The 72,089-nt window shown below is 33.3% G+C and overlaps 4 protein-coding genes and 1 pseudogene across 8 annotated transcripts in view; 1 reads left to right on the top strand and 4 right to left on the bottom strand.

Moving 5' to 3' along the window:
* The window catches only part of LOC142610396 (protein TRANSPARENT TESTA 9-like), a 10,756-nt gene extending 1,574 nt beyond the window's left edge, over window positions 1–9,182 (bottom strand). For 2 of the 5 annotated variants that reach the window (XM_075782208.1, XM_075782207.1), the window contains exons 1-19: window positions 9,000–9,182; window positions 8,226–8,277; window positions 8,018–8,094; window positions 7,793–7,926; window positions 7,455–7,551; window positions 7,229–7,286; window positions 6,415–6,523; window positions 6,184–6,304; window positions 5,892–6,081; window positions 5,466–5,806; window positions 4,583–4,674; window positions 4,409–4,464; window positions 3,986–4,069; window positions 3,647–3,796; window positions 2,694–2,799; window positions 2,351–2,425; window positions 2,189–2,238; window positions 1,003–1,159; window positions 765–931 (exon numbers count right to left, since the gene is read on the bottom strand). In XM_075782208.1, coding sequence (XP_075638323.1) covers window positions 765–931; window positions 1,003–1,159; window positions 2,189–2,238; window positions 2,351–2,425; window positions 2,694–2,799; window positions 3,647–3,796; window positions 3,986–4,069; window positions 4,409–4,464; window positions 4,583–4,674; window positions 5,466–5,806; window positions 5,892–6,081; window positions 6,184–6,304; window positions 6,415–6,523; window positions 7,229–7,286; window positions 7,455–7,551; window positions 7,793–7,926; window positions 8,018–8,094; window positions 8,226–8,277; window positions 9,000–9,052 — 2,169 coding nt within the window. In that variant the 5' untranslated portion in view covers window positions 9,053–9,182. The remainder of the gene's footprint in view (window positions 1–764; window positions 932–1,002; window positions 1,160–2,188; window positions 2,239–2,350; window positions 2,426–2,693; window positions 2,800–3,646; window positions 3,797–3,985; window positions 4,070–4,408; window positions 4,465–4,582; window positions 4,675–5,465; window positions 5,807–5,891; window positions 6,082–6,183; window positions 6,305–6,414; window positions 6,524–7,228; window positions 7,287–7,454; window positions 7,552–7,792; window positions 7,927–8,017; window positions 8,095–8,225; window positions 8,278–8,999) is intronic. The other 3 variants (XM_075782209.1, XM_075782210.1, XM_075782212.1) reach the window with 3 other exon arrangements.
* An 11,008-nt stretch (window positions 9,183–20,190) lies between these two features.
* Window positions 20,191–22,099, bottom strand: LOC142611310 (putative aspartyl protease At4g16563). Its single transcript, XM_075783418.1, has one exon. The coding sequence runs from the start codon at window positions 21,940–21,942 to the stop codon at window positions 20,527–20,529; it is 1,416 nt and encodes a 471-aa protein (XP_075639533.1). The 5' UTR covers window positions 21,943–22,099; the 3' UTR covers window positions 20,191–20,526.
* A 14,802-nt stretch (window positions 22,100–36,901) lies between these two features.
* On the top strand, window positions 36,902–37,333 carry LOC142608757 (uncharacterized). Its single transcript, XM_075780438.1, has one exon. It carries the CDS (start codon window positions 36,902–36,904, stop codon window positions 37,331–37,333), a length of 432 nt encoding a protein of 143 aa, XP_075636553.1.
* Window positions 37,334–41,330: 3,997 nt separating this feature from the next.
* LOC142609331 (putative aspartyl protease At4g16563) lies at window positions 41,331–42,792 on the bottom strand (annotated as a pseudogene).
* A 9,349-nt stretch (window positions 42,793–52,141) lies between these two features.
* LOC142611141 (putative aspartyl protease At4g16563) lies at window positions 52,142–53,769 on the bottom strand. Its single transcript, XM_075783183.1, has one exon. It carries the CDS (start codon window positions 53,648–53,650, stop codon window positions 52,256–52,258), a length of 1,395 nt encoding a protein of 464 aa, XP_075639298.1. The 5' UTR covers window positions 53,651–53,769; the 3' UTR covers window positions 52,142–52,255.
* Window positions 53,770–72,089: the final 18,320 nt, after the last annotated feature.

Below are 72,089 nucleotides of genomic sequence, written 5' to 3'. Positions count from 1 at the left end.
CTTTGGCTAAACTCCTCACTAAGCCTTTTCCTCAATAAGAGATAAAATTAATGAAAACATGCAGCAAAAAAAATTGCAAATTGTTTATGATAAAGGGAAAAGTGAACACGCTATAATTACAGAAAGACCATTGATGCCACTTCATAGCTCAAACCAATAATGGGAATACAAATTATACAACCAGGATATCCCTGCCAACCAAGACTGTCAACCCATGCGAGCACCCAAGCACCAAATCCAGGAATGATGGTCAAACCCCATTAAAATCAGTGATCACACCACCGAGATCATGGATAAAATAAGTGGTTATGCCTGTTACTTAAGAACCATTACTACCACGATGGAGGATGTCTAAAAACAAGGAAGCTTCCCATAGCAATATAACAACAGCTGTATATAAATGGACTCCAATCAAATACAGGAATGAGACAATCAGTGAATAGTTTCCTTGATCATATTTTCTAACATAAGTTAATTGCAAAACTCTGCTGTAAACCATCTATATTTTCTTTTTTTGGGCAAAATTCAATGTGTAAAAATTGAATGCTGGCATTGCAAAGCACAAGAGAATCAAGCACTCCAGCTGTAAACCTACTTGCTATAATTTAGAATTTAAAGAAAAAAAACAAGTATCTCCAAATGCTGCCCAAGAAAGGCCAAAGTTGATAATTGTCAACATCTTTACTTGAATCAATTTAATCAAGTGGTCAGACCATCATCAACACTCTGAATGTTGACCAAAGTCTATCAGTATTGGGACTTACACTCAAGCCAGCCAATGGAGCAATAGCAATAACAACTCCTCGTTGACTGCGGAAGGGATGTTTCTCTGTGAGAAGCAATTTTCCAGTTGTTTCCCTTGCCACTGGAATCAGGTAGATATCCCTGATTCCTGCATTGGAAAATGCTATTCTGCAAGGGATTCCAGAGCCTGAAAAAGTTGTATGAAGTTAGAGAATAGTTAGACAGCTAACTGAATTTTTTTCTGGAATGATGCCCCACCTAAAGAAACATCTGATCCAAAGCTTGCAGATGGGGTATCCGAAGCATGACCTCTTCCAGAATCAGCAGTTGGACCATTTGGCATGTTCAGCACAGGTTTTTCAAGCAAGCTTCCTTTGAAAATAACAGCCTTAAGCTGAAGATGGAGAATGAAAACCTATAACACAAAATTATTAAGAGATCTACAATAAGCCAGCAAACTTAAATAACGAATGAACAGTGCACAGTGGTATATAACATATTACAACTTTACACCAGAAAACAGGTTCTTCAAAAGTATGAGCCTGGGTTCAACAAACTAGAAATGTAATCACAAAGACAGAAGCAGATGTTTGTAATAGAGAAAGATTATTTAAATGAAATCAGACAAACATATCAGCATGAATTTATGTACAAGAAAATAATTTTTAGGTTCAAAAATTATAACCTAAATTGATACAACCCAAGACAATCTCTACCAAGGAATATGTCAGCTTTAGAGATAAAGCTACAGACAACATGAATAGAAAAGGACAACACACAATGTGCTTAGGCAAGTATTCAGTCAAAGTACATCACTAATATGTAATTGACATTTCTATACTCTCTTCGTCTACAGAACATGTCAACATAATCTATACACTAAGAACACTACAATTTCAACAGTTCTGCCAGGTTGGACACCATCTGCACACCAAACCCACCCACATAGCATTCATTCTGCTCCAAGTTTGAGTTAGACAATTTGTAGCCATATTGAAAACTGACCCACCTTGGCATCCACATTAAATAGCTTAGAACCCTATTTATACTGAGAAGGCATCCTTTAAACAAAACTAAATGTTGCAAAAAAAAATCTAGATTTCATTGATTGCCCAGTGCATAAATTGCTTAAATGACAAACATCAATACAACGCACCCAATAATATAGGTGGTTGAGCCTCAAGCTAACATCTGTAGTGAAGAAGGCAAAAAAAGTTCAACTATTAGATGTCAGCCAATAGAAACCAAAAGGTAGTGTCTACTCTCTTTTTTGATGACGAAAAGGTTGTATCTACACTAACAGGGCTATTAAAAGACAAAATGAGCTCAAATCCCATTATAACAGGCTAATCAGAGTCATTCACCTCTAGCAAATTGAATTCAAAAAAATATAGTAAAATGTGTTCAACAAAATAAATTTTTAATAAGATTTAATTTTAAAGACCTTCACAGCTTCTACCATCCTTTGCCAAGCAGAAACAGTAGTGGCATCACCTGCAATATGTAAATAATATTTGTTTACTCCAAAGAAGAACAATGTCTTGTAAGAGGAAGAAACTCATATAATTACAAAAATTCATTTTAATTAATATAAAAGGTACAATACCATCAGTATCTTGTTGGCAGACAGCAATCTCTAAAGCAAAAAAGGGGTCTTTAAATTGGGATGATTCCTCAAGAGCTGTATCCAACATTAATATATATTAAATCAATCACGTAAACTTTTTTTCTTTTTTCTTTTTTTGATAAGAAATCAATCGCATAAATTTTATAAAAAAAATATTCCCCTTCTTTTTTACTATAGTCTAACTTTGGTGACACCAAGCAGCAGGCTAACTACCACAATCTCCTAAAGGGGCAAAATTTGTTCAAACCCTTAAGAGTTGATGCCCTACTGCCTCCTAAGGAAAGATTCAGCTCCTAAATGAAGGAAATAAAATCATAAATACCTGTTTTACAGCTTAGCCATTCATTTCTGAGAGTATCCGGGATATAATCAAACCAGCATCCATCAAGTTCTTTACGAAGGCGTTCACGAGACTGCTCATATGAAGTCTGTCAATGAAAACTAAAAAATATAGAACTTTAGATAGTTTGAGACATTAAAATGATGTGATTTGCATGAAAAATATCAATGCAAAAGAATGTGGCAATGTTCTATATTTATTTCAGCATGTGACAAACTCCCATGATTGATAACCAAATGCAAGATGAGTCCTGAGTCTTGAGTACTGAGTCCTAAATCTGAAGATTATACAATAACAACAAACAAAGCCTTAGTCCCAAAATTTTGGAAAAAAACAACTATGGATCCTCAACAAGTTAGTTAGGGTCGGCCATATGTATTATTTCCCTCCATTCTACTCTATCTATAGACATACTCTTTATTACTCCCTTAATTGCCATGTCCTTTTTTATTACTTCTACTAATTTTGGTCTTCCCTCTACCTTTTTTGGTTCCCTCAACTTGGATCAACTCGCTCTTTCTTACTGGTGAATTAGTCGCTCTCTTCTAAACATGACCAAATCATCTTAAGTGACTCTCCCTCATCTTTTCATCTATATTGGGGGCTATTCCTATCTTTAAGCGAATTTTCCCATTTCAAACCCTATCTTTCCATATATTTCCACTTATCCATCTTAACATTCTCATGTCAACTACACTCATTCTATGAATATGTTGTTTTTTCATAGCCCAGAGCATAGTTGAGCATATAGCAATCTTATCAAATTATTATGTAAATATGAATTACATTTCTGAAAATCCATCACTCTATCAAAGTTTCAAAAGAAAAAGTACTTCAAATATCACAACCAGGAAAAACAAAGAAACTTACATGTTTCAGTCAATTAAAAATAAATTTTATTAACATAATGTATACCAGATCAGTTAAATTCTTACATTGAATAGGTGAAAATTAAGATCATTCACTGTCTTCCCTTGAGAAATCTGAGAAATCAGTAGCTTCCGCAAGAACCACCCTGTATGCCATTGTATTAGTACAGACAATGGTGGTTGGCTTGCTAAAATCTTCAACAATGCATTTAAAATCTGTAAAATAAAAGAAAATGTAAATTCATAATGAAATTGAAAGCCATACCGAACCAGGACATTCCAGGTTACCATTTAAGAGTTTAATCAACATCATTTAGTTGAAACCCCAAAAAAGTAATAAAATGAAATGCATTCCTAATATAAAATTAAAACAATAACACAACAATTATTTAATCAAACATATACCTGGGGCATAAATTTCACAAAGATACTTCCATCCACTACTTGTGAAGCTGACAAGTCATGATTCTGTGGATGAATGTACCAATACTGTTAAAGAAAAATATCAAAGGATACTGGGTCTAAATCATCTCAAAAGCACATATAATTGTCAAAAATGGAGGCTAATTCTACAACTGTTTCATGTAAGCACATATAGAACAGAGAATGGTTAGTTAAGAAATATATTATATATTTCCTATAACTGGAAGTATTATTTGCTTCCTCATGGCTAGGAGCAGGGACAACAGAACAATGTAGCGGACAATGAGAAAAGTGGTAGTAAATCCCATCATTATTAATGATAAAGAAACCTTAATTCAGGTACATGTTTAGATGAAAATAAAATTGATCCACCCAGATGAGCACTAATACAGTATTGATACTTACCACTATATCCTGAATTCTGCTTAACCCAATCATTGAAGCTAGCAAATAATCAAGATCTGCATATACACAGAACACACACATATGAAACAAACAAACAAATGAACAGCACAAAGATGAAAAGGTAAAAGAGAGAAAGCCAAATACACTACACATTCAAAAGTAATAAATGGATACCTTTACTTTCTGCTAAAATGAGCAGTAAAAATAGAGATGCTAGCAGCAGACTGTGATTATTGTCAGCAAAAATATGTGCAAGTACCCCACCCCTGCAACGGTTAAAACTTTCATAAATAATATAAATATAAATGGTAGTTCTCACCATTCCTACAATAAGGAAAACAAACTTAGCATGAAAGGCTCTTCATCCACACGTCAAACATAGCCCATGATGCTGTTTGCCTCAGATGTCAAACTCAATTACCTGAGTAGCTTAAAAGTCTCCCTAAACTAACACCAAAATGATACAATGGAAGATATGGGCCACAGAAGTGGGAATTATTCACACACAAAAAAAGGGGTCATACAGCAGCTAACTTGCTATGCTCAACACATAACATTGCATTGCTTTCAAGAGCTTTGCAATCAGAGATAAGTATGACCTTGATATCACTGCATTGCTCTCTAGGTGAACTTTACCATCATCCTTTAGTTATATATTTTGGAAAGGAAATCAACATACAAGTAAACTCAGCAAACCTCCATGACAAAACTATTATTCTACCTTTTGGGTGATAAAAAAGTTTAGCACTTGCAATAAATTATCTTCCAAAGTAACTAATAATGGAATCATGCTAAGATTCAAATTTTGAACAGCAACCATAACCTATATGTCAGAGGCATTCATCCTATTTTGAGAAATAATCAATTAATTTCATCGATTTTTATTTCCTACAATATTAGTTAAATATTATTAATCCAAGAGTATCACAGGAATAAAATAAGGAAAGAACAGGGGAAAAAATGAAACAGTGAAATAAGGGTGTTCTCTTTTCAAAGTTCCAAAGAATATGAGCTTGATTACTTGAATGTCAAAGATCAGTTTTCATCATGGACCCACCTTTCTACACAGTCATCATTCCGAAGGCCACTTATCAATTGAGAATTAGATGATAAGTACTCTGCCAAATGCCCAAACAAATTGTTGCTTTTGATATTTTCTGCTCCTTCGGACTCAAGACCAGAGCATACCCTCTTTTCCATATCATTCAAATGGTCTAGAAAAGAACTAGCGTTACAAACGCCATCAACTGTGTCCCCTTCCATAGCATCTCCCACACTTAAGGTCATATAAGGATATAGAATAACACCAGCCACAGCATCTACCATGCTTTTTCCATCCAAAACTTGAAGAAGACGAGAAACTATGTACAGAGAAGTGAGTGGTGATATATTTGACCCCTAGAGAAAATATAAAAATAGTGTTGAATGAACACATCATACATAAAAATTGTAAGGAGAGAGAGTTAAAGGGAAGATATCTCACATCATTCTGCCTTAACTGCAGTAATGGAAGCAATGTAGGAAAAACAAGCAAGCTGAAAAGATTTTGCGAGATTAATCTACTCAAACGATACTCGCCAACACTTAGTATGTCTTTCAAGTAGTAAATATCATCTACTATTTTATCAGTTTCTAGAACTAGTTCATTTCTCCTCTCATGAGTGGATGCTTCCCTGCATAATTGACAAGCAATTTTTTTTCCTTAAATATACTTAAACATGCCAAACTATAATTTACCAAATGACTAGATATCTCTTAAAATTTGAGAAACATACTCTTTAGAATGTAGAAGGGTGTCTAGATGAAAGCATTGCTCCTTCAATCTACAAACCAAGTCTGAGAAATACTTGGAGACTGGAGGGGTTGTTATAAATTGATAGACCATATCATCGCACACTGCATAATCAAAATGATACTGTTGCAAGATATCACAAATGTATCTTATATCCAATATTTGGCGTATATCTTCTACTTGGAGAAGATGGAAAAAGATAATGACACAATACCATTGTATATGTTGAGAGTTAACGCACGTACAGCCGTCTGAATCATCTTTTCCCCATGCCGAGCAAACTTAAGAGCCTCATTATACAGGGGAAATGAGACTACAGCGTCCTGCAATTGGAGAGACATGATTCCAAAATAAATGAAGGAAAAAAAAAAAAAAAAAAAAAAACTGAACCAAATACATATAAAGAGAGCAATGGCCTTTGAGGCATGCATGCATGAACAGTGACAAACATGCAAATATAATTCAGACTCCTGATCAAATAATTGTGATACTGTACATTTCAGTTCTCATGTCAAAACCTGTACTTATTCTTTGAGTTAATTCAACAAAGAGACCGCTAACATGTAAAGGTAGAACATGCCAATTTATTATTGAATGTAGTGATTTTCATCCTCCCATAAATTGGGGGGAAAAAAGTTGACCTGGCCTAAAAGATAATAATTAAGCATAATGTGCCTTTAACCTATGAATGGCATCATGTGCCTCTGAAGAAAAAAGGTAATGAACGTCTGCGCAAGAAATAGAAATGGGGAACACATGGCCAACCACTAAGTTCATGCTCTAGCCTAACAAACTTTACCCAACATGGCCTCAATCCAAAGTCTTCCTTTTTTTCCTAGACTTGAAATTATAATAATCAAATGCCTTAATCTCTGTAATTGCATTTTCTCATCCATCACAAAACCATATTTAGGATAAGATTTAACACACAACCATTCATGCCAAAATGCAAATGCCATGGCCTTAGAAGGCAAATGATACATAACCGTAATTTCAGTATATCTAACAAAGCATGAGCTTCAACATACCCCATGAACCTTCACAAGAAGGCAAAGTGTGTCTCTGTTTATTTTGCTGCTCACTGCCCTGATTCAAGAAAGAACCAAAAAGGTCAGGAAAGTAGACAAGAAAAGTTAACATTCCTTGTTCAACAATTTGAAACAAATTACCTTAGCAAGAAAAGGGATTAAATGTAAAGCAGCTCGAGTATTTTACCAAGATTCAGTTAGAGCAAGAGAGAGAGAGGATTAAAACCTTAGAAATGATACATAATATGGAGCTAGATCTCCCCCATCAAATTCGTACTGGTGTTCTATGATGCTGTTGATGTAATCATTGCTTAAACAGTAGTCTGCATCATGCAACCACAAAATGCATCACAAATTTGTATTAGCAGTAGTCACAGGACAAGCCAACATAAACATTTGATAAGAGAAGAAAAGGGGAATAAAAGTTTCAGGCTCATTGTTTATGAAGGAAAAAAACAGCCTTTCAGCCTGATCATAGCTTTGATAATCCTCCTCTCAAAAGCCCAAATACATGATTACAGACAGGAAAAAAAGGAGAGAGAAGGATAGAACCTAAGGTCTTACATATCGCATGCTCGCTATCCATATTTTGAATCATTATGCTTAGGTACTGTAGTAATGGTACCTCGATCCTTGAATTTTTTCCAATTTTTAGCACACGAACAAATTCGGCTAAAACTTGGTATTCCATGAAACATCTGCAATATTTTAAAAGTAGCTATTACAACATTGTCAAGATACTCAGAACCATAAACTCGTAGAGAAAGCTGAATCATTATTAATTCATACTCGAATATCATCGGATCTTGTCTATCACCATACGTGACTATCTCAACTATAGACTGCAGTAAATCTATTACCAATTCCTGGATTGAACAAATCGAGTGAAGACAAGTTAATACCAAAAAAAAAAAAAAAAAAAAAAAAAAAAAAAAGAGAATTTTCACGAATTATAGCATATTATCAAATGAAATTATCAAAAATTCAACTGAATTACCCTGTTATGCTTATGTACAACTTTGATCCCCCGCAGTTCATTGATTACATATCTATATCCACAACAAGATCAAACAAGCTCTTAGTGATAGTACCCGAAAACAACAACAACGACGACAATCAATAAAAATAATAATAACATTGAAAAGAAACTTCATTACCAAGTGAAATTTCTTTCTTAAAAAATGCAAAATAACCTAAAGTGATATCAATAAGCATAGACCTTTTCTTGAAGCTTTTAAAAGCCCTAAACTAAACCAAAACCACTTATATGAATCATACACGACACCTGAACATAAATAATTGGCTAAAATGCAAAATTCACCCCCCCCCCTAAGTTTCTTCAGAATTCATTTCAGCCCTCTAACTTCGTTTCCGTTCATTTCAGTCTTCTAAGTTTTAGATTTATTCAATTAAAGCCTTTCCATCAACATTTGTTACAATTTTTTGAAAAAAAAAAATCCGGAAAATATTTTTCAATCGTTAATTGATTTTTTTTTAATTTAAAAATTCGAAAATTAACTATAACATATGACAAAAGTGGATGGAAAAAGCTCTAATGCTAATTTGGTTATTAACGCAGAAAATACTAAAAAGTAGAACATTGCTAATTAAGCTGATCATGGTTCAATAGCTAAAATTTTCTAATAAAACCTAATCAGTTTCGGAATCAATTAGTTAAATCGAAAATCTATTGCATGTGATGCGAATGGAATTTCTAGGAGATTAAAATTCATAGCACGAAACGAGAATTTGAAAACTATTAGGAACTTACTTGAAGTGCTGGAGCGAAAAGCGATCGATGGATCGCCAGAGAGAGCGCCACATGGCGAGGTATCGATGGCAGATCCGGCTGTGGGATAAGCACTAAAACGCAGAAGAAGAAATGTTGGAGAAGTGAGAATTTGGGGGAAAACGAGTGAGTGTGTGTGTGTGGGAGGGGATTTTGGTTTGTACACGTTTGGTTTGGCCGTTTGGTGGTGGTGGTGGTTTTGCTTTGTTGAATTGAATCTTGGCAACCAACTTTCAACGTTTTGGGTTTTTTTTTTATATATTTTATTTTTTAGGCGGTTGAATGAGAAGGTTTTTTTTTTTTTTTTTGGGTTTAAAAATTTAAAAAAAAAATTAAAATAGTTTTAATTTATGGCATTCGCTCTTAATGAGAACTCTTTATTATCAGACCAGAAAACCAATTAATTTTTGGTATAGACGGGATTAAACTCCAAATCTTTTATTCAACCATTAGAATAGATAAATAAGATGTAAGAAAAAAGCCACTACAAGTTGAAATTTAAAAAATAAAAAATAGTAAAAAGTTTGACTACAAATGTGTTTGGAGTCAAGATTTTAACCCCTAAAAAATAATGACATGCGTAGGTAGTTTGGTGGGAAGAGTTTGAGATATTTTACTAATCTTAGAGCAATACTATCAGACGTGCCAAATGCCAAATATTTGGCATTTGACACACTAAATACCAAAAAACACCTCACAACAGGTGTTTCAAATGTGTCAAACCAAAAAAAAAAAAAGATTTTTTTATTCGACTTTTCTCTCTCCTCTCACTTCTTTTTATTTGATTTTTTCTCTCTTCTCACAATCTGTCTCTCTCTCCCAACCCGTGTTCTTTCTCTGCCTCTTGCCTCTTCAGATCAAATTCTCAGCTCCTCCCTCAACCTCAACCTTAAACGTCTTTCTCCCTTTTTGCACCTCAAATCAAACCCAAATAAACTTCTTTCTTCTCTCTTTATCGAGCGGTAGAGCTATGGATTGGGTCGTGATTGGTTGAGACAGTAGATGGGTCAGTTGAGTTGGGGTTTTTGGCTAGTTGTTGGTTGAGTTTTGGGTTTGGGTGGTGGAGTTGGTTGTGATTTAGGTATTGGGTGGTTCCAATGGGTTTGGATTTTTGTTGGTTTTAGAGGTGGGTTGCGGTGTCGATGGGTCCGACCAAACCCAGATCATAACCATATTGTTATCTGAAGCTGCGTCGTCCTCCACTGCTGTTGTCGTTGATCTTGCCGCCTCGTTCTCTACAACTCACCGCCAACCTCAATGCATAGTCCCTCATGCCACGCTAATCTTGCTGCCTTGTTCTCCACAACTCGGTGCCGACCTCTCTTAATCAAGTTGTGGGTGTGAGATTTGGGATGATACTGTGGATTTGAGATTTGGGATGGTGCCAATGGGTTTGAGATTTGTGGGCAGTGGGCAGTGGTGTGGTGCTGTGGATTTGGTGGCAATTTTAGTTAAATATTATTTTAATGTGTGGATATATTATTTTAATGTTTAGAATAAAAGAATAAAAAATGTGATAAATGGTAAATTGTAAATTGGTGTGTTAAAATAATAAAGTAGATCTTTGGTCTGTCAAAATGGTATTTTTTTTTTTTTTTTGAGAGACCTGATGGTAATGCTCTTAATGAGATGAATTTAATATCATGAGATAAAGATAAAATATAAATAAAAAATGCATCATAAAAGGAAAGTAATAAGTATAGACATTTAAAGATAGTAATAAAATTCTATCTCCTGCAATCTAGGAACCAAAAATAAATAAATAAATAGTAATAAAATATGTGTGTGTATATATATATATATATATATTATAACTATGAAATATATAATAAAAAATTACAATATTATACATATAAATAAGTTAAGTATATTGTAAGCGCACAATTGCACCTGGACCCAAAGAAGATTATGGGCTCAGGCCCAATGAGCCTTAAACAATAAAATTCGTAGAGTGTGGGCTCGAAACCTAGGTTAGAAGTGCTGGGAGCTTGATAACAGGCTTTTATAAACAAATACAGGTAAATAACGAATGATAATTGCAAATAGATCTCCTCGGACCCGAGCCGAGGACTACTTCTCTATTATTTCTCTTTCTTTCTTTCTTACAAGTTACAATCCTTAATTCCTTTTCTTTTTCTTTAGAGAGAGAGAGTAAGCGAGAGAGAGAAAAAGAGAGAGATCCCCTTTCTTTTGCATTCCTCCCCCTCAAATACCCCTTTTTTAGATGCCTTTTGGGACCCTGACTAGAAGTTTCTGCCCTACTGTTCAGGGGTCACTTCCCCATTAATGCGGCCAGGGAGGTAGGTGCAGAGCCTTTAATGCGGAGGTGGCAGCCTTTGCTCTAGATATTTTCCTTAACACTGGTGTATCGAGAAGGTTCAGGGTTTCCCCCTTTAACCATTAGTCTTTCTAGAGTTGAGCTTTGACCTTCATAATGAAGTTTTGAATTCTCTTGGGCTTGTCCGAGGAGAAGCTCGTCCTCGGCTCCACCCTTGGACCCTCGGCGTATTGGCCAATTCGTAGAGTATATTGCCCATTTGGGTCCTTTTACTCCCCACATATATGTTAGATAAAATATGTATATATCTATTTGGAGTGGGGTGAGGTAGGTTAAGACAAGATAAAGTGAACAAAACCTATTCCACCCTATTATCTTTTTGAGATGGAAAAAACAAAATAGGACAAGGCAAGTCATAGTGGATAGAGTTTTTGCCATCCTTAAAATCAAACCTAGATTTTTGCCATTTTAACACATATAATATATGTCTTTACAATTTAACCATTTCACCCATATATATTTTCCTAAATCATTAATAAATCAACTTATAGACTAAAGGAAAATTTTTATTAGAATCCATAGAACACAAATGTCATTGTTTGACTCATGGGTGTTCATAGGATGGAGAATTTTTTTCAACACAACCTATCACTTGTGTAGAAACCAATCCATTGGATTGAGTTGGGTTGGTGGGTTTGTGCATACATGTTTGATGTATTGTAAAAAAAATTAGTTTTTTTCATCACTTATTTAAACACATTTTTTTAATAAAATATTACAACTTGTATAATATAGTTAAATTATATTCCAAATTTTCAAATTTATCAAAAATAATTCTTAAAATACCAAAATTAATCAAACCTAAAACTTAAAATAAGGCAATAAATTAAATTTATATAATAGTGTATTGGGTTGAATTAGATGGATTAAAAAACTATCAACCCAAACTCAACCCAACTCAAGGCTCAAAATAAAAATTTAAAGCCAACTCAACCCACAAAAACCAACCCAAAGCCTTGAGTTATGTTGGGTTAGATCATTTTTGTCAAGTTGATGGATTTGATACACACATCTAGTTTCCTTACATTACTATATTAATTTTTTATCTTTACTATCCATATTTTTATTTCTTTTTATTGTATCCATGTTCTACCCTCCCTTAGAGTTTCTCTCCATAGTGTGGAGAAAAAGACAAATCTCTCATAACAAAATCGTGTTATCTGGAGTTTTTAGACACCCATGAAAATTCTTCCAGTTAGATAGGTTGTTTCATTATGGTTTTTAAAATTAAATATGGAAGAAATGATTGATTAAATTGTTACATATTATAAAATTAAAGGTTTAAAATGATAAAATTAAAATGTCAGAGTTTAATTTGTCACAAGTGACAAAATTTTGGATATTTTTTTGTTGGTTGGATTTTTCCATATAAAAATATTAAATAAGAAATTAAGATTTAAAACATTTTGACATAAAGAATAAAAGAAACATACCAACTTCGAATGTACCATGGATGAACCCATACTTCACATTGAACCCATATTTTATTTTATTTTTATTAAGACAAAGTTTCTATTTTAAACTCTTCCTATATTTTTTTATTGAATATGAATTTTGACAAATCCACCATAAGATTGTTTTTTCTTATTATATTTTTTACACTTACAAGATTTCAAAAAGATGAAAGACTAATAGTTTTGTGATCAATCAAATGTTTACATTTTAAGCTTTTATAATCTTAAATTATACATAAAATACAAATTTATTAATCGAATAGTAAATAACATCCTATTTGAACAAAACTTGACATGCGAGTTAAGAACACAGAGAGTATACAATCCAATTGTTAGATTTTCAAAATATGTATCCATGTTAATTTTTAGTGAGAGTTTGAAAGGTTTAGAGAGAAATTTTGTCATTTTTTAAGACCAATAGAAAATTTTCTTAAAGACAATTTTTTTTTAGAGAGTTTTAACCTATAACATCCGCTCTTGATGAAAGCTTTAAGCTTTATATCATCAAATCAAGACACCAATCGATTTTTGATGTAGGTGGGATTAAACTCCAGATTTTTTATACTAGTTGAGCTAACTGAAACTCACTTCTTAAAGACAAACCTATATATATATATATATATATATATATATATATATATATATATACACACACACAACCTGAGCAAGAAGTTCAAAACATGTATGGGTTTCCTCAATCCAAATGGAAATGGGTTACAATTCTTAAACAAAATTGCCAATCCTAGTCTTATTACAAAACAATTTACAGAGTTAAGAGATCTCTTATTGTTTGTTTTTTTTTTTGTTAAGAGATCTCCTATTGTTGTTATTTTGCCATCATGAATTTCTAAAAAATTAAATCGCAAAATACGTTTGGATTGGGCTAAAGTTCTTTTTAATGGCGTTAGATTATGCGCATGGGTCTCGATCATACTTTGCGGGGGACCGTGTGAATTGGGCTGGACTAGTCTGTATCAGCCCATGATGAGTTGATATGGGCCTAAAGTTGAATCCCGAAACTAAAAAAAATTTAGTACGCTACACTGCTTGGCCCAACTCTATCACATAAAAATCTTTCCACGATCCATCAAGTAAACATATTTTTGGGATTTCAATTTCTATGTAATACCTTATTCTTTTTCTTTTGTTTTTTCCACTTTTGAGTTTGGGATTGTCCTATAATATGAACAGTTTACTGTGAAACTCATAATGATTTTGATGCGATAAATTAATCGTCTGTTTGAAGAAATGTTGATTGCAGTTTTATAGTTTCTTTTCAACTTCGGGATAATTGCCTAATTGGGTAAAGGCAGATCCTTTGAAAGTTGCCCCAAACTTAACTAACTACAACGAAAAAACCAAATGGAGGATATTTTGGATGCTATAGAAGGATTATATGCCAGTTTGAAATAGTTTGGGAAAATGTTGTAGACATGGCACTTTTTTTAGTTTTTGGTGAAGAGTGTGTTAAAAAATATACTTATACTTTGAAAAAGTAAAAAAAAAAAAAAAATTTAAAAAAACTTTACATAAAAGCTAAAATTTAAAAAATGAGCTTATAAGCTGATGCCAAATAAATAATATATAAAGGATACTTAACAAAACTAGATAAAAAGAATTAAAAATAGCCATAGGCGGAGGGAAAAAAAAAAATCAAATTATCATCGGGCCGTTGAAAGTTGGAATTTATTAGGAAAATGTTTGAGAAAAGAGAATGCAACAACAATATTTCTAATTTTCTAACAATGGTCTATTTGTTGGCAGTTATACCAAAATAAAATTTTAAAGCCAAAAAGTGTAAACATCAAAATAAATTCTTACAACTAGTATTAAATTTCTTCATTTTTGATATTTTGTGTAGAAATTACATTGCGTGAACAAATGCATGGACTATTACAAATGCTTAGTCTAGGATATTGTAGTTATTAAAATAGTTTAGGTTTTTTTTTTTTTTTGGATCTAAAATACTACAAACTATATTAAGACGAAGGAACTAACGATACATCATTCAGAAGAGCTTGTTCAATAAAACAAGGATTCTCTTCTAACCAGATAGAAATGTTCTCGATGCCTTGAGCATATTTAGCTAAGAGATGAGCCGGTCTATTGGCTTGCCGACGAACATGTGAAAAATCTACTTGGCGAAAATTATGAGAATAAGACAGCGAACCATATACCACAGCAGCTATTTTGGTACCTTCATTATCTCTCTTTGACTTTAATTACTTGGTACAATTTTTTTGGCTACTTTGGTAGCTTCATTGGAAGGCAAGCGATGAGCATAGACTGTATATCGGTTAACCAGTCCACATCCTCGACACATGCTTTGGCATGTAGCCACCAACAGACCAAGTTATTCTCCAATTTCAAACATCCACTCTAGAATTTTCTGACTAAATTTTGTGATATCTGTAATTTGTTGCATTGCCATTTAGTTAGTTGCTAATAGCAGAAGAATCAATGGAAAAGCACATTTGGGACGTACAAACACATATGGTAACCTCAGGTTGTCAATATTTGTCTACTAAAGATGCTTGAACAAGCTTGAAAGAGAAGAGAAAAGTAAAAGAGGGAAAAGGAAAAAAGAAAAGAAGAAAGAAAGGAGAACCAATTCTTGCATGTCTGGTTGATTTCAGAGAGAAAAAGAGTACGTCTTTTATTAGTATTTATTTTGACAATAAAAAATGAGAATCCAAAAGGCAAGAGTTTTTTCTCATCCATGTTCCTAATTTTCTTTTTCTCTGCTTCTAGGTTAAGACTTCCTAGCAATGACGATATTGAGGGATACATATCAGAATTTCAACAAAATGAGATAATAATAATAAACATCAATTGCCATATTTAAAAGTTATAAAAAGATGACAAGCACTTCATTACTAAGAACTTAAAGTCTTTCCCCAAGAACTTAAACTCAAAATTTGGGCTTAATTGGATGGTCCAGGTAAAAAGTGTTAAATTGCATTAGTTAAGGTTTGAGTTTTTTTATTGCAGCCTATTCATGTTTTTTTTTTTTTGGAAAAGGGCAACATTAAGTTAAAGGGATACTCGTCTAATTATTGGCATGATAATTAATATGATTGATAAACTTCAACCACCTAATAAATGAATGTTTTTTTTTTTTTTTTGTTGATTTGGGATACTTAAGTTTATAAGTTTTATGTAGTAAAATTCGTAGTATCCTTAGCATCACTTTTGTTTATTTGATTTTACTACTTCTTTGTCCAATCAATTTCTTTTTAATGAGTACAATCGAGCACCCGTTAACATATTCCATCTTAAATATATGTTTATATATATAAAGTATGTTAATGGGTACTTTTAGAGTAATCGTTAAAGAACCCGCCATAAAATTCACACATTAGGTCTCCCAAAAGAGACTATTCTATATTGTTCACAAACATAAAAATATTGACATGACTCAGATTTCGGTTAAAACATCTCTAAATTTCCAACAAGTTAAGAAATCATCATGTCAGTCATGGACATTTTAAAGTTTTTAACAAAAGGCACAAGCACTATCAAAGAAGATCAGAAACAAACCCACCAAATGCCACTCCAAGACCCACAATAAATTGAAAAGTAAAACCACTAACACTCGCGCCCTTTTTGGAGAGATTCCAATTTCCAAATGCAGTATGAAAAACCCATTAAGTTTTCAATTCACAACCATGTGCTCTGAGTCATTTATTTTGTTCTTATACGAACACGACATTCAATCTTCATCATAACACACGTCCCTATATATAAACTTTTCCTCATAAATTAAAACCTCTTTTTAAGTTATATATTTTTAATCAAAATTTCTTTTTCCTACTTGTGATTGAGGACAAATGTAATGTGGAAGTTCCAAACTCAATGCTATTTTGTTAGTCATATTGTTGTTCGATTAGATTGTTCTTCCTCACCAATAAGTGAGGCAATGAAACCTATCAAAAGGTGGTCCTCCATACTTCCTCTTCTTCAAATTGAAGTGGTCCTGATTATTATTATTAGGCAAAAATGCAAAACTGACCCTTTAACTTTTAGTCTTTTTCATTTCAGTCCTCTAACTTTTAGTTTTGTCATTTCAGTCATTTAACTTTCAATTGTTGTCAATTTGGTACTCCGTTAAACCTTAATTATGTCTTGCCATTAATTGAGCTAAAACGATGTCGTTTTGGTTTTTTTTTTTTTTAAATAAATTTTGGAATTAAAAGAAAATTTTTAAAAAATGATATTAAAAAAAAAAAGAAAAAAGAAAACCAAGGAATCATTTCACACCCAAATCCCTAACTTAGAGAATTTAGGGAAACGATTAAGCTGGTCGGCAGATGAGAGAGATCCTTCTGGATTGTTTTGGAAGGGTTTTGAATCTGAAAATCGAATCAGCGGATGAGAGAGAGAGGCGCATATGTTTCAGAGATCGAAAGGGAAGAAAACGATGAAATGGGTTACATTGCTTAAGGATATCAAAGAGAAGGTCGGCTGCATCGGCCGACTGCTACTTCTTCTTCTTTGTCTCCATCGGCTGCATCGCCTTCGTCGGCGCCGGGGGGGGGGGGAGCTGGTGGTGATGATCACAATGCTCAATGGCGAGACTTGTCGTCGTCGTCTCCTTCGAGGTTCAATTCTCTATCCTCTCTCTTTCTCTCTTTGGTTTTGGTTAATTTGGATTTGATTTTGATGAAATGGTGTTCAGTTTAGAGTTGCATTACGTTGATTGTGTTGAATTTTCTGATGTGTTGGTTTTGATTTCAGGTAAGGGGGAACGACGCCTAAATGTTTTCTCTTTTTTTTTTTCTTTTTTTTTTAATATCAGTTTTTTTTTTAATTTTCTTTTAATTCCGAAATTTATTTTTTTTAAAAAAGTCAAAACAACGTCATTTTGGTTCAATTAATGGCAGGACATAACTGGGGTTTAACAGAGTACCAAATTGACAACAATTGAAAATTAGAGGATTGAAATGACAAAACTAAAAGAATGGCGAGACTCGTCGTTGTCGTCTCCTTCGAGGTTCAATTCTCTATCCTCTCTCTTTCTCTCTTTGGTTTTGGTTAATTTGGATTTGATTTTCGATGAAATGGTGTTCAGTTTAGAGCTGCATTACGTTGATTGTGTTGAATTTTCTGATGTGTTGGTTTTGATTTCAGGTAAGGGGGAACGACGCCTAAATGTTTTCTCTTTTTTTTTTTCTATTTTTTTTAATATCAGTTTTTTTTTTTAATTTTCTTTTAATGCCAAAATTTATTTTTTAAAAAAAGAGTCAAAACAACGTCGTTTTGGTTCAATTAATGGCAGGACATAACTGGGGTTTAACAGAGTACCAAATTGACAACAATTGAAAATTAGAGGACTGAAATGACAAAACTAAAAGGACTGAAATGAAAAAGACTGAAAGTTAGATGGTTTGTTTTTCATTTTTACCTTATTATTATTACTTGTTTTCTTTGGTGTTTTATTTTAATGGTATTCAATAGGATAAGGTTTCACCCATTTTATTACTTCGTTATCTATCTCATATAGTCATGACATTTCTATGTTTATTTGTTTTGTTTTGTTTTTTGAGAAGGACATTTCTATGTTTGTTAAAAGAAGACAAAACTGGTGGAACAAGTTAATACATATGCCTTCATAATTGAAATAAGAGACAAAACCGGTGGAATAAGTTTCTATACATGCCTTCATAATTGAGATAAGAGACTGAATAAATCTAGGGATATGTTAATGAATGCTCTAAGGACATTAGTTTAGAAACTATTTTTAAAAATATTTTATAGAAAAATGATAAAACAATTAATTTTTCTATCAACTTTTTATATTTATAATAAAAATGGTGTTAAAATTTTTCTAATATGGTTTATTAACAATTGCCCTATGGATACTCGTTAACATGACCCATAAATCTAATACCAACATGGAATTACACACATGTAGAAATTAGAAGTGGAGGAGGTTATACAATAAGTACAATTAGACTTGACTATATGTAAAGGCAAGATAATTTGTCCTGTCATGTGGGGTAGAGCGGAAACGAGATAAGACAAAACCATGCGAGGCAAGATGAATACACCATTCTTTGGCCCCGCCATGCGCCAATACCATCCCTAATCCTAATCTGTATGCTTTAGGGTATGGAAGGTTTTAAACTGGAGCTGCCAAAAGCAGCATATCTATAGCTTTGTTCACCGCTCTTGTTTTCAATTTACTTGTGAGTTTCCACAAATGCTTCAACGGTGGCCAATTGGAGTCTGAAGTAAGTTGTTGCACAGATTATAATGTATTGCACCTACTTTAATTGCCTCACCTAATTCAAATTAAAAGCTTCACCTAAAGGCTAAAGGTGATGTTGCTGTCATTCGCATGTAAGCAAGATCCGCGACAATGGGGTTCTAATGAAATGCATGCTCATTATATTGAGAGGAGTTACCATTATTTCATGGTGCACCAAATCATTATTCTTGACAAACAAATCAATAACATCTAAACATCAATGTCTCCTGGCTCAGATTGTGCCTGTTTGGTTGAATTTTTTTTTTTAAGGCAAATGTTAACATGCAGCTCTTAACGTTAAAATAATGTGAGTCCCACTTAATAAAAAAATTAAATAAATGGGAGAAATGGAATAAAGCTGACCCTAAAACCTATAAAGCTGATAAAATACTTACATAAAGCTAAATAGTTGACAAAAGTTCTATTATAAAGTTGAGTGTTAATGGGAACAGCTTAAAAATCAAATAAACAGATAAAATAATAAGGGTTCGTTTGGTTTGACTATGACTCAGTTTTCATAACTCAATACTCATAACTCAAAATCCATAACTCATAACTCAAAAGTCTCAAATCTCACTTTATCTTAAAAACTCCAAAATTCTTGTTTGGTCACATAACTCACCTTTTGCCACCATAACTCATATTTCAGAACTGAAAACACCAATATTCTGTTTTCAATTTCCATCATTCATCACTCAAATTTTTGACTTTTGAATGATGGAAACATCACCCAAAAACCAAGCCAAACAAAATTTTTTCGGTGGGAGCCACGCGTTTTAGAAACTCAGTGACGAAAACTTAGTGATATCACTCAAAGAGTTATGGTGATCCAAACAAGCTCTAAGTCATTCAAATGCACAGTAAAGTGATTGAATAAAAAATGGAATTAAAAGTGACAAAAGGGTTCAGAAGCTTACCTACGAAGATAAGAAAGAAAAAGGAAGACACTGTAGCCAAAAAGTCATGCTTAGAAACAAGAATAGAGCACCCACAAAAATGCATGATGTTACAGTAGAAAGCAACATAGAAAACACCAACAACCGCTATTATAGATTAAGAAGTTAGAACATATATAACGGCTAATAATTATAATTAGATCTAAACAGAAAAATTTGAAAATTCCACAAGACATCATTCAAAAAATGTCAACATCTTTTGATAAATTATTATGAAAAAGATATCAATGATATCATCATCCTAAAAACATAACATTATTTTATTATCTAAACAGTCATCATAAGAATATTAAATTAAAAAAAAATACATAGTAATTTTGACTGCAACCCCAATAGGCACTGTAAGCAAAAATGACTTTAATGTCATCACCACCCACCATTATCTTTGCCTCTCATTCCTCAGCAACCTCCACATGCATAACGTGCCCATACCCAATAATGACCAATCCTATTTGGCTGCATTATTCTCAACTAGTACCAACTTTTGCCTAGAATTTGAGTTAAGTCCAGCTCACTTGTTACAACTTTGTTGCCTAAATCCAAATCTCTCATTTTCCAAATCATACTCCACATATAAATTCTGCTGCTGAAAATTTCCCAAAATTATAGCTGGCCCGACTGTTTGTCCTGGACCAAATCCACTGTCTGTCACAATAGTCAAGCACACCACACTAGAATTACCAGCAAATGCAAAATAATTTACCACTGGTAATTCCAACTTTGCTCCACCTTTGAAGTGAAAGGTTAAATCTGGAAATTTAACCTTCTCTAATTTTACCCCAGCAAGATTATAACAAGGCCCCAAGCCAGATTTTGCTTCCACGTCAGCAGCTCTAGGCAAATTACCCATTTGGGTCTCGAACGCCGTGGTAACGGCGTCAAATACTGGCTTTTCCATGAAGGTGAAAGTGGTACCAGAGTCCACGATAGTGCCTCCGTTTCCGTTACCGTCAGGAACCAAGTACTTGTACGGAATATTAACTGACTTACCGCCCACAATGACTTTACGAAGGTTAAGGTAATAGTACTCGAGAAAAGCTGAGTTGTTGGACACTGGGTTTTTCCTAAACGGCGTGTAGCTTAGGCCACTGGTTTTGGAATCCGAACTAGACCCCCTGTACAAAACGAGGTCACTGCCCTCCGACGAGTCGTCGAGGCTGCGAGAAATTAAGCAGTAAGAGAATTTACTGAGACCCAATTGGGAAGGTAAAGATTCTGGACTCCGACCAAACCCGGCAATGCCAGCGGGTTGTCGGGTCGAGAAAATGGAGCACCCAACGAGAAAATCGGTGAAAACTTTCTCAGGAAAATTGAGGGACTCGGAAAGTGATAACCCAAGAGTTGAGCCTGAACCGTATTGAAGTAAATACGGAGGGCAAGCTTGGGTACAGTTTTCTGAGTTAGTACAGTCTTGGCAACGAGACACAACATTTGGGCCTGAAATCCAAGCACATTTGGGGTTTTTGCAGCCGATGATTTTCGAAGAAGATGATAGTTTTGGAATGAAAGATGGGATTTTTGATGGGTCTACGTTAGGGAAATCGCAATCGGTGCAGAGATATCGTGAGGTACAGGGAAACCAAACGAGGCTACTGCCAGTGTCTAAGAGAAAAGGAATGGTTTGTGGGGGTGTGCCAAAGCTGAGAGAGATTGAGTAGCCTCCATAGCTGTGAGGAAAAACTTTGGTTTTGGCAAGTGGGGATTTTGATTTTGGGTGTTTGAGGTGGTGAGCTCTGGTTAGAGAAGCAGAGGCTAGGGAATTGAAAGTTTTGACTGGATCTGAAGATGGGTGTTTTGTGAAGATGGGTGTGAGAGGAACGGTGAAGGTTGTGGGGTTGTGAGTAGCTTTGGATGAGGGTGAAGATGAAGCTAAGAGGGAAAGTGTTGAGATGAGAAAGATAAGATAGAGAATCAACGAAGCCGCCATTGATGGATGGGATTTGAGAGAGAGAGGGTGAGGGTGAAGAAAAGGGGTTTTAGGCTGTTTTGGATTTTGGGGTTGTGTTGTGTTGTGTTGTTTATAGGAGATGAGGAAAAAGCCAAGAAACAACGGTCGGCAAGAGAATCCAGTTCGATTGGGCCAATAGAGTTGCCATTGAAGTTGGGGAAAATTAACCAAACATGCCATAACTTCCCTTGTAGGTGAAGTGGTCTTTTTTTATCCTTTTATTTTCTCCTTTATGCATTTTTTTTTTTTTTTTTTGATAAAAACCTTTATGCATCTTTTGCTTTACAAAAAAAAATTCCTTTTCATATTTTGAATTGCGGTTTCTTTTCTTTGTTTATTGTTTTTATTTTTGGTGGAATAGCTGCATATATGTGATCAATGTAATAGAAATGTAGACTATGTAGCCCGTTTTCCTTTTTTGTAGGTCCTGAATTCGAGCTCTTTCCCTACTAATGAAGCAATGGTGCTTCTTATGCTTTACAAATATAAGGTTTAGTCCGAAGACTGTTAAGGGCTGCTACAATTGGCTTCTAACCTCTTTTTTTTTTTTTTTTTTTTTTCAAAAAAAAAAAAGAAAAAAGAAACGTTCCCTTTTCTACAATTATATTTGTTCAGTTACCACCTTCCCTTACTAGTGCCAAAACATTTTGTTCTAAGAGCATCCACACTCATTTTTCCTAATTCTATTCTATTTTACCATCTAAAAAAACTACTTTATTAATTATAACATACCATTTTACAATACCCAATATCAAAACTTTTATTTTTCTATTCTACTCATTAAAATAATATATCATCACAATAAAATATATTTTTTCCAATTTTATCCTCACTGAATCACCATTACTTAACTTTCACCTTCTTCTCTTCTAGACACCTCCTCCATCTCCACACAACTCCAAATTGGCGAAACTGAAAAAAAAAAAAAAAAAAATCACGCTGATCATTGGCACAGCCACCACAACGTCGATCTTCCAGACTTCTCCTCCATCATCCATATCAACCCAACTCCTCCATCATCCATATCAACCCAGATCGGCGAAATTGAAAAAAAAAAAAAAAAAAAAAAAAAACCCACCACCTCCAAAGAAACCCACGCCGATCACACACCTAGACTCCTCCTCCATCATCCATATCAACCCACACGCCGATCGCAACCCACACGCCGATTCAAACTCATCGGAGCCATCCGATTCCACCGTTGTCAAAACCCCCGAGATCTTGAGTCTGAACAGTGCAGAGAGCAGATGAGAAAGAGAGAAGAAAGAGAGAGAAAAAAAGAGAAATAATGGGAGAGGAGAGAGAAATTCCCGGGTTAAAAGGGGGAGAGAGAATTTTAAAAAAAAAATTATCCCATTAGCTACAGTACCATCTTACATTTAAGATGGTATTGTAGCTCAATTGTATTTTTTTTTACAATAGTTACAAAATACAACATTCAATGGAGCAAAGATTTTGGGCTGAATTGTAAAAGAATTGCAAAAGAGGGCTCCATTTACCATTTGCCACATTCAGTGCTGATGCTCTAAGTGATGTTTCTTTTCTTTTTATTCTTGTTTTGATTGTGGGGGCATTCTAGAATCACCTTTTGTTTAAAAATAATTATAAATTTTATGAATACAGAAAGAAACAAAAAGGAGAAGGACCCTACTCATTCCCAACTTCATTTCTACAAACTTTTAGGAAATTCAAGGATGTTCCATCGTTCATATAAAAAAGAAGAAGGAAATTCAAGGATGGAAATATGATTCCATTCATAGTACACTAAATAGTAAATGCCCATTAGACTAGACTTTGGGTAAACAGATTGACTCTTTTGAACAAAATTAATACTAAAATTTTCAGACTTATTCAACAAGAACAAAAAAGTCTTCTATGATTGATGTAATTTTCCAATGGGGAGGATGATTTTAATTTTTCAAAGGGCTCAGCTCAACCCATTCAAAGCATCACCTTCCAGGATATTTCCTTGTATTGCATGTGAAAGTGCAAAAAGAGCTGTTATGACTTCCCCACACAAAAAAAAATCACCATATTCCTAATGTCCCTAAACATGAGTGATAATGCCTAAATGACTCAAAGTCTAAATATAGATTCAGATTATTTTCAATCACAATATATATTCTCCATCCTTTGTTAATTCTCTGTAAAAAAAAAGCTATGTAAATTTTATTAATGTTACAATACATATATATATATATATATATATATATATATTTTTTATACAAGATAGAATTTCTACTCTAATCTAATTTAAGTGCATATGTGTGTGAAGCTCCCTCCTGCAGACTTGAACCCTGACCCTTGCCCCCACACCTCACCAGCACTTATACTTGTGGAGTGACAAGCACACCAAGGGTGAGCGGTAGTACAATATTTATTTCTTACTTTTAGTTGAATTGTTTTTTTTTTTGAAAATCTCATCGGATGTTGCATATTTTGTTTGTTTTAATATCATGTCAAATTTCACATGAATTGATTATTATTAGATGTTATTAATTTTATAATCAAAAGCTCATGTTCTTTGCGTTTAAAAATATAAAATCTTGAAACAAAAATATCTTATAAATAAAACTAAGTTATTCATTCATTTCTAATTTTCTTAAAATTTTACAACTGTAAAGATATATTTAGACAATATAATAAAATTTGAACCTGTCAAAAAAAACTCATCTAATAAAAATTTATTAAATGGTATGATACACTTAGATTTGCATTTATATCATGTAATGAATAAACTATATCCATATTTTCAAACAAATGAGTGATGAACAGTTTGTTTAATCTCTTTCTTGTTGGGTGGTAAAATATCATTGTCGTCCCTAAACTTTTATAAGAGTTTGTTTTTCATCTTTGAACTTTCAAAAATTCGTTTTTTGTCCCTAAATGTACAAAACATTTTACTTTTCATCATTTCGTTTATGTCCGTTAGTTTATGTCCTAGGTGGCCTAACAGAGTGATGATGTAATAGACCAACTTATTTTATTTATGAAATTATGGATACATGGCAAATAGTTATTGGCACACATGAATTAATAATAATGATAGTAAGTTCAAAACACCAAAATATCAAAATCCCTAATTTAAGCTGACTATTCATCTCCTCCAATCTCTTGCTGTCAGCACCGATTCAAGTTCTATTCTCTGGTAACCACCACCCACCCATGTCCTCATCGGTTTCATTTCAATCCATCCAAACATTCATCCCTTTTTGCAATGATGACAAGCACTAGAGAAACAAGGAGAGCATTGGAGAAATTAGGAGATGATGATAATGACAACAAAGTAGTGGGTTTCTTAGCAACCAATAAACAGTGGCCTTTACGAATTACGAAGACTTTCATCCTTGTCCATAAAAAATCTGCCCTCACATGCACGCCAGTCCACACTACAAGAAGATTTGGTGTTTTCTCAAAAAATAGAAGAAGAAAAAACCCTTCCGGTGTTCATGCCTCACAATATATGACACCCTAAAGATCCAAAACTTAATCATAAAATAATAGAAGCTAATGCTAAAACCTACACACACAAAAAAAACCATCAAAACATCAAAAACGAATGAAAGATTTGGTAAGTTTTGGTTAAACGTCATTGGAGATGGATAGCTTGAACTGTTTTTTTTTTTTTTTTTTTTTTTTTAAATTTTTTTTTTAATGTTTTGGTGCTTTAAGTTTTTATATTAAATCCTAATAAATCCTTAACAAAAATATTCGCTGGATTTTTTTTATAAATGCCTCATCAGTTTGTAAGGAAGCCATATCACAAAATATTTATTTCATGTGTGTCAATAGCTCTTTGCCATATGTCCATAATTTTATAAATAGAATCATTTGGTCCAAGTCAAATACCAAGTCATCATTTTGTTAGGCCACATAGGACATAAATTAACAGTCATAGATGGAAGGATGAAAAGTTAAACGTTTTAGAAAGTTTAGGGATTAAAAATGAACTTTTGAAAGTTCAAGAATGAAAAATGAACTTCTATAAAAGTTTAAGGATGAAAATGATATTTTACTTCTTCTTTTTTTACTGCGTATAACTTTTTAAAACAAGGTTATTAATATCGTACTAAAAGTTGTTTTGATTGGGCCAACTTTATAAAATATATTAGTACATGTGTATTTATTAACATACGTATATACATACAACAGTTAAATCTTAATCTTAAAACTTCAGGGTTGGCTATGGGTCGTTAACAATTTAATCATGGTCGACCACATATATTATTTCTTGTCATTTTATTTCACTCAAAGTCATACTCTTTGTTACCTCCCTAATCAATATATCATTTTTTTTTATTACTCATACTATTTTTTTTTTTGATAAACTTCAATTTATAATAACTAAGAAATTGAGAAACAAAGAGGGGCATCTTTCTTACATGCATCTACTATACTAGGAGGAAGATTGCCCGAAATGAAAAAACAAGACATATTAGACTCAATTGCAAACTTTGTAGCTACATGGCTAGCATTGTTGCAAGACCTATTGACCCAAGCAAAAGAACAAGCAGGAAAGGACTCAGCAGCGAAAATAATATCAGAAATCAAATTCTCAATAACCCAATTTGGCCTGCCCATATGTTTCAGGACCCCATATAAGCATACCTTACAATCACCTTCAAAAGTGACAGAAAGCCATCTTTCTCGGCTAGCTAGCTGAACTGCCCAAAGTAACGCTTCAGCTTCAGCTTGGAGAGGAGAGGAGACCGTTTGGATATAACTTTAGCCCAGACCTTTATAACAACACCTCGATAATCTCTAGCCATGATAGCTAATGCATCTTTTGAATTGGAGATAGCCGCATCAAAGTTGATCTTGATTGTGCCCAATGGAGGTTTAGACCAAGTTTGAGGATGAAACACCGGGGCTGATTGAGGTACATGTTTGGGGAAAATGATAGCGCATTCTTGGATTTTGACATGTACTCTGAGAATTAAGGACTGAAGGTCTGCCTTCCCTTTGTGGTTACACACCATGTTTCTAGTATACCAAATTTCTTCCATAGTGTAAGCGAAATACAAGGATACTAACCATTTATCATGCGCTTGCCAATGTGGTTCCAGAGGGTTGAAAATCAGAGGATAATGTCCACTGCCGTTGTCAGTTGTGCTTCATCAGCCTTGAAACCCCAGCATTGTGCTTCATCAGCCTTGAAACCCCAGCATATGGAAAACCATAGTGCCCTTGCCACTGGACAATGGAAGAAGAGATGAGCAAATGATTCTGCCTCTTGATTACATAGAACACAACAAGGACATTCCACCTCCAAACGGCTACTTAAATTTTCCTCTATGGGCAAAGCATTGACAGCAACTCTTCAAAGAAACATTTTAATCCTTTTCGGTCCTTTCATCTTCCATAGCCTTTTCCAATCCACCTCTAGATTAGTTGGTTGGGATGATAGTTGGGATATATTTCTGTAAGCAGATTTTACAGTGAAGCATCCTTTGGGGTCCGGGATCCATATGAGCCTATCAGGGTGGGGTCTTATTTGTAAATAGATGGAGAGGATAGTTTTGGCAGAACTTGGATCAAATAATTCAAGGATTAAAGGTGCTTTCCACTTTTGCAGGTCAAGGTCAATTAATTGGGATACCTTAGTCACTACTCGCGATGTGGATACAATTTTTGGGGCTGGTGTGAACCCTTGAATCCATGGCACCCACGGATCAAGCCATATATCAACAAATTTTCCATTTCCAATAAGGTAGCATGCACCTTTTGATACAATAGACTTTGCTTTCTCAATTGCTTTCCAGATAGGAGATGCATTCTTTGGTGCTTCTGTCTGCAACCAGTCCTCACTTACCTTGTACTTTAGTCTAAGAATCCTCATAGAGGTACTATCCCTTTTAGATGCTATCATCCAAGCCAATTTGGCCAACAGTGCATTATTCATCTCCTTGGCTTTTTTGAATCCCAATCTGCCACAACTTCTCGGATAACAGAGTTTATCCCAGGCACTCCACGCTACAAATATGCCGTCCCTCTGACTTGGTTTCCACCAGAACCTTCTAGTTAGAGAATCCAACCTATCACAAACCTGGTTAGCGATACTAAAGGTTGACATAGCATGATTGGGTAATGTTTGTGCCACTGAGTTGATGAGGGTTCTCCTCCTTGCCCATGATAAACACTTGCTTCTCCATCCCAAAAGTTTAGACTCAAGCTTATTTATGAGGAAAGCAAAATCCTTACATGGGGATCTGGATAAGAATAATGGTGCTCCCAAGTATACAACATCTTTTTTGAGGTTTTTCATTTGAAGAATGCTCTTTACTGTTATTTGGGTTTGGCCTTGTGTGTGCTTGGAAAAATAGACCCCAGACTTGCCCATGTTGATAGCTTGACCCGACCATTTGCAATACTTATCCAGAGTTTTCATCAGAGTTGCTGCATCTCTCATAGTAGCCTTTGAGAACAATATAATGTCGTCGGCATACATGACGTGAGTGATAGTTGGTCCCTGATACTTGTTTTGATGCCGCTAACATTTTTTTAAGTTTAGTTCATGATCCAACATCCTTGATAGAATTTCTTGGCCCAAGATGAACAAGTAAGAGGACAATAGGTCTCCTCGCCTCAACCCTTTACTCGGCTTAAAGGATTTAGATTTACCTCCATTCACCAACACCTCAAAAGAAACTGAGGGATACAAGCTATAATCCAAAAGCTACAAGTTATTGCTCATACTAATGTTATTTTAGATATTCATCTCTCTTTTTTTCCCCCATTTTGTCATTTGTTTCTACTTGCTCTTCCTCATTGGTATATTGAGACAAAATGTTTAGCCAAACACAAATGACCATATTTAAACTACCAAGCAGGGACAGAGCCAGGACTTGAAGTTAGGAGGGGCAACTCTGCTGCTAGCTGTGTGCGGCGACTTTGGCCTTTGAGTCTACTGTTTTACTACTAAGGATTTTTGTTTTAAATTTTTTAAATGGCTAAGTTGTTTGTTTTGGGTAAAATAAATTATTTGGACTTAATTTTTTTTTTGTTTTATTATTGGTAATTTTTGTTGTTGGGCTAATTTTTTTGGGCTTGTATATTTTGTTTTAAATTTAATCTATTATTTTTTATGTTCTTTAAAAGGTGAAAAATGCTAAAACTACAAATTTTTTACAAATTGCTAATGTGGTGAGTGGTTATTGATAAGTAAAAAGTGAGGCAAGTGTACAAACCAATAAGAATTTGCTGCTTCAATAGTTTGTATAAATGTTGTAAAAATGTTTGTGGCTATAACATTACTCTAAAAAAAATTGATGACATTATTAAAGAGGGCAAAGTGTAATTTTATTGAACAATAACAGCTCCATTCATGCTACCAAGTATGCATAGAACATTCCAAATAACTAATTACAAAGTATTACATGCTACTTAATGGGTCTCATTATTGTCATTCAGAGACTAATAAAAAATTTCAAAGTATTACTAAGTAGAAATAATCCCTTATATCATCTATTTCACCTATATATATGTGTGTGTTTTTATCAAAAAAAAAAAAAAAAAGCAGAAATAATATACATTACTCAATGGCCAATCATATATATATGTCTGTGCCAATATTTTAATTTGATGTAACATTGGTAAACTAATTAAATATTACCATATATCACTTACAATTAAAGTACATTAATGAATCAAATAATCCCACGTGTTTATAGGTGAAAAGGACTTTAAATCCATCCAACCGAATCATGACACATGTTATTGACTCTCCTCTATATTCATATGAATAAGGGAACTCACTAGTCTCATGTGGGTCTTCATTCTCTATTATGTTCAAAGATTTTGTTGAAATCAAACTCCAAAGCCTCTAAGAATATTAAGACTCCAAACTTCGAATCTTTATTCATTTAAGATCTAAATCCTCAAAGTACTTCTATCTCGAAATATTCAAACAATCATCCAAATGATTTTTATAAGTTTCAAAGTTCTATTGAAATCAAACATCAAAACTACAAAAACTCTAATCCACTGCAGTTTCATTGGATTCAAGCTATATAGCCTCAAAGAACTTACATCCATCAATATTTGAATATGAAGAATATTCGAATAATGTGAAGAACATAAAGAACGAAGAGTCTCTAATAATTGTGAAGTAAGAGATTCATTGTAAAGGCCTCCAATCCATTTTCCAATCTAAGTAAAAGGGGAAAAAAAACTTATGTTTATATCAAAATGATGTGATTAATTAGCTGCGAGTAGTTACTAGTATAAATAGACTGAAATAAGTTGTGTTTGGTATACACTATACATAGCATGTTTGAGGTCCGGTTTGTCTGGCACAGGAGGAGAACCGGACACGTGAATTGGGGAGCTTGAAGGTGTCCTTGTCCATGTCATGTCAGTTTGTCAACCTCATGACTCACACGAGTCCCAGTCCAACCCATGAACAGCTTATAACACCACAGCCTATAACATTACTGCAAACCGATTAGAGAAATGTTTAATGAAAATTGGTCCTGGTTATGATCAAAATACAAAAAATTCAAAGTAATAAATAGTTACCGGTTATTATTGGTGGACAAAAAAATAATTTCAATATAGATTTATATTAAAGTCAATAATAATTTATCATTTAGAATTTATTGTGAAAATATTGTGTACGTAATATAGTGGCAGAACCAGAATTTTAGTTGAAAGGGGCAAGATTAAAATAGTATTAAAAGAACATTAAGTATTTTTTTTCCTAATAATTATGTGTTACTTATGAGGACCACTAATTGAATTGCCATGAAAAAAAATGTGATAAGTAAGATTTTCACAATACTTTCACAACAAATCATAATGGTAAGTTGTTACTAGTTCAAATTTCAATCCACCATTAAAATTAATTTTTTGTTTACCAATAACAATCAATAATAACCTGTTACTTAAGATTTGTTGTAAGGTGTTGTTAAATGTTGTGGACATAAAATTTCTCAAAGCTAAAACAACTATAAATTCTACTGTAAAAGATTACAAACTAATGTAACAAGAACATATGACGCTTAAACAATATAATAAATAAATTTTTAAATGAATTTTTGTATGATTGATAATACATCAATTTATAAAATTTGTAATATTCATAACATTACTCTACAAGAAAAGTGTTGTAAATAGTTAAACAAAAATAATAATTGAAAAAAAAAGAACAATAAAATAGGTGAAGACGTCGTGGTGAGATAAAACTAATAAGAATAGTAAATTTGGTGGAAAAGTGTATAAATTTTTTTTTTGAATGAAAAAAAAAAATTGATATGTGGGGAGAAGATTTTTATTTTTATTTTTGTACTTTCTTAGTGCTCAGGGCCTCTACATATATTAAAGTGAGTCTTTTTTTTTTTGGAAAAGAAAGTGAGTCTTTTTTTGTCTTTATCAAAGAATATTTCATAATATTCCAACTTCAAGAATATTTTTTCAAGAAGCCAGGGGGCAACTGCCCCCTGGACCCCTGGCTCCGCCTCTGACGTAATAACAGTTTTAATTCAATATTTGACCATTGGCATGTCAGAAGCATCAATCAGAAAACCCATAACGGTATTCATGAACCAGTGGCACTCGACCAGCACAGCTCAGTGTGACTGTGTGAGTGGGGGTGGGTCACTTTCATTGATTGGCTGCTTCCTTAGGCTGACTCAAACTTAAGCCCAACCTATATATGCAGCACAGCTGGGCTCAGTAGCTCACTATTTGATGCTTGAATGTGAGTCACATGCTTCAGCCATAATGATAAGAAAGAGAGGCAATATTGACCCATTGCGTTGGCTTGTTGGGCCCAGAAGTAGGCCTACATAAATTGGAATAGAACATTCAGCAACTTTATTGGAATAATCTTCCAATCATCCATATGATCACACGACAATGTGAAGTGTTACATTGACACTGTTGCCACAATAGAAGTAAAACTACTTATTGTTTATTATGAGCATGAATTTAGCAGAAAATATAGTGCATTTTTTTGTTTTTTTTAAAGAGAGTTTCAACTTATGACGTCTGTTTTTAATGATAATTCTTTATTATCAGACCAAAACATCAGTTAGTTTTTGGTGTAATAGTTGAGTTAATTGGAATCTCAGATCTCTTATTCAATCATTAGAGACTTTACCAGTTGAGTTAATTGGAACCCACTTAATTATGTAATAGTTGTCTTGGTTGGAGACTTTATTAATATTTTTTTTAATTTTCAATTGTAGATAAATAAATATGTTTATTAAGAACATGAAAAATGTGATTTTTTTTATAGGTGAAAATAAAAATTTCAACCCTTAATAGTGTGGAACAAAATGATAAAACCAGAAAACAATTGCAAATTCTCCCCGGTAAACTAAGGTATGAATGGCGTATTCTAATTCACTGTCAAAGTCCAAAATAAGGCCAGTGCTCTCATTTGTGTCATCATAGAAGTGACGCAACAAAAAATACAAAGAATTTGGTGAGACCCAATTGAGAAGGCAATGATTGTGGGGCATCACCAAACCTAATAACTATGATGGGTTGAGGAATTTGAGCAACAAACTAGAAAATCAGGCACAGTTTCCTCTAGGATCTCTAACAATAAGTGCCCACTTGTTGAGCCTATTGAAATCCCATCTGTATAGCCCATGAAGAGTCCAAAAAGTGGTAGTCGATCTGGGCAATTCTGGGCATAATTACATTTATTTTTAATTAGGGCCCAAGTTCCAAGTCCAACCACATTTGCCTGGTTTAAAGGTGGGAATTTTGGTGGGGTCTATCGAGGCATGGAGCTAAAAATGCCTAAAATTTCAGTTCAGGGGCAAGAATAAAAGGTCATATTAAAAAGATAAAAATAAATGGAAACTAATTAATAAAATATAAAATAAACAATTTATAAATATTTGTAATTGGTCATATAAAATCTAATAAAAGGTAAGCTATAATTTATTTTGTCATACCTAATTTAATTTACTCGAAACCTACATTTGCATTATTTTAGAAAAACAATCTACTTTTTCTATTTTACACAATGACTTTACAAAAATAGTCATATCAGATTATTTATTATACACTCTCTTTTATTTAAATAATATTTTTTCTCAATTTTTTATTATTATTTCACACCTATCCCATAGCCCCACCCACCTTAACAAAATCCAAACTCTTTATTTCTCCAAATACTCTCATTCTTTTTCTTTTACTTTTTCTTCTTCTTCTTTTTCTTTCGCAATTTGGGTTTGATTATGAGCGGTGGTCTTAGGTGGGTTTGCAATTTGGGTGGCGATTTTTGTGCAAAGAAAGCAGTGATTTTGGGTAGATTTCTTCCCTGCTATGGCAGTGATTTTGGGCAGATTTCATTTCTTCTTCTTGCAATTTGGGTTTGAATATTTATATTAAAGAGAGGATTTGATGAATTTGGGATCGAGATTTAGAATAAGTCTGAAGAATTTAATGATTTTTATAGATATGTTGTTGGATTCAAGAGAAGATAGAGGAGAAAGAGAGTAGAGGAAGAGAGGATTGGATGATGGAGAAAAAATAAATTAAAAAATCAAATAGAAAGCTACAGTAATCATGTAAATATACACGGTTACTGTAACAATAATGAAAATGCACAATATTATAGAGGGACTGATGTGTGTATATTTTGAGTAAAAATGTGTAAAATTATGCACTTTTTTCTATTTTGCACCATGTGGTGCGAGTGCTCTTATTATCTATCTTGCACTGGTCTTTTCAATCTTGTTGGGTTTTAAAGGTTGATTTCTTTATTTATCATTTCTCAATGATCTTTGTAATCTTATTGTGTTTTATAAGTCATATTTATGCTAAGTAAATACTTCATCTAATTACCACATGTATGACTTCTATTCAATCTATGTTCATTATATAAAATTATATATTTTATTAATTCATGACTAAAACCATGCAACGCATGGAACTTCAATTAGTTATTACTCCCTCCGTCCCACTTTATTTGTCATCTATTCCATTTTGGGATGTTCCAAAACACTGTCCTGTTTCTAAAAATAAAAGTTATTAGTTTACTAATGTTCCTATTATACCTCCACTTTTTTTTCAAAACTAACTAATATTTTAAAAAATCAATCTAACTGGGGCACCTTTTTAGTTGTCTCATTAAGAATAACTCTTTTTTTTTTTTAAAGTTGATAAATTTATTTAAGGGTAGTTTTGTAAACTTATACATTTTTATAAGGCAGACAAGACAATAAATGATGTTCCCTTAAAAAATTTGACTTTTCAAATAGGACAAACAAAGTGGGACGAAGGGAGTAGATAACAATGATATCCCACAAAATTATTTTACAATATGGACAATAATTATAATATATAAAACCCAATAATTTTGACTACTCCCCCAATAGCCATAGTAAGTAAACTGCCTCTACTCCACCAGTTCTGTGTTGTTCAGTTAGTGTTAAGTGTGTATTTATTCACTTTTCATTTTTTGGACTCATTTTATCTTTCTCAAATCTTGTACTTATTTTCTATCTACAATTAGTTTTTTTTTAATGCCACAATATTGATTTTTAATGAAAATAAAAATGGCAGAAATGAGTATCTATTTTTTGTATTCAAAGTTTCAATTCACTTTTTTGGATATTGAAAATAAAAATTGAGTACAAAGACCAAAGTCAAACCAAACTTTTAGTGATAGATCCTACTGAAAACTGAAAATAAAAACAAAATACATCACTTTTTTCTTTTAATCAAACTACGTCTTTTTAATGTCACCACCATTATCTTTGCCTCTCAATCCACAGCATCATTCACATACATAATGTGCCCATACACAATATAATAAATCCTTTTTGGCAGTATTATTATTATTATTGAGAATAAAAGCTTTTATTAACAAAAACAAGATACAAAATGAGTATCCTCCTTAATCTATCTATCTATTTATCTATCTATCTATATATATAACCAAGACCCAATTGAGTTGACTTCATAATATTGTGACATCTCACCTTGGAGGCATCACAATTTTCCACATCATAATCATTAAAAAGAAAAAAGAAAAAAAAGAACACGCTACAAACTCCAATCGGTAAAAGTAAAACATAAAAACCATAAACATGTGCTTCCACCCTTCCCAAACCCTACTTGAACCACACTACCAGTGGTTTCACTTTTAGATGGAAGTCAACAAACCCTAAACGCATGCAACATTGTAGTGGCTTTTCCTTTGTCTCTAGTATCTTCTCTAGCAATGGTTTCAGCCCAAAGGTCTTTGATTTCGTGAAATTCCATTGTGTTTTTTTCTTTCTTTTTTTTCCCCCTCATTAGAAGGTAGTGGCAATATGATTCTTAAGTCCCCCAGGAATGTGTAGCCTAACTCCAACATCTCCATATCATCAATACCATGCGTTAACAAGTCCTTTAAGTTTTTGCATTCAATTATAGCTTTTTTTATATGTTGGTAGAAGATTGGGATCAAATTGTTATGTTTGTTGTTTCATAATTCTTATGAACTATGCTACGGCTCATCGATACTATGTGTTAACAAGTCCTTTAAGTTTTTGCATTCAGTTACAGCTTTGTTTTGATGTTGGTCGTAAATTCGGATCAAATTGTAATGTTTAGTGTTTTATATGGACTATACTTTATTATTATTATTATTATTATTATTATTATTATTATTATTATTATTATTATAGGGATGAAAAGCCCAAGAGTATATATTGAGCCGTGGGTCATGTCCGAGGACGCTTAGTGGTCCGAGGACAGATAGACGATAGGGAAGACGTAAGAGTCAAAATGCCATGAAAAAATTATGACTGCGAATGTTTGGGAAGGTGGTTCGAGGAGAAATCACTCCTCAGCTAAGCAAAGCAGAGGTCAGAAGAATTCATCTGCCCTCGAGGGCAACACTTTGAAAGGTTTTACTGATAAGGATAAACATTAGAGAAGCATAGGACAAAGGGAAGCTAAGAAATATCGAAAGGAAAGCTGCTACCACTGCATTGAATGCTCTGCAGTTAACCCTCTAGCCGCATTAATGTGGAGGTGATACTTGAACAGTGGCTAGCAGCATTATAACTACTCCCAAAGACTTCAGGAAGGTGCTGATGGGTCAAGGATTAAAGCCAGCAACTTGACCTACACATGGACAGTGGAGATGAAGAAGAGAGGGGTATATAATAGGAAAGGAAACCCTTTACAGGGGGGCCGATCTAAGATTTGGACGAAAAAATACTGTAGCAACAAGAACTGGACTTGTAACCAAATTCAAAAGATATATATATATATATATATATATAAGAACTAGTTTCCTTGGACTGTGCCGAAGACGATTTTCTTTGGGCAAAACCAGTTTATTCTTGTTTTCTTGTCATCTGGACTCACTGTAATTACTCTCTGCAAATTCATTGTATTGGACTTTTTGAGCCTAGATCCTTTTACCTCTTGAGCTTAGGTGCCAAATTGTGTCCTTACGATTGGTGTCGTCTGTGGGAAACTACTTGAGCTTTGGTGAGATTAACGTTCAGTTATGGTAGGCTCGGGAACAAACTGAGAAGAGTCCGTTAGGTCTCAACGTCAGGATCATTTTGTCAATCTTGAGCCAAGAAGGGACCGAGAGGTTAGTGTGCACACCGCACACACTAGTAGGAGCCAGTCTCGTAGTGGGAGTCACATCTCCAATGAAGAAAATACTAGAAGCATGCACATGGAGATTGACCAGTTGCGTAGGAGGTTGCATCGCAAGCGACGTAGGGGAACTCCCTCTAGTTCTGACCATTCTTTTGGCAATGATAATGACAACAGCTATCGGCCTAGGTCAAGGACTCCCCCCAGTGAGTCTTTTTCGTGTGACGAGGATCGCCATTATAGGTGAAGAGGGAAAAGTCTGTCTCATAGGGGCCTGGGCTATGATGCTATGAGCAGGGCCCTAAATTAGATTTCTAAGTCACCTTTTACTCGAAGGGTTGAGAGGGGGAAGCTTCCTCGGTGGTTTACTCAACCAATGTTCACTATCTACAATGGCAGGACAGACCTTATGGAGCATGTGAGCTATTTCAACCAGATAATGGTTATTCACTCTAAGAATGAAACCTTAATGTGCAAAGTGTTCCCATCCAGTTTGGGGCTCGTGGTGATGAGATGGTTCAATGGTTTGGAAGAAGGTTCTATAGCCTTCTTTAAGGAGCTCACAAGAGCCTTTGATTCTCGTTTTGTCACTTGCAGCAGAGTTCCTTGGAATCTGAACTCTCTGTTGTCTATGACTATGCAAGAGGGGGAAACCCTGAAGACGTACTCTAACCGATACTGGGAAATGTTTAATGAAATTGATGGGAATTTTGACGACGTGGCTGTAAGGACATTCAAGGTCGGCCTACCTGCCAAGCATAGTTTGAGGAAGTCTTTGACTGGGAAACCTGTCAAAAATGTGTGTTAACTCATAGACCACATTGTCAAGTTTAAGCGGGCCGAGGAGGACTAACAGCTGGGTAAAGGCAAGGCTAAGGTGGTCCCTCAGGATAGAAGGGACTAGGCAAAATTGAGCTCTAATTTTGTGTCATTTGCCCTAAAATTTTTCTTAATTTTGATGCACAAATATTTACTACATTCTTAAACTGAAAGGACCAGGCATTAGAAACGAGAGATTGATAAACAATGAAATTATTTAGAGGGGGTACATAAGATACACGTCCATTGGCAGAACCTGGTGGAGAAGATAGCTACCTCTCAATAACTCTAATACCTTTGTAGAGATCTCAATCCATTGTGTGCAGGATCATTCGTGAGACAAAAAACATGAGCAACTTCTCCATGAAATCGAATCCAAAAGGTTTGTCTGCTAAGGCCTTGCCTCTTCTTCTTTTGATTAGATCCAAATTATTCAAAATTTTAAGTTATGGTTTCAATTATTGTTAAAACAATCAAATAACTTATGATGTTTGATTTGTGAAAATTGAATTGTTGTTGAATTTTTATATTAAATTTAATTAATGGTTTGCTATATATGGCTTTGATTTTGAGTTGTTTAAGTTAAGTGCAAAGGCTTTTAGCAAATGTAGAAGAGGGAAATTGACAAACTGTCTTCTTTTTTCTTTTTTGTGCTAGGATACCTGCCTTTGTTGTTTCCTCACTTAAAAGCCACATTTCAAACTTTGGCACACTTTCTTTAAGTGTAAAAGTCGTGCCCTTTGAATTCCAATACCTTTAGTTTCAATTTTTAATTTTTTAGTAAGTTCTCACTCTTTAATTTTGTACGTCATTCACTCTGGAACAATTATTGAAACTAATGCGTTTGTTCTTGGACCAATGCAAAAGATATTGGTTCATCAAGATTGGCAATGTTTATATCTTTGTTGATATCCATCCTATTTATTTCGTTTAATATATATCGACCGTTTCAAGTCATATATATCAATTACATGGCAAAAAGATTTAAACTTTGTTAGGGGTTGATTTTCATTATGCATTCAATATATTTGTAAGAATGTTTATGAAAACGAGTGAGATATATGATTCATTAGTGGGTATTATCCCTAGATGCTAAACTAATCTATTATGAGAAAAATATAGACTATAGATTTAGAATGGCTTAGATGATGGTGATGAAGATGATCGCAAGAGGTACCCACTCAATTGACAATTTCCTTCAAAACAACATTAATCAATTCCACAACTCTTAATTCTTTTCTATATTTCAGTCTTATGCTGTCTCTATTAGTTCCATGAGAGTTTTCAGAATGGTGTCTCTAAAAATGAGTGCCAGGCTATGGTCAAATATTTTTCCTTAGCATTGGCCTTTAATTTTATTTCTTAAAAATTGCTTGCAAGCAAGGACGGAAGCAGGATTCAAACTTAAGAGAGGGGGGGGGGGGGGAGGGGTTGAATTTCTTTGTTCAAAGATTTTAAAATATTGAAATATCAATATTAGAGGTTGTCAACAATGCATTATTAGCATGATTTTTTTTAATTATTTGTATTTTTTATTTTGAAAAAAAAAAATCACAAATGACAATTTATAATCAAGAGTTTTGTAAATTGTGATTTACAACTATGTTTTTTATTGGCTTTAATTCCGTGTCAAATTTGATTGTAATTATGTTCAATCATTTCCTTGCATTTTTGTGGAATTTAATGTGAGCGTTGTGTTTGAGAGTTTGGTGAAGATTCTGTGAAAATGAGGATTTCATGACTAGCTTGCAAGTTCCAACTCGCGAAACAGGCCATGCGAGAAGCACATATTGGAATTTGAAGAGTTTTTGACAAGCTGGATTTCAAGAGTCATTTGCGACTCAGGCCAAGTCGCGAGTAAAATACTCAAACATTGTAGTGTGCCATTTATGAAAATCAAAATCACGTAGTTCAATATTCAAATATTGTAATTTCATTTCTTTATTAATGAAAATGATGAGGATGTTACTTTGATCAAGAAAGAAGAAAATAGCAATTAGAGGAAAACTGACCAAGAAGTAAATAGCGAGCATAGAAAAGCAAGTCAATGGAATTGTACCGTACCATGAGCAAAGGCTTGTAAGTCTTACCCAATGTAGCAGGAAGTCAATAACAAAGAAAAAGTCTTTTGCTAGGAAACCTGGGAGGCTAGCTAGCCACAAAATATTTGGTTGCAATTTGCTATTCACAATCAAATTAATGACACGGAGTTAATAGTTATGAATGAGTGGGAGGCTCATGTGTGATAAAAGCACCATTTTTCTGTCAAATATTAAAAGCAGTTTATCAAAGACGGAACCAGGATTCAAAATTAGGAGGGTCAAAGTTATTTGTTCAAAAATTTTAAAAAATTGAAATTTCAATAGTAGAGGTTGCCAACAATGTATTATTAGCATTAATTTTTTAATTATTTGTATTTTTTATTTTGAAAAAAAAATCACAAATGACAATTTTTAATCAAGAGTTTTCTAAGTCAATTAGCACGTCCTAATACTTTCAAGGTCTGACCAAGATTAGTCCGATTCTTTATTCTATTGACATTATAAATTAAAAAAAAATTATGTGCTCTTTTCACATACTTCTATAACTAATAACTTCATCATGCTATATGTATAGTTATAAGATTCTTTAAAAAAAAAAAATACAAAAAACTATAGTTAAAAGTTCAAATCTATGTCAAGCATTATATTAATAAAACAGCCAAAATAATGGTTAATAATATCATGCATTAATATTCAGCGTAAAAAAGGGTAAGACAATTATTGGTGTCTTGGTAAGGTTGAGAATTTTTCCTTTGAAAAATTCCAAGTTTGAAAAAATAGTAAAGAAAAAAATATTGAAAGAGTTCTATTAAACAATCACATGATAATGGACGGTAACTTTGAGTCTTTAACTAAGAAAATAATAAAGCTTTTCCCGTCATTACATTAATTTAATTAAGTCACAAATGCATGCCAAGTGTTTCCCAAAGTTAACTAATCTCACACATGCATGCTAAGTGTGTCCCTTAATAAAACATTAAAAATAAAAAAAATTCTACCATTCAAAAAATAGATAATTTTTTTCCACTGATGCGTTAAAGACACCAACTGATCCAAGTTGTTGGTGATTAATTAGTGTGTGGATGGAGCGATCAACAATATAAGAGTTGTTTCTGTGTCTATGAGGTGAAATCATTTGAGAGAGGCATAGAGCTCTCAAATGAGAGAGAGAAATTAGGTAAAAGTTATTGGATTTTTGTGATTTGTTTTGCTAGGATTTGTAACTGATTTGTTGTTATTGTTTTTGTTTAGACCATATTTATGATTTGTCCAAAGTTTTTTCTTATTATCCGGGTATGTGTTTTTTTTCTTAAAAAAAGAATTTTCTTGTTATCTATTTTTGAGATTTATGGGTCATCTTGTCAATTTTTTGGGGAAGGGGGGCCAAGTATATAAATTATAGAGCTTAAAGTAAATTTTTTGCATAAATATATATACTATAAGATTTTTTTTTCAAAGGCTTAGGGGGGGGGGGGGGCATGGTCCCCTCAGCCATAAGGTAGTTCCGTCCCTGCCTGCAAGAAGTTTGTCAAATGCTTGATTATAAGATTTTTGTGACATAAGGACTTTAAAAGTGTTTGTTTGTTTTTTTAAGTTTCTTTCTAGAATCCTTTGGCTATTTTTTTATACTGAGTTTTGAGGATTGAATTGATACTCTAAGAGATAAAGAAAACCTAAAAAACTTCAATATGTTAGAGCTCCGTTTAATTTAAATTGTCAAATCCCTCTTTAGTTATATTTTTGTGTTGTTGAGTATTTGTATGAGCAATCAATCTATTGAGAATTAAATGAGTCATAATTTGAGTATATTGTGCATCACACATGTACAATATCACTAGCTAGCAACTAGTTACATCCAAAAACAGAAAGGAGTAGCTGAACTGGCAATATTATTATTTTTTTTTAAAGAAAACAATAATATTTATTAAAATACATAAACACAAAAATAGTATTATTTTCTAGTATTACCATCTTTGCCTAGAATTGAGTTTAGTGGAAGCTCACTTTTTATTACAAGTTTGTCGTCGAAAGCCAAATCTGTCATTTTTCAAATCAAACTCCACGTAAAAATTCTGCTGCTGAGTATTTCCCAAAATGATCGCTGGCCCGACCAAATCAAGTATAATGTCTGTCATAATAGTCAAGCACACGAAGCTAGAATTACCAAAATCAACAGGTAAAAAATAATTCACCACCGGTAATTCCATCTTTGCCCCACCCATAAACTCAAACGTTAATTTCGGAAATTTAATCTTCTCGAATTTTAATCCGGTAATATTAAAACAAAGATTCAAACCAATAAAAGCTTTCGCGGCAGCAGAAGCTCTAGAAAAATTACCCATCTCTGCCTCAAACGCGGTTGCCACGGCGTCAAATATCGGCGTTGCCATGATGGTGAAAGTGGTCCCAGAGTCCACAATAGTGCCACCGCTACCATTAGTGTTATTTTCAGGCACCAAATATTTGTACGGAATATTAACTGACTTACTGCCCACAATTACTTTACGAAGGTCAACGTAATAGAACTCACGAAAAGTTGAGTCGTTCAATACTGGGTTTTTCCTAAACGGCGTGTAGCTTAGGTCAGGGGTCTTGGCATCAGAACTAGACCCGCGATACAAAGTGAGGTCACTGCTCTCTGACGTGTCGTTGAACCGTTGAGAAATTAAACAGTAAGAGAATTTACTGAGACCCAATTGGGAAGGCAACGATTCTGGAGTTCGACCAAACCCAGCAATGCCAGCGGGCTGCTGGGTCGAGATAATGGAGCACCCAACAAGAAAATTAGTGAAAAGTTTTTCAGGAAAATCGAGAGTTTCGGAAAGTAATAGCCCAAGAGTTGAGCCTATACCGTATTGAAACGAATAAGGGCAAGCTTGTGAACAATTACAGCCTTGGCACAACTTAGACGAGGGATTTGAGCTTGAAATCCGAGCACAATTGGGATTTTGGCAATCGATAAATTTTGAAGAAGATGATAGTTTTGGAATGAACAGTGGGATTTTTGATGGGTCTATGTGACAATCGATGCAAATATATTGTGAAGTGCAAGGGAACCAAATAGGGCTGCTGCCAGTATCTAAAATGAAAGAAATGGTTTGTGGGGTGTGCCAAAGTTGAGAGAGATTGAGTAGCCTCCGTAGCTGTGAGAAAATACTTTGGTTTTGGTAAGTGGGGGTTTTGATTTGGGGTGCTTGAGGTGGTGCGCTCTGGTTAGAGAAGAAGAAGCGAGGGAATTGAGGGTTTTGATTGGATCAGAGGGTTGGTTTTTGGTGAAGATGGCTGAGAGAGGGATGGTGAAGGTGGTGGGATTGGGAGCTACGGATAGTGAAGATGAAGCTAAGAGTAATGTTGAGATGAGAAACATAAGAGAGAGAAGCGACGAAGCAGCCATGAATGGATGAGATTTTAGAGAGTGATAGAGAGAATGAAGCGTAAAGAGTGGCGGGATGTGAACAAGCGAAAGAAAGAGTTTATAGGCTGTTTTGGTTTAAGGTTTTGTTCTTTTTTTATAGGAAATTAGATATTACCTTGCACCTTATTTTTAATAATGTTTTTTTATTATTATTATATATTATTGTTGTTGTTGTGATTTTTATTTTTGAATGGAAAAATTATAAATTATACCCTTCAAGTTTGGGGTTAATTGGATTTTATGTCTTAAAATTTCAGAATTTGGATTTTATCTCCTAAATTTTGGTGACGTTTAGATTTTACCTCCTATATTTTAGAAGTGTTTAGATTTTACTCCTTAAAATTTTGGAGTGTTTAGATTTTACACCCTAAAATCTCAGAATTTTGGGGTGTAAAATATAAACAATCCTAAACTTTATGGAGTAAAATCCAAGTTTTGAAATATCACGGTGTAAAATCTAAACATCCTAAACTTTATGGGGTAAAATCCAAAACTTGAAATTTCAGTGTGTAAAATTTAACTTGCAATTTACCCTTTTTTATTTATAAAGTTGACTTACATATAAAAGTTTTTTTTTTTTTGTTGTTGAAAAATAACTCTTTTTCTGCGAGTTGGAGGAATGGGCTAAAAAGATTACAAATAATATATATATATATATATATATATATATATATATATATATATATATATATATATATATATATGATTAGATCTCATTTTTCTATACTTTGAAAAAAGAACACATGTGATCATTGTATATAGGTATCATTCAATTGTCGTGATTTGACTTTCATACTTGGATATAATTAGGCACCAACCCAAGTCATACTCATACATGAGATACAGAAGAAATTGTAATAGTAATATTACTAAATGCTACAATAGAATACAAAGTCTAACATAAATCATACTCGGTTCAAAATATACCTTAATTTACTAGTCATTCCTATAAACAAAATTTTAGTAATTTAATAATGATGAAAATAATGTTATAAAAAAAATAGGCGAAATTACAATGTTGATCTCTCAAGTTTATCCCGTATGCGCAATTGGTCCTTCAAGTTTTAATGGACTAAAGATTTGCTAGTGCCTTGCACGTATTTTTTTAATTATATTTTTTTAACTTATTATTATTTTTATTACGACTTTTTATTTTTTATTAGTAAAGTTGACTTACTTATAAAAGAAATTGTTTTTTGAGAAATAACCTTTTAAGTTCAAAGAAAGATAACTTTTTATTATTTTATTATTATTATTATTATTATTATTATTATTATTATATAACCGAAACTTTGATCTCTCCATAATTTTACACGTGAGCATTATTAAAAAAGAAAAAAATATATTTTCAACTAAAAAAAAAAGCTAAAATCCTAATAGCGTATTGTGTAACGCTCCAACTTCTCATTCAAACCCAAAATTTCAGCTAAAATTTCTACCCAATTATGAAAATCAAAAACTCAAAACGCATCTCTTCTCTACTCTACTCCTTCCCCCAAATCGCAAAATCTCTTCTCTCCCCATCCTCCCACCCCGAGACCAGACAAGCTTCTATGGTTACCGAACCCCAATGGAAAATTCTCTGTTAAATCTACCTACCATCTTGCAACCCAACTCACTGATACGCCAACCACGAACTGATGTAACCTGGAAAAAGCTTTGGAAGCTCAAAGCCCCTGAAAGGATTAAGAGAATTACCTCCTCAGCTGCTTTGCTTATACCGAAGAGGTATAACTCTATAAATTTTTGTCTCTGTGTGTGAGTTAGGGTTTTTGAATTTTTTCACCATATTTGTTGAGTTAAGAATTTCGATTTGCTCTTCAATTGAAAATCTATCTGCCCAGTTATTACTTTCTATATACTGTTCTCTCTCCACTTCAATTGTTCATGGAATTTTTTTTGTGGTTGTGGGTAATCTGCTTTGGTGTTTTGGGTTGCTGTGTCTGAATAGTAATAATTTGAAATACTTTAGGGGAAGTCTCAAACTTCACCACAGGGTAGGGTGTTTCTAAATAATGTCAATGGAAGAACCAATGTGGATTCTCTTTAAAAAAATAGAAATAAATTCATATGGTGTGTAATTGAATGGAACTTGCTATTTAAGTGAGTCTTTATTTTAATTTGTTTTAATAGTTGGGAGTTAAATTCAGTTTCGATTATTATTTGATTGAAAAGGCAGAAATTGTATTACTATAAAAAAGAAAGTATGAAAAGTATAACATGGGAATGATCCAAGCCAACGCAGTGGCTTAGGTTCCAGGAAAAAAAAAAATAGGGAAATAGATAGTGTGAGTATTAGAAAAAGCCTACAATGTAATCTCATACTTAAGCGCCAAAGCCCAAAGTGTTAAATTAAAATACCCACAAAAAGCCTCTGGTAGTTGTCTAAGAGTGTTGATTGTTTATTAATGGATTTCCTACAATGTGTTTGATTATAGCTGTCAACAACTTTCAAGCTGCTCTATTTCAAAATAAATCCCCTTGAAGCAACCAAATTTTAGAAGATGGGACTAATATTGCAAGGAATTGGTGGACGAAGGTACTGCTATTGATAATGCTTCTTTCTACATTTAGATTGATGTTCCATTCCTCAATATATTTGTCTCTTTCAATATATGCTATCAATGTTGATCTCAAGGTTAGCATCTATGGTTTTTGGAATAAAATAACTCTAAAAAACCTTTATTTGGTATATGTAATTGTAGGCCATCTTGACATCGGTATAATACTTAGATTAAAGGCATTTTTAATGTCTATATTACTATATATGCATTGTTGTTGTTGTGCAGCCTTATCATGGTTTATGAGAGAAATAATGATTGGCTGGCACCCAGTAAAGGCTGATGGGGATCATTTGTTTTTATGTACCTTGGTAAAATTATTGATTAAACTAATTAGACACTCCCCCACCCCCCCCCCCCAAAAAACTTAACACCTGAAGCAGAGGAATTAGTACTTTTTCATAAAAACCTATTGAACTAGCTCTCAATCGGCTTGATTTTCTGTGTAGGTAGAACAAAAATGCTGGTCCAATAAACATGAACACCAAAAAGAAATACAACATTTACAGGAAGTTTGGATTAGTTGAAGTCTTCCATCAAATGATGAAATATTTGCTGTCCATGAATTGATTCTTACCAAAAACTTATCGATTACAGAGCTGCATTCTTATCGCCTATAGCTTCAAACAATTTGATAAATTGGATTTGGTTTGTTATCTATTTATGCTTTTGACAATATTTCATTTATGAAAATTGTGGCTATTTAAGAATTGTAATCTGCTTTTTTTAATTTAACATAAAAGCCCAGTTTTAAAATTTTAATGCTTTTGTTCTCATGCTGATTTTGATTGTTTGAGATAATTGTAGTGATTGTAAACACCTTTAGGTAAGTAATTATTTGATGAGTTTATAATTAGATCTTTGATAATGAGTAAACCCCAAGGGATACCACAGTCTGTTGGGAACCCTCTTGAAGTGAGGTTAGAAGTTTGAATCTCCCCTTCCCCTTGGGTCTAAACCTTACTAATAATAAAAAAAAAAAAAAAAATTGTGACTAAAAAATCCAGTAGAACCTCATTATGTTTGAAGAATTTTCCTTTTTTATGTAATCTTTACATATATGAATTCATACTGCAATTATGATTAAGGCTTATTTGAGTTGACTAATGGTTGCTTTGTTATTTTAGGTGTTGAATTTTTTTATGCATGTTGAGGTTGTTCCATTTTGTTAGACATCTCCAACCAAGAGGCTTTAGGCTTTACTTGAGGACTTGTGTTGTGTTGGTTATCTTTGTTTTTTTTTTTTCCCTGTGTGTTTGTTTAAATTTCTCAGTGAATAAAATTTGTTTTGCACTATTTTCCTGCATAAAATCTGCATTTTACATTTAAAATATGCACTTTTTTACAATTAAAATCTACACTACACTGCACTATTTCAAACTTTCTGCACTGCACTAATTCTCTTCTATTAATGTTACTAATGTTTCTTGAATGTTGGCTGGAAATTGGATTCTTATTGTTTTGCATATAAGGATTTGGCATTTTGTTATCTAGGTTGTTTGGAACTATGGATCTTCACGAATATTCATTTTTGATTTCAAAAATTTCTTATAATTTAATCCATAACAATTTTCGCATTGAACCCATAAATGCCTATATTTTTTGAGTAAAATCTAGATCATTAGAATTTTTCGTTTCTGTTATAGTTAACTCACTACCAATCTCTTCTCCTTTATTCTATATTTTTTTTGGTATATTTATTGGTAATATGTTTCTAGAAAGAATTTGAAATTGGAATGTGATTGCATGTTTAAGTTTCTTAGTTATCTCAAACTTGGTTTTATGTACAAATTTGATATTTAACTTCTATATATTGTAACAACAACTTATCAAGTGAACAAGGTGGTGCTTCTACATAGTTTCAAAAAGTTGATGTTGAAAGCAATGTACAACTCACACCAACATCTGTAATCAAGGAAAACAAAAGGAGTTGTTTAGTGACTTCTATGAAGCAACAAGAAAGAAGATACAAAAAATAATTTAAAGTTGTTTTTCAATCTAAGTTTCATTTCTATTTTTCATTACGTAATTTAATTTTTCATATCAAGGATAGGAAACTTTGAGATTGAAATCTTAATGTACAATCAAAGATGAAGAGACAAAATTATTTACATCTTCATACACAATAGATTTCTCGTGCATCACACGGGTTAGCGACTAGTTATTATTAAGAATGTTGTGAGGAAACGCATATACTAGTGTGGTTATATATAAAAAGTTGTAATAATGTGACAAAGACATTTGAAAATTTTCTATATCATTATTATTTTTTAACTGGTTGATTCTTTGGTTTTTAACTCCATCAAATCTCCCTACCTCCACAGGCCTTAAACTATAGTTGTCATAATGTGAATCATATTGTGAATTTTATTTTATTTTCTTTATCATTTAACGTAAGATACACTAACACATAATAAAATTTGTAAAAAAATTATAAATATACATATAGTAGACATATTCATTAAAAATTCGAAATATATTCATTCAACTTAAGAAATTAAATTAATTTATACTTATAACATACACATTCAAATTAATTGAACTCAAAAGTGATAATACATGACATATGAACCAAAATAATGATGTTTTTTTATCATACATATCATCTTGCCCAATCAACTTCATATAAGCCAATGTTATCATCATGTTCACCATTTGCAAAAATATTTATTACATTGACATTTTTTCATCATCATCAGTATTTTCCATCTCTTATTGTTCTTTATTTTAATAATTATATATATAGGTAAAACTCAGAGAAAATCTAATTAAGTTCTAAAATTGAGTTCTAATTTTGTGCCATGTGTTCTAAAACTTATCTTAATTTTGATACAGAGATACTTACTACACGCTAAAATCGAAGGGACTAGGCAAAATTGAGCTCCAATTCTGTGTCATTTGTCCTAAAATTTTTCTTGATTTTGATGCACAAATATTTACTACATTCTTAAACCGAAAGGACCAGGCGTTAGAAACGAGAGAAAGATAAACAATGAAATTTTTAGAGGGGGTACATGAGATACACGTCCATTGGCAGAACTTGGTGGAGAAGATAGCTACCTCTCTCTCTAACTCTAATACCTTTGTAGAGATCTCAATCCATTGTGTGTAGGATCATTCGTGAGACAAAAACCATGAGCAACTTCTCCATGAAATCGAATCCAAAAGGTTTGTCTGCTAAGGCCTTGCCTCTTCTTCTTTTGACTAGATCCAAATTATACAAAATTTTAAGTTATGGATTTAATTATTGTTAAAATAATCAAATAGCTTATGATGTTCGATTTGTGAAAATTGAATTGTTGTTGAATTTTTACATTAATTTAATTAATGGTTTGCTAGATATGGCTCTAATTTTGAGTTGTTTAAGTTAAGTGCAAAGGCTCTTAGCAAATGTAAAAGAGGGAAATTGACAAACTGTCTTCTTTTTTCTTTTTTGTGCTAGGTTACCTGCCTTTGTTGTCTCCTCTCTTAAAAGCCACATTTCAAACTTTGGCACACTTCCTTTAAGTGTAAAAATCACGCCCTTTGAATTCCAATACCTTTATTTTTTATTTTTTAGTAAGTTCTCACTCTTTAATTTTGTACATCATTCACTCTAGAACAATTATTGAAACTAATGCGTTTGTTCTTGGACCAATGCAAAAGATATTGGTTCATCAAGATTGGCAATGTTTGTATCTTTGTTGATATCCATCCTATTTATTTTGTTTAATATATGTTCACCGTTTCAAGTCATATATATCAATTACGTGGCAAAAAGATTTAAACTTTGTTAGGGATTGAATTTCATTATGCATTCAATATATTTGTAAGAATGTTTATGAAAACTAGTGAGATATATGATTCATTAGTGGGTATTATAAAAGGATATATTTGTTGTGTCGTAGATAAACATGGTTCCCCAAAAATGATTCTCTGGATGCTAAACTAATCTATTATGAGAAAAATATAGACTATAGATTTAGAATGGCTTAGATGATGGTGATGAAGATGATCGCAAGAGGTACCCACTCAATTGACAATTTCCTTCAAAACAACATTCAATTCCACAACTGTTAATTCTTTTCTATATTTCAGTCTTATGCTGTCTCTATTAATTCATTGAGAGTTTTTAGAATGGAGTCTCTAAACATGAGTGCCAGGCTATGGTCAAATCTTTTTCCTTAGCATTGACCTTTAATTTTACCTCTTAAAAATTGCCTGCAAGTAAGGACGGAAGCAGGATTCAAACTTAGGGGGGGTCGAATTTCTTTGTTCAAAGATTTTAAAAAATTGAAATATCAATATTAGAGGTTGTCAACAATGCATTATTAGCATTAATTTTTTAATTATTTGTATTTTTTATTTTGAAAAAAAAAAAAACACAAATGACAATTTATAATCAAGATTTTTGTAAATTGTGATTTACAACTATGTTTTTTATTGGCTTTAATTCCATGTCAACTTTGATTGTAATTATGTTCAATCATTTCCTTGCATTTTTGTGGGATTTAATGTAAGGGTTGTGTGTGAGAGTTTGGTGAAGATTCTGTGAAAATGAGGATTTCACAACTAGCTCGCGAGTGCCAACTCGCGAGATAGGCCATGCGAGAAGCACCTGCTAGAATTTGAAGAGTCTTTGACAGGTTGGATTTCACGAGTCATTTACGACTCAGGCTAAGTCGTGAGTAAAATATTCAGACATTGTAGCGTGCCATTTTTGAAAATCAAAATCAAGTAGTTCAAATATCAAAATCACCTAGTTCAATATTAAAATATTGTAATTTCATTTCTTTATTAATGAAAATGATGGGAATGTTACTTTGATCAAGAAAGAAGAAAATAACAATTAGTGGAAAGCTGATCAAGAAGTAAATAGCGAGCATAGAAAAAAAAGTCAACGGAATTGTACCATACCATGAGCAATAAGGCTTTGTATCTCTTAACCCAACATAGCAGTAAGTCAATAACAAAGAAAAAGTCTTTTGCTGGGAAACTTGGGAGGCTAGCTAGCCACAAAATACTTGGTCGCAATTTGCTATTCACAATCAAATTAATGACATGGAGTTAATAGTTATGACTGAGCGGGAGGCTCATGTGTGATAAAAACACCATTTTTCTACCAAATATTAAAAGCAGTTTATCAGGGACGAAACCAAGATTCAAACTTAGGGGGGTCAAAGTTATTTGTTCTAAAATTTTAAAAAATTGAAATATCAATAATAGAGGTTGACAACAATGCATTATTAGCTTTAATTTTTTAATTATTTGTATTTTTTTTTTTGAAAAAAAAAATCACAAATGACAATTTATAATCAAGAGTTTTGTAAGTCAATTGGCACGACCTAATACTTTCAAGGTTTGACCAAGATTAGTCCGATTATTTATTCTATCGACATTATAAATTACAAAAAAAAATTATGTACTCTTTTCACATACTTCTATAACTAATAACTTCATCATGCTATATGTATAGTTATAAGATTCTTAAAAAAAAAATACAAAAAACTATAGTTAAAAGTTCAAATCTCTGTCAAGCATTATATTAATAAAACAACCAAAATAATGGTTAATAATATCATGCATTAATATTCAGCGTAAAAAAGGGTAAGACAATTATTGGTGTCTTGGTAAGGTTGAGAATTTTTCCTTTGAAAAATCGCAGGTTTGAAAAAATAGTAAAGAAAAAAATATTAAAAGAAATCTATTAAACAATCATATGATAATGGACGGTAAGTTTGAGTATTTAACTAAGTAAATAATAAAGCTTTTCTTGTCATTACATTAATTTAGTTAAGTCACAAATGCATGCCAAGTGTGTCCCAAACTTAATTAATCTCACACATGCATGCCAAGTGTGTTCCAAAGTTAATAAAACATTAAAAAAAAAAAATTCTACCATTCAAAAAATAGATAATTTTTTTCCACTGATGCGTTAAAGACACCAACTGATCCATGTTGTTGGTGATTAACTAGAGTGTGGATGGAGCGATCAACAATATAAGAGTTGTCTTTGTGTCTATGAGGTGGAGTCATTTGAGAGAGGAATAGAGCTCTCAAATGAGAGGGAGAAATTAGGTAAAAGTTATTGGGTTTTTGTGATTTGTTTTGCTAGGATTTGTAACTGATTTGTTGTAATTATTTTTGCTTAGACCATATTTATGATTTGTCCAAAGATTTTTCTTATTATCCGGGTATGTGTGTTTTTTTTTTTTTATAAAGATTTTTCTTGTTATCTATTTTTGAGATTTATGGGTCATCTTGTCAATTTTTTGGGGAAAAGGGGGCCAAGTATATAAATTTTAGAGCTTAAAGTAAATTTTTTGTGTAAATATATATACTATAAGATTTTTTTTTCAAAGGCTTGGGGTGGGCGGGGACTTGGCCCCCTTCAGCCCTAAGGCAGTTCGTCCCTGCCTGCAAGATGTTTTTCAAATGCGTGACTATAAGATTTTTGTGACATAAGGACTTTAAAAGTGTTTGTTTGTTTGTTTGTTTGTTTAAGTTTCTTTCTAGAATCCTTTGGCTATTTTTTTATACTGAGCTTTGAGGATTGAATTGATACTTTAAGAGATAAAGAAAACCTAAAAAATTTCAATATGTTAGAGCTCCGTTTAATTTAAATTGTCAACACCCTCTTTAGTTATATTTTTGTGTTGTTAAGCATTTGTATGAGCAATTAGTCTATTGAGAATTAAATGATCAGTCATAATTTAAGTATCTTGTGCATCGCACATATACAATGGCACTAGCTAGCAACTAGTTACATCCAAAAACAGAAAGGAAGAGTTGAACTGGCACTATTATTATTATTTTTTAAAGAAAAAAATAATATTTATTAAAACACATGAACACGAAAATAATATTATTTTATAGTATTACCATCTTTGCCTAGAATTGAGTTTAGTCTAAGCTCACTTTTTATTACAAGTTTGTCGCCGAAAGCCAAATCTGTCATTTTTTAAATCAAACTCCACGTAAAAATTCTGCTGCTGAGTATTTCCCAAAATTATCGCTGGCCCGACCGAACCAAATGTACTATCCGTCACAATAGTCAAGCATACCAAGCTAGAATTACCAACATCAACAGGTACAAAGTAATTCCCCACCGGTAGTTCCAACTTTGCCCCACCCTTAAACTCAAAGGTTAATTCCGGAAATTTAATATTCTCGAATTTTAATCCAGTAATATTAAAACAGAGATTAAAAAGAGTCGAAGCTACCACGTTAGCAGAAGCTCTAGAAAAATTACCCATCTCTGCCTCAAGTGCGGTTGCCACGGCGTCAAATATCGGCTTTTCCATGGTGGTGAAAGTGGTCCCAGAGTCCACAATAGTGCCACCGTTACCATTAGCGTTATTTTCAGGAACTAAATATTTGTACGGAATATTAACTGGCTTACTGCCCACAATGATTTTAAGAAGGTCAACGTAATAGTACTCACGAAAAGCTGAGTCGTTCGATACTGGGTTTTTCCTAAACGGCGTGTAGCTTAGGCCAGGGGTCTTGGCATCAGAACTAGACCCACGATACAAAGTGAGGTCACTGCTCTCTGATGTGTCATCGAACCGTTGAGAAATTAAACAGTAAGAGAATTTAGTGAGACCCAATTGGGAAGGCAACGATTCTGGAGTTCGACCAAACCCGGCAATGCCAGCGGATGGCTGCTGGGTCGAGAAAATGGAGCACCCAACAAGAAAATTCGTGAAAAGTTTCTCAGGAAAATCGAGGGTTTCGGAAAGTAATAGCCCAAGAGTTGAGCCTAAACCGTATAGAAACGAATAAGGGCAAGCTTGTGAACAATTACAGCCTTGGCAACCAGACAAGGAATTTATGCTTGAAATCACAGCACAATTGGGATTTTGGCAATCGATAAATTTTGAAGAAGATGATAGTTTTGGAATGAACAGTGGGATTTTTGATGGGTCTATGTCACAATCAGTGCAAAAATATTGTGAAGTGCAAGGGAACCAAACAGGGCTGCTGCCAGTATCTAAAAGGAAAGAAATGGTTTGTGGGGGTGTGCCAAAGTTGAGAGAGATTGAGTAGCCTCCGTAGCTGTGAGAAAATACTTTGGTTTTGGTAAGTGGGGGTTTTGATTTGGGGCGCTTGAGCTGGTGAGCTCTGGTTAGAGAAGAGGAGGCGAGGGAATTGAGGGTTTTGATTGGATCAGAGGGTTGGTGTTTGGTGAAGATGGGTGAGAGAGGAATGGTGAAGGTGGTGGGATTGGTAGCTACGGATAGTGAAGATGAAGCTAAGAGTAGTGTTGAGATGAGAAACATAAGAGAGAGAAGCGACGAAGCAGCCATGAATGGATGAGATTTTAGAGAGAGAGAGAGAGAGAGAATGAAGAGTAAAGAGTGTCAGAATGTGAACAAGTGAAGAAAGAGTTTTAGGCTGTTTTGGTTTAAGGTTTTGTTCTTTTTTATAGGGGATTAGATATTACCTCGCACCTTATTTTTAATAATGATTTTTTATAAATCATTATTGTTGTTGTTGTTGTGATTTTTATTTTTAATTAATAAAGTAGACTTACTTATAAAAGTTTTTTCTTTTTTGAAAAATAACGCCTTTTTTATAAGTTGGAGGAGTGGGCTAAAAAGATTACAATTAATATATATATATATATATATATATATATATATATATATATTATAGATGCCACTGTTCTATGCTTGGAAAAAAGAACACATGTAGTCATTGTATGTATCATCCAATTGTCGACTTTCATACTTAGATATAATTAGGCACTAACCCAAGGCATACAAGAGATATAGAAGAAATTGTCATAGTAATGTTACTAAATGGTACAATAGAATACAAAGTATAACATAAATCATAATCGGTTTAAAATATACCTTAATTTACTACTCCCTAGTCATTCATAGAACCAAATTTTAGTAATTTAAATATGATGAAAATAATCTATTAACTATGTAAAAGGAGCCAAAAAGCATAGAAATAGTGTTTTGGTTTAGTCAAGTTTTTGACTCATTCTAATGCTACTAAAATACTTTTCATACTTATTCAAGGCATTTGACCAATTTGGTGAGATGGATTTTTTTCTTGTCAAGTACACAAGTTTTTTTTTTTTTTTAATTTTTTTTTTGGATATGGGTTCAAGTTTGTATATTATATTATCTATACATAAAAAGAACGGATACCTTGTAGCTACAGTTTTTTTGGTTTGTTCAACTTGCACTATTTCACTAGCTTTTTTTTTTTAGAATATGTAAAGCTATAGTAGTTTTGTTACATTATTTTTGTATGTTATCAATTAGGTGATAATTTTGGCTTCGTTTCTGTGTATGTTTGTGTTGGTTGTGTGATGTTTGAAATGGGGTGGCGTACTCTCTCTTTACGTGGGTAGGTTGATATATGTGGATTTAGTAAGGCATGACAATTGCTTGCGAAGTTCTCTTAGAAATAAACTGGTGGTTATCTATCATATGCCTCGAACAGTACTATTTGAAGATTGTTATGACCAAAATCTTGATATTAGAAATGGCGTATTACAGATGGTTTATTTATGATAATATAATAGGGTATTTTTAATCCTTATCAATTAAATTTTATAAGACCATTGAAAGGGAAATGTGAATCTTAGCCAAACATTTGTTCAAGCGTATATAACAAGTGGAACCCAGCTAGGATATTGTCATGCCCAACAAATCAATCCCTGACTCTAACGTGTAGAGGTAAATATTTAACAGTTTGGATGAAAGTGATATTACATATAATAACTACTTATCAATTGGGTATATAATTTGGATGAGTGTGAGCATTTAGCGACTAATTCGAAGGTAAGTCTGCTTTGGTCAGAATCGTTCATTGGACCCATTCCACTGCTTGTGGATGATAAGCGGCAGGCATCTTCTCTGTAAACAATGCATAATTGTTCCCTCTCTCTCTCTCTCTGATGATATCATATATCCTAGATTATAAAATTGGGTACCTGAAAACAGTTTCTCTAAGTTACTATATATGCTATTACCTTTTTTTTTTTTTTAAAGTTAAATTGTATTGCCTAATTTCAGATAAATTTAAAATGATACTATAACTAAAATTCTCTAAGAACAAGTTTCAACAGATTTAGAATAAAATTTAGGCCAAAACATATTATTGTGCTCTAAGTTGCTAATTACTTTAGTTGTGCTCACTGTTAGTTTTGTACCCTTTTCTTTTAAATACCCTCCTTCTCATGCCACATCTTTTGATTGATAGATTTATTTACTCAGCAGAATACACAAACTGAAGTTCCTACTTTGAATGTCAACTTGAGGCGTAAGTTCCATTTTATTGATTATTTTGAAATCCTTTGAAATTTATATTTTGACATTATTGTTCACGCTATCTAACTTGCATTTAATATTACTACTTCTAATAGGTAGATTTACTGAACTATGAAATTTTGGCAAGCTAACACAAATATGTGAGAGTTCCGGGGCTATTCTATGCTATGAAGAGAGGAATGTCAAGTCAAGAAGATCATCACAACCAAAGTTTTCGTTGTACTGTTCGGAAGGACTAATTTATTTACCTTTGTTAAAACGTGCACCTCCAGTTCTTGAAGAATTGCTGAATTATAGTGGCCCTTCATTTGTAATAGTATATCACTATTTTTTACTATTTTATACAATATACAAAATTATAATAATTTTTTTTATAAGCATTTAGTTATAATGATTATTTTATTGGTATGTTTATTATTTTATATAATACTTTAGAGTAAATAAAGAGAGGTATTTTTTTTTTGTCTAAAAAAGAGAGAGGTTTTTTTTGAAAAAGAAAAAAAGTAAATAAAGAATACTTTTCAAAAAATTATATGAAAAAGTAAAAATACAAAATTGTCACCTTTTTAAAATCAATTCACTATCACATCATCTAGGGTCCGAGGCCAAGCATTGGCCTTTTAAGTTTAAACTAAAGGAAATTTAAATAAACAATAAAAAGTATTATATTCACAATATTTTTTACAATATTTTCACAAGAATCACATCAAAATCTTATGTGGAAAGTTGTTACTAGTTCTAATTTGAACCAACCGCTAAATTTTTTTTTACTCACCATTATTAGCTAATTACTTAAAATTTATTGTGAAAATATTGTGAAAATATTATAGTAGTGTTTCTAAGTGGTCATTTCCTATTCTTTTCCTTTCTTTCATCCATATCCAAACGTTTCATTTTCTTTTCTTTTTTTCTTTTTTTTTTCTCTTGATTTTTCTCCACCACACACTTGAGTCCTGACCTATACCCATATATCTCATCCTCTCCTTTCTTATCTCCACTTTCCAGAACCTGCCTCTCTCTTTCTCCTCTTCATCCGTGCTTTTTTTTTTTTCTCGGCTCACTTCACATACACAGGTGACACAGCCAACCATGATCTTTTGACTTCTCCTCTATGTTTGCATTTTTGTTTTTTATTTTCTTTCTTCTTCATCTCACTTCACTCACACACATAGCCGGCAGAGAGATTGGCCTTCATCTGCTTGTCTTTTTTTTCTTCCTTCTTTTCTTGTTCTGATTCACTTTATTGTTACAATGGAACTTAGATAGGCTTTCATGTTCTTAATCTGTTGTTTTTGTTTTGATTTTAGATTTGTTGTTCTAATTAAATTTGTATTTTTTCCCTGTTCTTGATCTGTTGTTTCTAAAATTTACATTGTGTTTGTGTTTTGATTGGGTTACCGTTTGAGAGAGAGACAGATGAACAAAGAAGAGAGGAGGATTGTGTTTGTGTTTTCTTGGCTTACTCAGATTTGTATTTCGGCCCGGTATCCATATACCGGCCAAAACAGCCGGATTTCGCCAGTACGGCCGGTATGCGGCCATAATAGCCGGTATTTTTTTCGGTACGAAACAGGGGGTGTACCTATACCAGTGCACTGGCCGGTATGGTACGGTATCACCCACACTGTATCTAATACATTTACATTTTATTGTAGCTCTCCAATATAACAATGTCCAAAGGATACAACTTTCTTAATCAAATATCCGATGCTAAGGAGACATAGAGAATTAGAGTGAGAATATGCAAATTGTGGAAAGTAGAGAAGTGGAAATAACCTCATTAGTCTTGACATGATCTTTATCAATAAAAAGGTTATTATACTTCACAACAATGAGATGTTTGAATCTTTCAACTATTCATTGTACTTGTTATATAATAGACGAAACTACAATGTTGGTCTCTCAAGTTTACTCTATGTGCATAATTGGTCCCTTAAGTTTTAAGTGAGCACAATTAGTCCCTCAAGTTTAAAAAATGAGTTGTATTAGTCATTTTACTAACTGCCGTTAATGGTGTTACTTATGTGACTAACGGAACGATGACTTGACATTTTTTTTTAATGATGTGGCATTTTTTAATTAAAAAATAAAAAAATTAGTTTCCACGTTAGATAAAATCTAAATCAAACTGACTTAGTTTAAATTAAATCTAAAATCACAACTCGGCTCCAAATAAAATCACATACGTTTGTGATTTCGGATTCACAAACACACAACGGCGCAAGAGAGAAGGGGGAGAAAGAGACTAAGCAGATCATAGCCTCCGCCGGCAACGCCTCTACCCTCCACTGGAGACGGTGGCATCCTAACTCCAAGCAACGCCAGTCACTAGTGTGTCTTCTTGCTTGCACAGCCACCGACACCGTGCCGCTCATCCTCCCCTCTTCGGGAAGCCTCACAGGTATTGCCCTTTTCTCTCGTGTTGTTATGCTCTCAATTAAAACAAATAAGCGTTTGTATTTCTTAATAATTTTGAATGGCTATTATAATTCCATTTGAAATTGGGTTTGGAATGTTCAATTATTCTTTGTTGGTTGGTATGTTTTTTTTTAATAAATAAATAAAAAATCTGGGCAGCGGCGTCGCACTGACTCACAATTGAGGACAATATCATACCTATAAAATGATTTGTACTTACCTTAGTTCTATTTGAATGACGAAGGACATTTCAGACTTCAATATGAACAAACTTTTCTCAAAGAAAGTTTAAACACAAGAAATTTTGGCAGCATTTTGGTATATGCTAACTCAGCGATTTTTTTTTTTTTTTGAAAAGTCTGCACTCATCCAACTAAAAATGGAAGACAACAAGGTCCATATACAAAGCTAGTATAGAGTTGATACACGGCCCAAGTACATAGCTGATACACGAACATTAAGTCTTATCAAGTTGGATAAAGTGTTGCACCATAGGGGGTCGAACTCCTTTCCATACCTAACATTACAACACACTGGTGAAGACAGAAAACATGACAACACACCGGTGAAGACAGAAAACAACAAATACTTGAGAGGGTTTTCAATGAAGGGAGGAGGAGCGGCGTGGGTGAGACCTCGGTGGCTATGCTAGCACGAAGACACAAAAGTGGCTTAGAAGGAAGCGTCGCTTGGAGGCATGAGACCACCGTTGCCAGCAGAGGGAGGCAGCATCACGGCAGGCTAGGGTCTATCAATCTCTCTCTTCCCCTTCTCTCTCGCATTGTCGTGCGTTTGTTAAACCAAAATCAGATTTATTTTTTATTGGGTCAGTGTGATTTAGATTTGATTTCAACTGGTTAAGTTTGCTTTAGATTTAATCTAACGTGGAAAATAATTATTTTAATTATTTTAATTAAAAAATGTTACATCATTAAAAAAAATGCCAAGTCATGTCCTGTTAGCTACGTAAGTAACATCACTAACATCAGTTAATTAGTAAAAGGACTAATACAACTCATTTTTTAAATTTGAGGGACCAATTGTGCTCAATTGAAACTTGAGAGACTAATTACGCACATAAGGTAATCTTAAGGGACCAATAAGCTGAAGGGACATATGGACCTCCGCCAAATCTATCCATGACCTTACTTGATCTCCATGCATGAGTGCATAAGGAGAATTCTTGCGCTACATACTTAACCCTAATTAAGGAGACTCCTAAAAGGAAAAGAACTCTAAGAGATACGCAAGATCCATGAGTTACTCTCCTATAAGGAAAAGACTTGTTGATCAAGGTATAGATGTTAACCCCATACTACTATAAATGCCTCGAAACCCTCACAAATCTAGGTACGCATAATTTACCCCAGCTCTGTCACTCTAAAGTTGTGAATAAGAGATTTCTCTAACTTGACCGTCGGATGGTATTTGGCAGGTACCACACCGGTACTCCTCTTAAGGTCTTCAACTTTTGTGTTGTGCAGGTTTTCTATCGGGAGCACGTGAGAACCATGTGACTTACTAACGATTTTCGGCATCATCATTGGTCTACCTCCACGTACCTACAAATCGATTTATTATTTTGTTGTATATTGTAAGATACACTAACACATAATAAAATTTGTAAAAAAAAAAGTATAAATATACATGTAAAAAGTATATTCATTATAAATTTGAAATATATTCAACTAATGATTAATTTAATCATTAATTATATAATAATATTTAACAAACATAACTTAAGAAATCAAACTAATATATACACATTTAAATTAATTGAACTCGAAAGTGATAGAACATGACATATAGTCAAAATAATAATTTTTTTTCATCATACATATCATTTTGTCCAATCAACTCCATATAAGCCAATATTATCATCATATTCATCATCTTGCAAAAATATTTATTACGTTGACATTTTTTACATCATCATTAGAATTTACCATCTCTTATTGTTCTTTATTTTTTATATTTTTTCTTGATATTCTAGATTCTTAAACTTATAACTATAATAGTTTATATTGTTATTTAATACATTATTCATAGTATAGGAAAAAAAAGTTGGCAAATAAAAAAGTGACTGTCAAGTTTTTAATTCAAATTTTGTAAGAAAAAGAAGAAGAAATACGGCAAGTAGAAGACATTTGACCAAATCTTATTCCAGCTTATATAATCATATTCCAGCTTATTTCATGCCAAGGTGCTCAGCAAGTAATGCGTCACACTATGGTCTCGCCCAGATGAAAGACGCTTAGTTTGATCGTCATCTAACCATTTTTTATTCAGCAAAAAAAAAAAAAGGGGGGGGGGGGGAGACTTATACTTACTAATACTTTTATAAATATTAGTAATATTGATGAGTCAGGTAGTATAGTGCGATGGTTTAATCTTTGCCTTAAGATTTAAAATTTTTTTTTAAAGCATTTTAATCAATAGTTTTTGATACATTTTAATGTTTTCATATTTATGAGGTTTGTGTTCGACATGTACCAAATGTCAGCGGTTGCTTTTGAGTTTTTAAATGTTAATTTAGGTGGTAGAAAAGGGGCATGACATTCGATGCTATCTAATATTGAATATGGTTTTGTGTTAATACATGCTAATTATTATTTATTTAAATTTTGAGTAATTTGATTGTCCTGATTTATGTCTCTTATTTTATTGGAGGAGTTACATAGATGGAGAGTAACTTTATTTTTATTTTACAAATCTATGAAAATTGCAAAACATTCATATGCATCTTTTCTACGTATACTATGCATTGGTTCTCCAAAAAAAAAGAAAAAAAAAAAAGAGACTATATTATGCATTTAAGCAAATTAAGTGTTCATGTTAAAGTTAAACTTAAATGATATGATGATTGTAGTCCCATAATATATATACAATGTTGTAGTAAAATAAACCAATATTAAATCATATCTCACACTCAATAGTTTTTTGGTGTATCCTACAAGTTAGTGACTAATTTTAAGAAAAATGAAGCATCTAATTGATAATATTCCCATGTGAGTAGAAGTGATGGGCTAAAAAGAGTACAAATGATATATATATATATATATAATTATATTGGCCATATATCAAAGAATTAGAAATGTCAAATGTTACTGAGTAAATTAAATCATATATTAATTAAGTGATTGTTTGGATAGCACGTTCAGACTCCAATGTTTTTTTGGTGGGTCCCATGCATTGTTCACGAGACTTGCAAGTACCTTTTTTTTTTCACAAAAACAACTTTAAAACTGGGTTCCACGGTACTATTTACACATTTAAAAATTATTTTGCTATATTTTTTTCAGTTTTCAGTTTTTAACAATAAGAGGTATCCAAACAAATCCTAAATTTCAAATCATTATCAATGCCAAATGGTGAAATTTAGTATTGTCAACTTTTATATATATAAAAGATCAGATTTCATTGTCCTATGCTTTGAAAAAGAACATATGTGAGCGTTGTATGTATCATCCAATTGTCATGATAACTTTCATACTTAGATATATTTGGCACTAACCCAAGTCATACATGAGATATAGAAGAAATTGTGATAATAATCGGTTTAAAATATACCTTAATTCACTAGTCATTCATAGAACCAAATTTTAGTAATTTAATAATGATGAAAATAATGTTATAAAAAATAAAAATAAAAACCCGATTGTTTTGGTCAAAAGAGGACAATCTAAACAAATCCCCCTGTTTAAGTTAATCTAAGCATAATATTATGTTAAAACTTAAAACGCAAACCATTAACCTTCTAGCTTATAGTTTTTTCTAGTCTGTCACAATGTATATCATAGAAATGTATACAAAAAACTGCATCTTTTACAAAACATAAAAATGAAAATTTTAACATATACCGTAGATAATCAACAAAGTTTTTTCGGGTACTACTAGAGATTTCAATTAAGGCGAAAATATTATTTTGGTCCCTATATTTTGGAGTCACAGTCAATTTGGTCTTTACATTTTGAAAACAGTCAATTTGGTCCCTATTATTTTCAGTTTACAATCAATTTGGTCTCTACCATTAACTCACTAACGGAATACTCCGACATGGCAAACGGTATGCACTAATGGCTCACTCAAAGCTTACGTAGCAATTAATAAAAACAAATTTTTAAAAAAATATTTAAAAATACTATGTTAGCATTTTTTTTTTTTAATTTCTCAGTTTTACATTCCTAGATTTTCTTGGCAACAAAATACAAAAATCAAATTTACCAATTACATTGATCTTCACATTGTGCAGTTCCAACATCACATTTAACAATCTGGAAGCATATGACTATTGAAAAGCAAACAGCAAAGAGAATGAGAATTGCATATGGACCCAAAACAAAATCTTCATCTCAAATTGGTTTTCCCTTTTGCCTAATTTCTTTTCTAATGATACAGGGAGTTGACATTCAACTTGGAAGGGCTATTGATAGTATACAAGCCACAATGGCAGTGAAATGGAGACTTGCATGTGAGATGGTAAAATACTGGCATCAGGTAGAAATCTGAATCCTTCACTATAAATGAAGCATTATTGTACACATTCAAAATAACATCTTATTAATTGGTTCATTATGTTCTTCATTATCCTTCATGAATGATCGGTTTTGCTGAAAAAGAACATTGAGTTATCATATTTGGGAATTGGGACCTAGGAAAACAAAATTAATTTTCCCTTTTAACTGTCCCTAATACTTCTACTAATCGAAATATAATATTGCTTTCTTTTCCTTTTCCTAATCTCTCCAACACATTGTGGGTGGTAAATTCTTTGCTGGCCTTCTGAAGTATTCTTTCCTGTTTTTCTTTTTGCTCTCTATGTGCCTATAATAGTTTCTAATTGAAAGCTTCATGTCCGTATGATACAACATCCCACCTGTTATAATTATCTGTTCATGCCACATATATGTCTAGTACTCTAGTCAGATGGAGCAAAAGCAATACATCAGCTACAAAAAAGGCTTGCAGATTATGCATCCAGGCTTATCTTTAGGCTACCATGAGGCTTTTTTCGTTTTCACTCATCAATGGTAAGAAGTTGTGTTTTCCTTACTACTCTACTTGGAAACTCCTAAAATCACTAATTAAGCTGCATAAACAAACATTGGAACTATGACAGTTAGAGAGGAAATTGATAAACAATGACAATGTAGGCTGCATAATACACATCTACCATGTTGTAGTCTAATGACCGACGCTGCATATTCTATTAAAGAAGGAAGGAGTCGATGATATGACCCATTACTAGTGTTTACTGCTGCAAATTTAATGTAACGTAAGGCTAAGCTACTCACCCATGTCTTGTCTAATTTGGTCCTCTCCACAAGTAAAATGAAAATAGCATGGGCATTCTAATGAGATCAATGCTTTGATGATATAACTAATAGTTTTTTTTTTTCTTTTTTTTTGACATATCCAAAACCTAGTTGTTTGACACGTTTTCAGCAATATATATCCTCCATTCAGAAACCAATGTTATTATTGTAAAAGAAGAGAAAAGAGAAGATTAGAGTTTTCTTCGTATTACTAGAGTACAGGATTCCAATGTGCATACTTGGCCATTACATGAAAAATCATGATGCATCCAAGTCTTTATTTATTTATCTTTCAGGCAGCTGCATACTATTATCATGGTCTGATCCTTGACGAGGGGAATGCAGAAAGATTTCATATGATCGATGGCAGTAGCAGCTCTGCAAGCAGCAGATCAGTTTCTAAGAAGGCCTGTGAATCCTTCATTATCACACCTCCTTTATCACGGTAGTTGACTGATCTCTCTCTCTCTCTCACTAAATCATACCATGTAAGCGTAAATGCATGCATCTCACAGAGTCAAAAGGTGTAAATGTTCAGGGTATAAAGGAGTTATTTCATCTAACAAAATGAGGCACATCACCTTGCATGTAAATGGCAGCATTTGCTTAGCTTTTCCTTTCTGATAAAGGCAAATACTAATGAACAACTCAAAGAAATCAAATGAATTTGCACATACAAAACATCCTAAATGACATAACAGGCTTCAATGGGTTTCTATAAAAGACAAAAACTAGTTATTGACTCAACAACAAAAAATCAGCAACTCGTGATCTCTAAACACCGTAAAAATTGATAGACAACCACTCCATGAATCTATCATGTCTAGAAAGCATATCTAATTATCAAATATGGAATATCATGCTCATGAACTTAAAAGAATTTCTAGTAGAAAACTCTAAAAGCAATCCTAGTTCCATAATCAACTTTGAAGATCTTGCACAGAGATCATGGAAAAGATCATAAAATCACCAAAAGCATTCTCTTCAACTAATATGGTTGAGTTTGACCTTTTGCCTTCATCCATAAATCATTGTGTCATCACATAGATTTTGGTAGGTTTATGACAAGCTCTTTGCTCTAAGGTTCTCAAATTATACCAGTGGGGGTGCTTCAAAAAAAAAAATTTAAGGGCACATAAGTGTTTTTGAAGGGCAAATTATGACCTGATCTTTATGAAGAACATGTTTTCTAAGGGCACTTAAGTGTTGTCATGGCTTTATTTCATGACAAAAAGTGTTATAATTGTATTAATTTATTTTCTATATTCTGTGGGATTTATTGTAATGAGTTTAGTATTAAGTTGGCGAAGATTGCTCAAGACAGTGAAGTTCACAACTTGCTCGTGACTGACTTGCGAGTGGACGACCCGCAAAAGGTCACATGAGAAGCACATGCTGGAAGCTGAAAAGTCAAGTGTCAAGCTGTATTTCGCGAGTCACTTCACGACTTGGCTAACCTGTGAGTGACTCGTCAAACTCTCTGATTTGATGATTTTAAGTGTAACTCTTATACCCTTCACTTATACAATACATACCATCATTACCTACAAACTTGTAAGGAGAATATTCAAAAGAAAACCCTAGAAAGGTTTCTATAACACACCCACCTTGTTAGAGAGAGCTACTCATCTTTAAGTGAGAATTCAATTGTAATCTCTTTTCCTCCCCATTGTTATATCTTAAGAGGAGATTTATACCCAAACACAACTCACATCTATTCAGAGTGTAAATAGTGTTTTGAAACTTGGGAAGCATTGGGTATTTGCCAAAAGAAACCGATGAAACTTGGCGGTTCAATCAGGCGATATTGTGGGATCTGAATAACTAGTGTAGATAAGACTCTGAGAAGTCTATTAGTACCTAGAGCTTGGAGGACTCAAGTACTTTGGGTAGATTAGACTATGAGGGTTTTTTTGGTATCCTTGTACTTCAACTTAATTACTAGTGGATCATTTTGACTTGAACGGTCGCGGAGAGGTTTTTTGCCGAGTCTTTCAATTTCCTCTTCAATAACACATTGGCACATAATCTTGGGTTTGCTATTCTTTTACCCATTGCCCTTTCCATTTTAGCATTGCACTTATTTGTTCATCTATGCAATTGTTAAGTGCTTCGAACAATTAATTTGCTAATCACGTATATTCCGCATCAAGTGTATTTAGATTAAAATTAATCAAGCCATAATAAAGAATTGAGAGGTCTAAACAAGCTATAGTGTTTTCCACTATTCAAGCTCTCAACCTCAAAATCACATTATAATAAAAGTAGGAACCATTAAAGAATCTTGCTAATTCTGCTGTATGTGGTTATTAGAATTGCCATATTGTTAAATCAAGTAATCAGTGGCTTACACAAAAGACCAATCTTGGACACTGGAAAAAGAACTAAGTTATCCACCCAGGTTCAAATGTAGTAGAGAGACTCCATTGTAATTATTAAGAAATAGCTATTCTATAAACCATATTTCTCAAATTTATAGGTCTGATTATTAAGAAAAAAAACAATGATAGCAAACAAAATCGAAAATGATGTCGACCAGAGAGAAGGCGATAGTAAATCTGGATTTTTCTTTAGATCAGGTGAGAGAGAAAGACATAAGCGTATCCGGTATTCTAGTCTGTTGTATTTTTCTTTTTGTTTTTTTGAGAAGGCGAGAGAGAAAACGATGGAGGGATCTGGTTCTCTCTCTCTCTTTCTCTCTCTCTCTCTCTCTCTCTCTCTCTCTCTCTCTCTCTCTCTCTCTCTCTTTTGGTTTTATCTATACTACTATTTAAGCGGCTGCCCCTGTTTGGACCGGATTTTTTTTTGTTCCAAAATACCTCTATGTCCCGAAGTTTAAGTAGAGACAGAACTAAAGGATAGTTTGGTAAAAATATATGTCTAACTTGCACTAAAATATTGCCTACAAAATAGGAACACTCCTTCACTAACCCACTTCTTCAAAGCAACTATACGTTTATTTTTTTTAAATAGAAAAATAAGTTAAACACCCCACGTTTATCCAAAAACAAATCTAAATATATGTAATAAAAAAAAAAACTAAAGAACAATACGGATTTTTTTTTGTTCTAAAATACCCTTACATTCTTATATTTAAATAGAGACAAAACTAAAAGACAATCCGGTAAAAACACAACCCTAACTTCCGCTAAAAGATTGCCTAAAAAATAGGGTCACTTTCCTATTGATTTTCAAATTTATTTATCCACTTATAAATTAGATTCTCAAAATAAAAATTATATATATAATTAAAAAACATAGAGTTTTTTTTTTGCTACTACCATTAAAAAAAAAAGCCTTATCTTACACGCGAAGCGCGTGTGATGAGGCTAGTAAGTTATAACTAACTTGGGTACCGGTAACAGGTTTTCTATTAAATTTAAATTAGTGGTTAAGATTAAAACATCATCAAATCTATGATCAGAATTAGGCGTGGGTACCATACCCACTAAAAGACAAGAGGGTATGACAGGATGACCCATAACAAAATTCACAAATTAGTTTGTAATTATAATGATTCCAAAATTATCTTACCTGTAATGTAAAATAGAAAATAAACTGTGTTGAGGCTCAAAAAATCATAACACAAGGCCCAAAGAAATAGCACATTGGGCCAACCTCATGGAAAGTAAAATTGAAAAGAGGTTGAGCTCCCAAAAGAAAAGGATGGTAGGCCCAAAAAGATTTGAAGCCCAAGATCCATGAAGGGGCAGGTTTAAGAGCCCATGAAACAAAGGGAGGAAAGAAAAGGGCCCAGCCTACCAAGATTAGAGGACCAAAGAGAGTCCAGTAGAAAGAACTGGGCCGAGATCCCAAAGACTACCAAGGGCCCGGGATCCCTAGGACGTGCAACACAGCCAAAGTGGGATTGGGATAGCTCAAAAGGGGAACAAAAAGCACAAGAAACGTAGGACAAATATGTCCTTCTCAAGCAGTCAATGATGCAGCAAAGAACCAGAGAGCTTAGAAAGCAACAACTCACAAACAAGGAAGTTGGTACCTCGGGAAACCTAGGAACAAGAACTGTGAAAGGAAGTAACTAGGGGAACTTTCAACCTGGCAGGAATAGAATCGGCCCACTTAGGAAAAATGACAAAAAGGAAGGGTGGCCAAAAAGCTGAGGAAAATAGAGAAGCCTTGGAGAAAGAGAAATTGAAGGTCAGACATCTTAAAATGGAAGGTCAGCAAAGGACTTTTAAAGGGAAGGCATTAAAAGAAGAAAACTGTGAGAAACAAGGAATGGGCTAGCCACCAAAGCCGTTGGCACGCTGCAAGCTCTATTACCCAGGGGAGCAAAGAAAGGAAACCAGCGGTACCCCGGAGCCTTGAGGCAACACTATAAAAGGAGAAAGCAGCAACAGTGAAGAGGGAATTTTTCAACAATAGTGAAATCATAATAGAATAAAAAAACTCTGTAAAACTCAAAGAAAACAGAAGAATATCCCCTGGCATCCCAGAAACAGCCACTATAATACAATACTTGGATTCAAAATGATTTAAACTTTACAAGTCTTAGAGGTTGAGATAGCCATCTAAGTCTGCAATTTTTGAGCTTATTTGGACCTTATACCACGATTTAGTGAACACGTTGTAATCCATAACTAAGAAAAATTAATGGATTAGTTCTTATTGATTTGAGTATCCCGAACAATTACTTTGTGTTTTATTGTTATAATCTTGTTTTCCTTTGATGTTTTCTTGTTGTTCAATACATATATTCTCGCTTGTTGGTGTATATGTATTGTAGGAACCTTGCTTGTGCATCACTTGGTTTGTAAATAGCCCATTTAGCTGTGGTAAACCAAGTCCAATCCACCAAACAACAAGCAAGGCACCCGGGATCTTTGTTTCTACATGGGCCTGGGTACCGTCCAAAAAAGGACACTCACATTTTAGCGACTCCGCTGGGGACTGGGAAAAAGGGGAGGGAAGAAGCAGTCCCTTCACAAGCATGGCTCTAAAGCAGGAAAACACCAAGAGGAAGGAAAGTTCTTCTTAAAGTGTGGGTTCCTCCAAAGAATGTCCCACCAAGAGACTCTATATGGAATTTTGGGGAACTTCCCAACACAAGATAAGTTTTATGCATCATTATTTTCTCCATTTTACAATTTGAACATAATGGATCACTGCCCAACTCTCTTAAAAAAAAAAGGGTTGTTGTAATATTTAAACAATCATAACAATATCTCATCGCTAAAAAAAAAATGGAGAAGTGAGCAAATATAAAAAATATATATATATATATATATATATATATAGAGAGAGAGAGAGAGAGAGAGAGAGAGAGATTGATGAAATGAAGATTGTATGAGCTGCATAATGAAGCAATGGCCCCACATTTGGGGGGCTAATGTATTTTCTTTATAAAAAAAATTCATGATATTGTTTCATTTGTTTTAAAAAGAAAGAAAGAAGTAAGCGAATCAAAGAAGCTTGATGGAATATAAATTACATAGCAAAGCAATTGCCTCACGTTGTGGGGCTAAAGAATTTTTTTGTAGCAACTTGATAATAATATCATATGGTGCAGGTTAGCAAAATGGACAAGTTCCTTGGCTCCGCCTATGGAGTTAGCAAAATGGAGTAGTTCCATAATCCCAGCGAAGGCTAGGAGATCCTTAACTCCAGGAAGCAAAGCCTAGGAGATCCTTGATCGAAGCAAAGCCTAGGAGATCCTTGATCCCAGCAAAGCATAGGAGATCCTTAGTCCCAACAAAGCTAAGGAGGTCATTTATTCTAGCAAAGCTGAGTACACCCTCAATTTCAGCAAAGCCTGGGAGATCCTTAATCCCAACAAAGCAGACGAGATCCTTGATTCCAAAGGAGATCCTAGATTCCAAAAAAATTTCCTAGTTCCAGCCATGGTTCTAGCAAAATAGAGTAGTTCCTTGGTTCCAAAAAAAAATTCGAGTTATTCCTTAATGGAATAGTTTTCTAATTCTAGCAAAGTAGAATAGTTCTTTGGTTCCAACAAAGTTGAAGTACTTCCATGGATCCAGCAAAACAAAAGCAATTGCCTCACGTTGTGGGGCTAAATAATTTTGCAACAACTTGATAATAATATCAAATGGCGCATGTTAGTGATGGAAAAGTTCCTTGGCTCCGCCCATGGATTTAGCAAAATGGAGTAGTTCCATAATCCCAGCAAAGCCTAGGAGATCTTTGATCCCAGTGAAGCTTAGAAGATCCTTGATCCCAACAAAACTGAGGAGACCTTTTATTTCAGCAATGCTGGGTACATCCTTAATTCTAGCAAAGTTTAGGAGATCCTTGACTTTAGGAAAGTAAAGCCTGGGAGATCCTTGATCTTAACGAAGCTGAGAAGATCCTTTATTCCAACAAAACTGAGGAGATCCTTTATTTTAGCAAGGCTGGGTACATCCTTAATTCCAGCAAAGTAAAGTCTAGGAGATTTTTGACTCCAAGAAAGTAAAGCCTAGGAGATCCTTGATCCTAACAAAGCTGAGGAGATTCTTTATTCCTCAAAGCTGAGTACACCCTCAATTTCAGCAAAGCCTGGGAGATCCTTAATCCCAACAAAGCAAAGGAGATCCTTGATTCCAAAGGAGATCCTAGATTCCAAAACAATTCCTAGTTCCAGCCATGGTTCTAGCAAAATGGAGTAGTTCCTTGATTCCAAAAAAAAAAAAATTCGAGTTATTCCTTGATGAAATAGTTTTCTGATTCTAGCAAAGTGGAATAGTTCTTTGGTTCCAACAAAGTTGAAGTATTTCCATGGATCCAGCAAAGTAAAAAAAAAAAATGTAGAGATCCGGAAAATGGATAGAAGTTCCACAATAGCATCAAGAGAAGGTGGGTTAAGCATGATTCAACAACAGCCCATGTTCTGGGGGCTAAAGCCTATTGTGCAACGGACCTTGAATATATTTTGAAGAAAATCAATAGAAACACTATATTGCAAGTCAATTCTAACAAAATCTCATATAAAACAACAATGCACTCAATTCAAAACAGAACAAAACAAACAAAACAATGTATTTCTCTTCTTTACCTCACACTTTCTCATCAGCCAAACAGTAAAACAAATATAATAAAAGCTCAACTTTGAGGACTTGTTCTATTTAAACCAATTTCAATTGTAATTTTAATTCATATCAATCAAAAAAAAAATTGAAACTTAAAAAAGACCATATAAATAAACGTCGAAGATGCAATGTCTTGCCATATGATGTCTTTGAAATCAACTTTCTTGTAGCTTCACGTAGATTTGAAACACAAAGAGAATTGAAAATAGCCTTAATTTTCATGGGTCAAATAATTTGGTTAAGAATTAGAACACAATCACTTATTTAACAAATAAGGATAAAAGTATGGTTTTGAAACCCGGACCATAAAAGGAACAAGTTTAAGGTTTTTAAAGTTGGACAGAAGTTCAACTGTGATGACGTCATAATTAATTCAATAATTATTTAAAATATAAATAAATTAATTAGATTAACACAAATAGAAAAGTTGACTAAAATAGTCCAAATAAATGTACAGACTATTTTTAAAATGTATTTTTTTATATCACAACTTTCATTATAGTGTTTCAAAAATTAATGCACTATCATCAATTGTAATAATAATAATAATAATAATAATAATAATAATAATAATAATAATAATAATAATAATAATAATAATAATAATAATAATCAAAAACAGCACTAGTAAAAAGAACAATGCTGAATCATAAATTAGTTCAACGCTAGTACCACAATATTTTACCACAACTTTTCGCGTGGCGAGTAGTGAATAATGGAAATAGGGATCTATCATTTTTTTTTCTCTTCTCACACTGAGTTTTGTTTATGTAGAATGGGTTTGGTAGTTAAAAGAATCGTTTTAAGGGACAGTTCCCAATTAATCATGTCGGACTGTACTGTCCGGTTCAGGTTTTAAAACCATGGGTAAAATATCACTTCACTGTGAATAAAGTATTATTCTTCTAAATCAGTAAATTAACTAATTGGTGGCATGTTATGACGTAGGCAAATAGTTTTAATGATTCGGCATTCCTAAGACTCTGTTTGGGAGTTCATAATGGAATGGAATGGAATGAAATGATCATAAGGGAATGGAAATGAATGGAATAGAATGGAATGTATTTAAGTAAGGGAAATGAATGGAAAAGAACATAATAGAATAGAATTAAGTAACTTTGATTAGATGTTTTAAAATAAAGGAATGAAAAGAAATAGAATGTAAGTAATCTTGTTTGGGAGTAACACGGAGGGAATGGAATAGAATCATTTTATGACAATATTACTATTAGATCCTTATTTTAGAATAAATGGTTGAATATATAGGGGTATTTTGGGAGTTTTAGTTAAAAAAAAATTATTAAATCTAATTTCATTCCCTCTCATTCCTCCCAATTTTGGGGGGATGAAAATTTGAGATTTTAAGAGAATAGAGAGGAATGAGTGTTTCCTTCTACCCATTCCGTTTCCTCCCACTTAAACTCACAAACAAAGGAATGGGTTTTCCATTCCCTCCATTAAAACTCCCAAACAAAAGAAGGGAACAATATTCTAAAATTATTCTTTTCATTCCTTTCCATTCCATTTCATTCCCTCCTCCTAAACGAGGCCTAAGAGTTCCACGGTTCGATCCCCACCCATTTTCAACATTTTTTTCCCTTGTTTTTCTTATTAATTTTATAACTTATTGTTATATTTTCTCTAATTTTTTCCCTCCTTTTACATTTTCATCTCCTC

This window comes from Castanea sativa, chromosome 9 (genome assembly GCF_040712315.1).
Source record: "Castanea sativa cultivar Marrone di Chiusa Pesio chromosome 9, ASM4071231v1".
In the NCBI taxonomy this organism is placed as follows: domain Eukaryota; kingdom Viridiplantae; phylum Streptophyta; class Magnoliopsida; order Fagales; family Fagaceae; genus Castanea; species Castanea sativa.
Note: the sequence above shows the minus strand (reverse complement) of the source record. Positions and strands in the feature narration are given on the sequence as shown.

Bases quoted from the DNA above. Each gene is read 5' to 3' on its own strand.
- LOC142608757 (XM_075780438.1), top strand. From the start codon at position 36,902: ATGTTCACTATCTACAATGGCAGGACAGACCTTATGGAGCATGTGAGC.
- LOC142611310 (XM_075783418.1), bottom strand. From the start codon at position 21,942: ATGGCGGCTTCGTTGATTCTCTATCTTATCTTTCTCATCTCAACACTT.
- LOC142611141 (XM_075783183.1), bottom strand. From the start codon at position 53,650: ATGGCTGCTTCGTCGCTTCTCTCTCTTATGTTTCTCATCTCAACACTA.